The 72,089-nt window shown below is 36.6% G+C and overlaps 1 pseudogene; it reads right to left on the reverse strand.

The window, feature by feature from the left end:
* Positions 1-20,075: 20,075 nt before the first annotated feature.
* Positions 20,076-20,200, reverse strand: LOC116889525 (annotated as a pseudogene).
* Between the last annotated feature and the right edge of the window lie 51,889 nt (positions 20,201-72,089).

Consider the following 72,089-nt stretch of genomic DNA (forward strand, 5'->3'; position numbering starts at 1 on the left):
CTTCAAGCGTCTTAAGAAAGAAATTGAAGAACTCAGAAGATGGAAAGATTTCCCATGCTCATGGATTGGCAGGATTAATATAGTAAAAATGGCCATTTTACCAACGATCTACAGATTCAATGCAATCCCCATCAAAATACCAACCCAATAAAACTTGGCAATATTTCAATAAACTATTTTTAGTGTATAAAAAATGAATAGGAAGCACATGAACATATGTTCAACACATGAAACCATTAAAATGCAAGTCATGCCCACCTAAAGTACTATTAAGAATTTGAAGATAATAAGAATTTTGGGGAAAAAAAAGTGTAGAAATTTAAGTATTTTACCATTATTTATGGAAAAAATACAGTATAGTGCAGCTTTAGTGGAAAATTGTTTTAGCCTACTCTTTAAACTTAACTGCAAAATTATCATAACTCAAATTGATATTTGTTTCTGAATGTTCTTTCCAACATATACCATAAAACAATAAAAGGGACACCATAATGTTTAAAATAGATGGAAGGAATTGAAAATTATAGCCATAAACTGGAATAATATTCATTCCAACATATGCAGTTTCAATGCACACTACAAGGCTAAACATTGAAATCATTATGTGAATAATGTAAACCAGATAAAAAGAAAACATATATAACACACAAATTCACAGGATCAAAATATAGGTTTTAAGATAGCACTAGCAAGCAGAAGATGCAATGATAAGGTAATGGTTAATGAATATAGGTGTTTTAATTCATGTGATTCAGAAATATAGGCATACAGATTACTGATGGCTACAGTGATCTCTGAATATATTTAATAATATAAAACTGGATAAAATGGAAATTTTTTGAAGTGTTAAATTTTGCCAAATAAAATATTAAACAAATATGCAAGACATATAAATACTAAATAATATGTAAATAATATTAAACAAATATGTAAGACATATAAATACTAAATAATATGTAAAACAATAAATACCTAAATAGGAAAATTACTATATATTTGAGAAAAACGCACATACACACACACACACACACACACACACACACACACACACATCAATACACACATATACACACATTACAGGTTGCTTTTATATGAAAATTCCAGACTTGAAACATAGAGAAAGAATAATAAAATATCTAAAGAAATAAGCAATTTGATTAGAAAGATTACTAAACAAGATAACTATGAGAAAAGAATAGATTGCTTGGGAAGTACTTAAACAACATACAATAAATTATATATTCATAATATATATGCATGTATACATACATTCAGTATGACAAAGTCTTAGTGAAGACATAAAATGGCAAATTTCTCATAAAACTAGTAATTGTTGGTGAACTAAAATATATAGTTAAAGAACTTTTAAAAGTAGAATTAAACGTATAAGCAGGAAGTATGAAAAGAGGTTAAAATAAAAATAAGGATAACATGAGTATGACATTTGGCTAATCATATTCCTAATCATAAGATGAAGATGAAGCATGAGAGGAAAAAATTCACATTCAAACAAAAAATTAAGAGCTTCAAATTGCAGAACTGTTCCAAACATATTTCAGAACACAACTGAACACATTTAAATGTTCAGTTCCTCCTTCACTATGGGATTTTATCTTTTAAATTCATCACAAGTTAAAGTCAGAATTTCATTTAATGCCACTATTCTAGCAAATATTATAGGTCAAAAAATACCACCAGATAGAGTGTTACTTTAGTTTCTCTTCAATATTATTATAGTTGTCTCAGCACTGAGACTCACACAGCATCACCCAAGATCTCATAGCTAGTTGAAGAAAAGCTGAATTAATACAAGTAAAGACAATGAAAATTGTTTGGATAAGCTTGTAATTGGTAGGGAATATTCTGAGGATTTTGGATAGTCATAAAGGATAACAGTAAGTTGTGGTTAAGCTAGAGATTTATTCAGTAAATATAATTATTAGAATTTTCATAAGAAAACAGAAACAAAAGTTAAAACTTCTAAAATAATAATGAAAATTATCAATAACAGTTCAGTATAACATTAGTAAAAGAATAAAAGAAAAGGAAACAAAGGAAATGATGACAAGTCATTAAAACTGAATATGTTAGCAATTTTCTTAATTAAACATTGACTAAATGATCCATTTAGAAATTAAACTATTATCAACAAAAAATACAATAATGGACTATCTGAGAAAAACATAGTTAAAACTAGTAATCAAGGAAGTAACATAATGAAAAACAACATAATACAAATAACTGAAAAAAACAAATATTCATTAAAATGTTTTGGTAATAAGTTAATGGTTTACCCTAAAATAGATATAGTGTTCAACACTATACACTTAAAAGTGTAGTCCTTCAACTTTAGGTTGTTTCTGATAACTGGTAAATATTCAACATTACTGTGCACAGGATCCAAAGGGAAGGCAGGGCAAGCCCCTCTGGTTGTGGCCCTCACAGAGAGCTGAAACCCAGATCTGAGAAGCAACTCAAGGCCTGAGACCACACGTAAGACCAACTTTCTGCTTCAAGTGACCTGCCTGGTGGACTCAGGACTCACAAAGGCAAAATTTCTCTGGGACCGGGCACTTCCAGTTTCTAGCTGGGGCCCAAACCTCTCTGATCCCACCCCGCAGCTCCCTGCTCTGAAACCCCTTGGGAGAGAGAGCTTACCACCCAGACAGGTGGGCACTCCTCAGACTGCAGAGCAGGAGAGACCACCAATACTGCCCAACCCTGCCCACATCCCTGGCCCAAGAGGAAACTGTATAGGGCCTCTGGGATCGGAAGATAGGGGCACTCATCACTGCAGTCTAGACACTACCTGGATATAAAGGGACCCAGTTAAACAGCTCCCTTCACCCAAATCCCATGGGAGGGAGAGCTAGACCTTCAGAGGGGCAGAAACACCTGGGAAGCCAGAGGAGACTACACTCTGCCCACATTTCTGACACCAGAGGAAAACTCCTAGTGCCATCTGGGCCCCCTGTGCACAGGGTCTTAAGCGAAGGCAGGGCAAGCCCTTCTAGTTGCTGCCCTCACAGAGAGCTAAAACCCTGATCTGAGAAGCAACTCCAGGCTTAAGACAAGAGGCAAAAACAACTTTTCTGCTCCAAGTTGGTGGACTCAGTACAAACGCCCACAGGAACACCTGAAGACCAGTAGACAGGAACAACTACACGCCGAAAGCAGAACACTCTGTTCCCATAATTGGCTGAAAGAGAACAGGAAAACAGGTCTACAGCATTCCTGACAAACAGGCCTATAAGATGGTCTAAACATTGTCAGAAATAGCAGAACAAGGTAACACCAGAGACAAAATATTGTCAAGAGACATGCAAAGGAAACCAAGCAAAAGAAACCTAGACTACATGGCATCATCAGAGCCCAATTTTCCCACCAAAGCAAAAAATGAATATCCAAACACACCAGAAAAGCAAGACCTAGACTTAAAATCACATTTCATCATGATGATGGAGGACTTCAAGAAAGGCATAAAGAACTCCCTTAGAGAAATGCAGGAAAACACAAAAAAGCAGAAGCCTATAGAGAGGAAATATAAAAATCCTAAAAAGAATTACAGGAAAACACAATCAAATAGGTGAAGGAATTAAAAATGGAAATAGAAGCAATAACAAAAGCACAAAGGTAGACAACCCTGGATATAAAAAACCAAAGGAAGAGACAAGGAGTCGTAGATACAAGCATCACCAACAGAATGCAAGAGATAAAAGAGAGAATCTCAGGAGGAGAAGATTCCATAGACATCATCGACAAAACTGTCGAAGATAATGTTAAACGGAAAAGGATACAGGCCCAAAACATACAGGAAATCCAGGACACAATGAGAAGATCAAACCTGAGGATAATAGGTATAGAAGAGAGTGAAGATTCCCTACTCAAAGGACCAGTAAATATCTTCAGCAAAATCATAGGAGAAAACTTCGCTAACCTGAAGAAAGAGATGCCCATAAACGTACAAGAAGCCTACAGAACTCCAAATAGAATGGACCAGAAAAGAAACTCCTCCTGTCACATAATAGTCAAAACACCAAATGCACAAAACAAAGGAAGAATATTAAAAACAGTAAAGGAAAAATGTCAACTAAAATAAAAAAGCAGACCTATCAGAATTGCACCAGACTTCTCACCAGAGACTGTGAAAGCCAGAAGATCCTGGAAAGATGTCATACAGACCATAAGAGAACGCAAATGCCAGCTCAGGTTACTGTATTCAGCAAAGCTTTCAATTAATATAGATGGAGAAACCAAGATATTCCATGAGAAAACCAAATTTACACAATATCTTTCTACAAATCCAGCCCTACAAACGATTATAAATGGTAAAGCCCAACACAAGGAGGCAAGCTACACCCTAGCAAAGCAAGAAACTAATCGTTTTGCAAGAAAACAAAGAGAGGAAAAGCACAACCATTTTCTCACACCCAAACATGAATATAAAAGGAAGCAACAATCACTATTCCTCAATATCTCTCAACATCAATGGACTCAATTCCCCAAGAAAAAGGCACAGATTAACAAACTGTATACGTAATGAGGACCAAATATTTGGCTGCCTACAGGAAACACATCTCAGAGACAAAGACAGACAATACCTCAGAGTAAAAGGTTGGGAAACAACTCTCCAAGCAAATGGTCTGAAGAAGAAAGCTGGAGTAGCCTTTCTAATATCAAATAAAATAGATTTTCAACCAAAAGTCATCAAAAAAGATAAGGAAGGACACTACATATTCATCAAAGGAAAAATCCACCAAGATGCACTCTCAATCCTAAATATTTATGCTCCAAATACAAGGGCACCTACATATATAAAAGAAACCTTAGTAAAGCTCAAAACACATATTGCACCTCACACAATAATAGTAGGAGATTTCAACACTCTACTCTCATCAATGGACAGATCATGGAAACAGAAATTAAACAGAGACGTAGACAGACTAAGAGAAGTCATGAACCAAATGGATATGAAAGATATTTATAGAACATTCTATCCTAAAACAAAAGGATATACCTTCTTCTCACCACCTCATGGTAATTTCTCCAAAATTGACCATAAAATCGGTCATAAAACAGGCCTCAACAGATGCAGAAAGATAGAAATAATCCCATGCGTCCTAACAGACCACCACGGGCTAAAGCTGGTCTTCAATAACAGTAAGGAAAGAATGCGCACATACACATGGAATTTGAATAATGCTCTACTCAATGATAACCTGGTCAAGGAAGAAATGAAGAAAGAAATTAAAGACTTCTTAGAATTTAATGAAAATGAAGGTACAACATACCCAAACTTATGGGACACAATGAAAGCTGTACTAAGAGGAAAACTCATAACTCTGAGTGCCTGCAGAAAGAAACAGGAGAAAGCATATATCAGCACCGTGACAGCACACCTAAAAGCTCTAGAACAAAAAGAAGCAAACACACCCAGGAAGAGTACAAGGCAGGAAATAGTTAAAGTCAGAGCTGAGATCAACCAAGTAGAAACAAAAAGGACTATACAAAGAATCAACAGAACCAAAAGTTGCTTCTTTGAGAAAATCAACAAGATAGATAAACCCATAGCCAGACTAATGAGAGGACACAGAGAGTGTGTCCAAATTCACAAAATCAGAAATGAAAAGGGAGACATAACAGCAGAGCCAGAGGAAATTCAAAAAATCTTCAGATCTACTACAAAAAGCCTATATTCAACAAAACTTGAAAATCTACAGGAAATGGACAATTTCCTAGACAGATACCAGGTACCGAAGTTAAATCAGGAACAAATAAACCAGTTAAACAACCCCATAACTCCTAAGGAAATAGAAGCAGTCATTAAAAGTCTTCCAACCAAAAAGAGCCCAGGTCCTGATGGGTTTAGTGCAGAATTCTATCAGACCTTCATAGAAGACCTCATACCAATACTATCCAAACTATTCCACAAAATTGAAACAGATGGAGTGCTACCGAATTCATTCTATGAAGCCACCATTACTCTTATACCTAAACCACAAAAAGATCCATCAAAGAAAGAGAACATCAGACCAATTTTCCTTATGAATATCGATGCAAAAATACTCAATAAAATTCTTGCAAACCTAATCCAAGAGCACAACAAAAAAATCATCCATCATGATCATGTAGGCTTCATTCCAGGGATAGAGGTATGGTTTAATATATGGAAAACCATCAACATAATCCACTATATAAACAAACTGAAAGATAAAAACCACATGATTATTTCATTAGATGCTGACAAAATTCAACACCCCTTCATGAAAAAAGTCCTAGAAAAAACAGGAATTCAAGGCCCATATGTAAACATAGTAAAAGCCATATACATGAAACCAGTAGCTAATATTAAAGTAAATGGAGAGAAATTTGAAGCAATCCCACTGAAATCAGGGACTAGACGAGGCTGCCCACTCTCTCCCAACTTATTCAATAGAGTTCTCGAACTCCTAGTCAGAGCAATCAGACAACAAAAGGAGATCAAAGGGAAACATATTGGAAAGAAAGAAGTCGAAATATCTCTATTTGCAGACGATATGATTGTATACTTAAGTGATCCCAAAAGTTCCACGAGAGAACTCCTAAACCTGATAAACACCTTCAACAAAGTGGCTGAGTATAAAATTAACTCAAATAAATCAGTAGCCTTCATCTACACAAAAGAGAAACAAGCCGAGAATGAAATTAGGGAAACGACACCCTTCAAAATAGTCCCAAATAATATAAAATACCTCGGTGTGACATTAACCAAGCAAGTGAAAGATCTGTATAAGAATTTCAAGCCTCTGAAGAAAGAAATTGAAGATCTCAGAAGATGGAAAGATTTCCCATGTTCATGGATTGGCAGGATTAATATAGTAAAAATGGACATTTTACCAACGGTCTACAGATTCAATGCAATCCCCATCAAAATCCCAGCCCAATTCTTCATTGAGTAATACATAACAATTTGCAAATTCATCTGGAATAACAAGAAAACCAGGATAACTAAAACTATCCTCAACAATAAAAGGACTTCCGGGGGAATCACTATCCCTGAACTCAAGCAGTATTACAGAGCAATAGTGATAAAAACTGCAGAGTATTGGTACAGAGAAAGACAGATAGACCAGTGGAATAGAATTGAAGACCAGAAATGAACCCACACCTCACGGTCACTTGATTTTTGACAAAGGAGCCAAAACCATCCAATGGAAAAAAAGATAGCATTTTCAGCAAATGGTGCTGGTTCAACTGGAGGTCAACATGTAGAAGAATGCAGATCGATCCATGCTTATCACCTGTACAAAGCTTAAGTCCAAGTGGATCAAGGACTTCCACATAAAATCAGATAGACTCAAACTAATAGAAGGAAAAGTGGGAAGGGCCTCAAACACATGGGCACTGGGGAAAATTTCCTGAAGAAAACACTAATGGCTTATGCTCTAAGATCAAGAATTGACAAATGGGATCTCCTAAAACTGCAAAGCTTCTGTAAGGCAAAGGACACTGTGGTTAGGACAAAACGGCAACCAACAGATTGGGAAAAGATCTTTACCAATCCTACAACTGATAGAGGGCTTATATCCAAAATATACAAAGAACTCAAGAAGTTAGACTGCAGGGAGACAAATAACCCTATTAAAAAATGATGTTCAGATCTAAACAAGGAATTCACTGCTGAGGAATGCAGAATGGCTGAGAAACACCTAAAAATGTGTTCAACATCTTTAGTCATAATGGAAATGCAAATCAAAACAACCCTGAGATTTCACCTCACACCAGTCAGAATGGTTACGTTCAAAAAGTCAGGTGAAAGCAGATGCTGGCAAGGATGCTGAGAAAGAGGAACACTCCTCCATTGTTGGTGGGATTGCAGACTGGTACAACCATTCTGGAAATCAGTCTGGAGGTTCCTCAGAAAATTGGACATTGAACTACCTGAGGACCCAGCTATACCTCTCTTGGGCATATACCCAAAAGACACCACAACATATAACAAAGACACATGCTCCACTATGTTCATAGCAGCCTCATTTATACTAGCCAGAAGCTGGAAAGAACCCAGATGCCCTTCAACAGTGGAACAGATACAGAAAATGAGGTACATCTACACAATGGCATACTACTCAGCTATCAAAACAATGACTTCTGAAATTCATAGGCAAATGGATGGAACTGAAAATATCATCCTGAGTGAGGTAACCCAATCACAGAAAAATGCACACGGTATGTACTCATTGGTAAGTGGATTTAACCCAAATGCTCAAATTGCCCTAGATGCACAAAACACATGAAACTCAAGAAGGATGTCCAAATGTGAATGCTTCACTCCTTCTTTAAAAGGGGAAAAAGAATACCCTTGGCAGGGAAGAGAGAGGCAAAGATTAAAACAGAGACTGAAGGAACACCCATTCAGAGCCTGCCCCACATGTGGCCCATACATATACAGCCACCAAATTAGACAAGATGGATGAAGCAAAGAAGTGCAGGATGATAGGAACTGGATGTAGGTCTCTCCTGAGAGACACAGCCAGAATACAGCAAATACATAGGCAAATTCCAGCAGCAAACCACTGAACTGAGAACGGGACCCAGTTCAAGGAATCAGAGAAAGGACTGAAAGAGCTTGAAGGGGCTTGAGACCCCATATGAACAACAATGCCAACCAATCAGAGCTTCCAATTACTAAGTCTCTACCCAAAGACTATATATGTGGACTGACCCTGGTCTCCAACTGCATTGGTAGCAATGAATATCCTAGTAGGGGCACCAGTAGAAGGGGAACCCTTGGTCCTGCTAAGACTGAACCCCCCAGTGAATGTGATTGTTGGTGAGAGGGCGATAATGGGAGGATGATGGGGATGGGAACATCCATTTAGAAGGGGAGGGGCAAGCGTTAGGTGATATTGGCCTAGAAACCGGGAAAGGGAATAACAATTGAAATGTAAATAAGAAATTCCCAAATTAAGAAAGATGGAGAATAAAAATATTAATGTATATAATTGAATGATATTTGGACTCAAGTAATTGGTCATAATAGTAACAGAATTTACAGTAAATATAGTGCTGAATGCATATTCACTATTTTTCATAGTTTTAGCTTTTCAAATACCAAAATTATATAATAGAAAATTGTCATATGATATATGTGAATGCTGGTAAGAATATTTGGGGTTTAGGGAATTTTGAGGTATGGGACAATATGAATAAAGTTTGACATATATTGTTTTGGAATTTAATGTGTTCCAGAGTGACTACAACAATTATGTACATTTGCAGGAACAGTGAAGCTACCTTTATGTAAATGTGGAGCAGACACAAATGCATCTTATACAGGAGGACCTATTTGAGGACTGCCTGAGAGACTAAGGTTTGCTGAAGCAGACATTGCTAGCAAATTGGAAACTACTGTTTAGAAGAGATACTTTCTTAGCTCAATGGGTCACAGGTGGAGTATATTAAAGGAGCTTACAACAGTGTTCAGATGAGTTTGCTGCAGCGTTTCTCACATGCTCCCAGATTCTGTGTCATTGAGTCTGTGCCACCTCACCTCCAACCCCTAAGGGCAGAGAGAGTGTTGCAGAAAGTAGTCCAAGACACAGGCAACATCTGGTGCCCAATGTAGATTGTCTATATCAATTTTCTTTTTGTGTCTCCTTACAAACGTCCTCTTTGCGGGCTCATTTTTGTTTATACTTATATAGAATACAAAATAACTACCTTTACAATATTTGTACTCATATCAACACATGGAATGAGGGGAGGGATATATTTAGTAGTTTGTTTCAAGTATTGAAGTTGAAACTCCTGGTTTCTTTGAAAATAAATTATATCAGAAGATGTTTTGCTGAAACAGACACAAGGTGAAAGGATATTTTGCTTTAGCAGACACATGAAAGATGGATGATGTTTAGAAAGAATATAAATATGATCCCAAAGATAGAAGAAACTAGAACATTGACTTACCTTGCTTTCCCTCACTCATCTTCACTGATATCACCCATTTTTTAGTTCTTTTTACATTGCATTGCTGAGTTTCACTTGTGGTAACTTCATAGACAGAAACTCGCCAAAGAACTTCTGAGATTCCTGTGCTTTTTGCTGCTTCTGAAGACTCAGGACAGTTGATTAGCATTGCATTTTTTTCTGGATTGAATTGCCCTTGCTCAGTAGTGTGTGGTGACTGCCAAGTAGATGGGACTGTCCTGAAGCTGTTGATTCATGTTTGGTATTTGCTATTGGACTGGTCTGAGAACAATAAAGATTGGAATGGCCCCAAAGAAATAATTCTAAACAGGTTCACTTCCCCCATATCTTAATAACCTTTTTTTTTCACTACCTGTGGTGGGTAGTGGGCTGGAGGGGGGTTGAACTCTTATTAAAGTAGGCTGTGAAAAATATAAATCTACCAAGTATTTATTTTACATTCTATATGTAAATCAGTAAGTCACATTTTAAATATAATATACATGTAATTTTTCAATTATGCTTCACCAAACATCATGAAAATGTCAAAATAAAAAATTAGCCAAATCTGATGTCATTCTTTTTAATTCACATAAAATTCAAAAGTCACAACCTTTAATAGGCATCCTCACTATGTTAAAAGATAGCATTTACAAAAGTTAAAAATGTTTGAAAACTAAATCTAATATAGTTTGTATAAATCAAGTAATGTCTCATTCTTCAGATAGGGTGATTAATATTAACTCTGTTTTCAATCATGATCACATAAAGATATTCATTTAATGCTATTCTTCCCAAAATGAGTTCCCCTATATCACCTAGGAGAAGATGGAAGATCACATGATATAAACTCATAGGATAAATAAGAAAAAATATTTTGAAGCAATCTTTTTTAATATTTTCAATTTTGCATGGCTATGACATGATGTTACAAACATTTATTTAATTATACACTGTTGTTTTTTACAAAAATCTCAATCATTCTACTAATGAACATTTGGGAGACAGATGCTGGTGTGAAAGTTTACTATATCAGAGAGGCAGAGAAAGCACCCATCTTAGCTACTTCCACAGCTGATATCCCAAAAGCAAGTTCTCCTTCTTATCACTTTCCATCTCAAAAACAAAAACAAAAACAAAAACAAAAAATGCTCAAACTGGCTATCTCTCCCTTCTAGGTCCTGTTTATCTCCCCCTCTGTCCTCCTGATTTCCTGTTATTCTCTTTGATTTTTTCCTATGTTTACTCCCTGTCAACTAGTTGCTTACTCTGCCTCTTGACTTATGGTGGATTTTATCTAATTTTGTTTACAATAAACAAAAACATCTCAGATTAAATGCATGTGCTAGTGCTGTGGTACACCAGAACTAGAAACAGTTTCTCCAGTAAATAATACAATCTGGGCATCACTGTGTGATGAAATATATTACAACAATCTACCATTGTTCTGAAAATTTCTTTTCATGTACAGTACAATGCCATTACCTGCGTGTATAATAATTTGAGCTTTTTATTTTTTTGGTGGGGTGTACTTGATCCTATTGTATGGCAATCAAAAAAACCTATGATTTTTTGGAATGGTCAAATAACTGATATTTTTTTAGTGAATTGTCTCATAAACTTCATCATACCTTAAAAAAAAGCATGTAGCATGTGGATATCATAAGGGTTTTTCTGTGATCTAAGGGCCAAGGAATGACAAAAAGATCATACCATGCAATAGACCCCATACAAGAGACTTATTGGGTGTGTAAAAGGCCATATCTGTGGTATGGAGTAAGGAAGGAAGGGAGAAAGGGAAGGAGAAGAGAGAGAGACAGAGAGAGAGAGAGAGAGAGAGAGAGAGAGAGAGAGAGAGAGAGAGAGAGAGAGAGAGAGACTGACTTTATAGGAGGGGATGGAACATGCACATATATGACCAAATGAGAGTCAAAATGTGTAACATTGTGCTGAGTCCCTGAAGGCAGGACAAAGAATGAGGTTGCACATGATGATGATGATTCCGGAATTTTGGTGGTTTTAAAGTTAATCCCTGGGTTTTCATGAGCTTTGAGGCATATAATTTTTTAAAAATTTCTTGAATTCTCATTGAGCACTTTGAGCCTATTTTAATGCTCCAGGTACCAAACAGTTTCTACCAGAAAGTTTGTCTCTCCAATACTCTGAGTAATGTGTAAGGTGACACTGGCAATGGTTGCTTTCTCAGGTGTGAGCTGCTTGACCTCTTTGTTGAATCCATAACTTGGAATCAGATTTTAGTCAATTCTTTTAATACAATTTGAGATTTCTGGCACTTAAAATATTTCATCAGTTTGTATATTGCATTTTGATTCCTGTTAAAATCACAGAGATTTGGGGCTTTCACTTCAGGGACACCAACATATGTTACTAACTTGTTTTTCAAAATCAGAGCACAATCATTCTGTAAGAAAAGGGAGGTAGTATACTCTTCAGTTTTCTTCTCAAGGATGATAGTCTCAGTATATGGTGTCAATATTTCAAATCTTTACATTCATCTGACCTTTCCTTCCTTTACTGTTCCAATTTGTGAAGGTTTAGGTAATCTGACTGATTAATTCTTCTTATGTCTCAAGGTTCTTCCCCTAATGTATTCAGATGAGAATAAGCTTACTTTCCTTTTGCCCTCATTGGGAATACTGTTATATGAAATTTTGTATTAAACCGACCAAGTCTGTATCTTGATTTTCTAAATGGGAGCAAAAGTAATTTAAACAATCATTTCATTTTCTTTAATCTTTAACAGCCTTTCTCTTACTAAATAATTTAAGAAAGTCAATTTTTACACTCTGTTTGATCAAAGAAATTGATTCTGTTTAGTTAAGAAAACTTGCTTCCTGGAAGAGTTAGATGTTTGCAAATAAAAGTGTTCAGGGAATACAAGGAATGTATTGAATTGGTTTTAATTTTTCTAAAATATAACTTATCATAATAGAAAATTTGGGAATTGTTTTATGAAAGAGTAATGTAACATATATTGTCAAAGCATTTAATTTCATATAATGAAAATTAAATATGAAGGATCATGATTGATTGGAGATTTCTTAATTTATATTAAATTATATCACGTTGGTGTACATTTACTTTATCGATATGAAGATTCTCTAGCAATTTAGCAGTTAGATATTTAAGAACAAGAGGAAAAATGCTTCAGATTAACTTCATACAACCGAGAGTCACCTAGAATAAGTCTCAAAGAGGGGTTATCTAGATCAAGAATCCCTGCTAACATGGCTCTGAGATATTGTTCTGAATTGTTAATAGAGGTGGCAACACCTACCCTGAATATGGATCATTTCATGGAGAGGGCTCTTAACTATAAGAGTGAAGAGATCAGAGGACATAGGTTGACCCATAAAGGCTCCCTGATCATCACTTCAGTCTCTATGAGCCCTGGTTAGTTGATTCTATGGACCATGTTTTTGTAGTGACCTTGACCTCTCTTACTCCTACAATTCTTCTATTATCTTGGCATTTTTCAAGATCCACTTAAATATGGTCATGTATCTTTGTGTTCTTCTGAGATAATAAAAGTGGGAAGATGCAATGTCCCTGGAGGCCCTTTTTCTTCTATTGGGTTATTTCATCCAGCATTGAAAGGAGAGTAATTCCTTAGTCTTATTGTGTCTTGCTATGTCATCTTAGGTTGGTATCCTTGAGATGACTGCTTTTTTCAGAAAGGAACTGTAATAAAGGTGAATCTGGAGGAAAGGGGAAGTAGGGAAGCTACTGGTGAGAGAGGAGGGAGGGGTAAAAGAACTGCAATCAGAAAATAATATATGAGAAGAGAAATCAATTAATTAATTAATTAATTAGAAATAGTAAAGAAACCTGAGAATAAGCATTAACAATCAGTGATAATTGCTGCATCCAATTCTTTTTTCCCTAATTGGGGAGGTGATGTTATTAGCTGCTTGAGTTCCTGCCTTGACTTTCCCCAATTTACTCTAAGGTTAAATAAACTCTCCCTTTCCTTAGTTAATTTTCATCGTGATATTTTATCACATGAATAGAGACAAAATTAGAAGAAGTTGATATCCAATTGCTGTCAATTTTAGCAATATTACTGATTGTACTTTTAATTTCCCTATAAGTTTATATTATTTCAATGATCCTCCTAACATATTTTATATTGGCCTGGCTTTGGAAATTATGGAGTACATAGTATTTGTGGCATAAAGTCCTCTTTATTTGAACTAATAATCCTGAATTCAATTAATTTGACAATCTTGCTAATAAGTTAATGTCATTGTAAAATTCAAATTTTATTACTTGGTATCTCATTATTGGTGATTTCATTGTTGGTATTTTCAGTTTGTCTTATTCTACTCAACATTGTTTCATCCCAAGCCATGTACAAATTCACAGCAAACCATAAGGCAATTCAAAGTAATTGTAATCAAAGTCATAGCCAGTTCTTTAAAATGATTACAAAAAATATATGTATTTATACTAGCTAAAAAATAACCAAGAGAATCTTGGGAGGAGGGAGAGAAATGTACTTTTTAAAAAATACAGTAATAGAAATGGTAAGATTTTGTTTTTATCATAAGAGGGAAGTGAGAATAAGGAATTCAGAGCTCAAAAACTGACTCAAAGAAAGTTTGTCTGATGTGCTTCAAAGATGTCAGAATACTGGAAAATAAACTTATTTTGAACAAATGGTGCAGCCCAACAGGAAAAGTGGAAAAATATATTAAAAAATCTTGACTCTTTTCACAGGCCACAGATTTTGAAGGGTGAAATGTTTCAAATTCCATTTACAATTAAGGATGGAAAACAGTAGTTTTGTTCATTTTAAAAATAAGGGCACAATCAGCTCCAGGTAAAATAAAATTTTTAGTTTCCAATTCATGCAACAGCTTTCACCTGCAATAAGGACCATTTCTTTGACTGACTTCTTCTGTTTTTACTATTGATACAAATGAGCTAGCTTTTTCTATCATTATTTTTTCTAGGGAGACCCAATTGTTATATTGTCCTCTGTCTAAACATTTTACTGGTTTTCCCAGCAACAAGCCCATTTTAAAATCTCTGTGTCTTTTAATTCATTCTTAGATATAACAATGGTACTAGTAGTGGTGAATACTTTCCTTAGATTATCTAAAAAATCAGTGAAAACAAATATATTACAAAAGAGAATTTCTTCTTTTATCTTATTAAATGACATCATATAAAATGTCTAAAATGTCTGTCCCTTGCAATAAAACAAATATTTTTATATTGCAGATTTTTCTTAGTAATCAATTTCTCTGTGCATTTTTTGTTTATGGGTATAGATGTCAGTATTTATACATGTATGTATGCATGTATGTGTGTTTATATGTATTGTGGATGTATGCATTTCAGATAGAGGTCAGAGGGCAATGTTGCATGTCTTCATCAGTCGGTTATTTTCTTATCATGCACAAACACACACACACACACACACACACACACACACTTACACACACACACACAAACTGAGAGAGAGAGAGACAGAGACAAAGACAGAGACAGAGACAGAGACAGACAGGGACAGAAGACACAGAGAAACAGAGACACAGAAACACACAGAGAGAAACTTTCAATGAATCCCAAGATTAGTTATTTGGCTAGGATATTTGGTCAGTGAGTTCTGTGCATCTGCCTATCTCTGATTCTCAAATGCCAAGATTGCAGACATCTGGTACTGTATCTCAATTTATACATGGGGAATAGGAATGCAAAATTTAGGTTACCAAGTTGATGTGTCAAACACTTTATATATTGAATCATCTGAACTATCTAGGAACAATTAATAGAAGTTCTAAAACTTTGAATGTGAAAGATAAGACTATAATTCTTCTAGAAATTAACATAGAAGAATATTTGTATATATTTTAGTTGGCTTGATTTTGCTGTTTTGTAACAGGGTCTCACTATATAGTTGTGACAAGCACAGAACTCCCAAGTTGATGCTGAGTGGGAATTTTCCAGCCTTTGCCTCCCAAGTATTAGGAATAAAGTTAGGAAGCAAATACCTAGTCTTTATTTTTTTATTCACAAAAATATTTTTAAACAGACTTATGAAAATAGTGAAAAAGGCTTGATGATATAACATTTATAACGCCTTTTAATCAAAATAAATCATGAAGAGATAGAATAGGTTAGACAAAAACTGTGGTTTAATGGAGTCTACATGTTGTGCAGAAATTTGCTTCTTCTTATAACACATATAAATAAATTTTAAAAAACTCCAAAAACCAATAGTAAAAATCTAAAATAGACTCACTGAAACAATTTGAAAAGAGGATATGGTCCATTTGTAAAACTGAAAAAAAAAAAAAGATCATCAAACGACTCTGTTTGATAGGTCTCTGTTAAAACTTAACATATGCATAATTTCTGAACCAAGATTTCTACTAGTGAGTATATAACTAATGTATATGAGTATATATTTGAATTCAGAAGAATATAAGCAACATTTGTAAACAATCTTCCCTGATATCTAGTGGCTCAGGGGTAGTGAGTAACAATGGCTATTAACAGAGAATCAAACCAAAGAGTAATATGTTTCTCTGCAAGAGATTTCAATAGAGTATTATGGATAATATAAAGAGCCCCAAATGATACTTCATAAAGTAACATGGTGCAATTTCACATACTCTATAATGTTGAACAAAAAAAATTAAAATTAAAAAAGCCACATGAGAGACTACACTATATAAGTCAATTGATATAAATTTCAAAATAAAGTAATTTAAAATGGTAGAAAGTAAAGTGGCGATAGTGCTCATTCTAGGGCACAGAGGGCTTAGGTAGTAGAAAATAAATTGACTTAAAATGTCAGTTCAGCCACCTGCACACTTATGATTTGAAAGTGTTGCAGTCTGCCAGTTTTCCTTTTTATTTCAGACTTATTTTACAACAGCACTGGCAGATAGGCTCAAAGCAGGCAATCCACAACTGCACTTAAAAGGAAATGCCTGAAATCCAAGACTGTAAAGCACGGAGAGATCCTTAAGTTCCAAAAATGCAATCCACAGTTTCCTTTCACTATCAATCATACAAAACAAGACTTTAAATTAGAAGGTTTATCTGGGAAGTGACAAGAGTGATGAATTTTTCCTGGGAGATTTTATTTTTAGTTATTACTGGGTTAGTGGGTCATTTTGGATGCATTGACAGAGTATGAAAGAAATAAATTGCTGGGACTTTGAACTTTCATCTGCTGTGCTTGAGTTAGGTTTTTACAAGGTTGTCCTTTGGAGAAACCAACTCAAAAGATTAGTTTGTAACACCTGAGTTTGATTCAGTGATGTGTATACCAATCACTTAGCATAAAAATTACAGAGATTTACAGTCTTCCTTGGGGAAGGACAGTGACTCTGTCAAACATAAAAATGTATAAAGCCTTATTAAATCTTATAGATATGTTAGTTTCTAAGAGATCCATAACTAAATATAAGATATTAAGTAACTTAAACATATTATATTTTTATGTGAAAGCTATATCTTGAAGGTCAAAATTATTTTTGGTGTTTACTTCTGGATGCTTCCTTCCTTGTCTTACAGATGGACATGCTCTTTCTCTGTCTTTATCTTTTGTTCCATTTCAAAAATATTTATATCCTGATTGTATCTATATATTGGGACATTTATATTGAATTAGAGCCCACAGCAGTATTTTCATGAATCTTTAGTTACTTCTACAAACTCTCTGATATCAAATACAGTTTTTTCACCTGTACTATGAGTTAAGACTTCAACCCAAAAATTTTGGTAGTGATATTCTCTTCCTACAAATGTGTGTGTGTTTGTGTGTGTGTGTGTGCATGTGTGTGTGCGTGTGTGTGCATGTGTGTGTTCTTATGTATGTACGTGTGTTTGTATTTAATATAAAAGACCTCAAATATTTTCAAATTAATTTTAATATTCTTTAAGTTGTACTTATTCTCAGAGAAGCAAAAACCAATCATCCTTATATGAGAAAGGAAGTGACAACGACAGCATCTTAAATAAGCACATATAATTGATAGTTTATCAGTTAATTCCATGGACTAAATTTTATCCCCCTCTAATAATCCCCAAATTTGAATAGTGAAACCTTAACAATCATTGTGATTACATTTAGAGAGTGAAAGACTTCAAAACAAATAACTAAAATTTAATGGAGGCATAACATGTTATCTAAGTACCATAATACTGGTACTTTGAAGAGAAACCAAAAAGAAACAAAGAAAAGAAAAAAGATAAGATAAGAAAAGAAAAAAGAAAAACATGGTCATATAGGAATGCAGCACGAGATTGATCATCTACAAGGCAAAGAAGGCCATAGGATGGCTAAATTCTTTAAAATTTTGTGACTTAATGTATATATTTAATTTTGACATTATTTATAAAATATTTTAAAAGTTTTTATTTGTTCTTTGTGGATTTTACATCATACACCTAAATCTCATCCCATTCTTATCCCCACCCCATGTAACTACCCTGCACTCTTGCAACCTCCCTAACAAGAAAGAAAAGAAGAAAACAATCTCTCTGTGAAACCTGAGGAATATTGCAGCATGTACTACAGTGTACCCATTTCTCCATACTTCTTTCCTTCCAAATGTTCATTGCGGTGATTCCTTGGTATGATTCAAGACCTCTGGCTTTTGCTGATGTATCAATACTGGAACTCCTCTCAGATCTTCTGTTGTTGCATGTATCACTCTGCATCCATGGGACCAACACCATTCATGGACTCTGGCAGTTCATCAATGATGTAGATGTTGGAGTGGACTAATTGAAATCCCTAGATCTGGGTCTGCAATGTATTTAAGCTAGTAATCCCTCTGGCTCCGCCTAATCCCATGCCCTTTGAGGGCAACCCAGCCACAATCCTGGTAACCAGCACCAGCTCTACCCTGCTGCTCAGTCAAGGTGCAAGGTCGACTCTAGTGTTGCAGCTGGTGAAGAAAAGGGTCAGTTGCTCAACTCTCATGTCCCCAGAATCAGCTCTCCTGCTTGCCATAGATGATGATAGATGAGAGAGGGCAGAAGGATGTCTCTCCCTTGTCCTAACCACCACCAAACCGACAAAAGTAAAACATACAGGCTCTTAGGACTGGCTCATCATCAACCCCACTTCTAGATTCAGCTCTACTGTACTACCCAGGTGAGGTGCAGGGCCATGATCTCTTGAGTTCTGCGGTAGGTAAGGGACAGGACCATCTCTCCTACTTGCCACAAGTGATGAGGAGCTAGGTGGAAGCAGAGTATATATCCTTCCACATCAGCACATGGGAGAAGAGTGGTAGGACCAGAATACCTTCTTGGGGCAGGCTCACCTGCAACTCCTGCAATATGTGTCATACTCTCTTGTGTACTGTACCTTGCTAATGTTGGGCACAGTTCTCCAGCTTTCTTGCCTCTGGGGCCAGATTTCCTACAATGCCCAGGTGAGGAGTAGGGCCAATTCTGTACAGACCTGAATTCAACATGACCCTGGGCATACCACAGACCAGGGATGTCTGTTCAAACTTGTGTGGTAACAGACCCCTGCTGTTGCAGGGCCACTGGTCCAGATGTGGTATCCAGTGGCAGCACAGTCCAAGACCATACCATGGTCTCGGGTGGCATCACCTGCTACTCACATCAGGTTGTTCCTTATTACCCTCCAGTTTTCAGTTCTGCCTCTCTTCATTGTACTTACATTCGTCTCTTTCTCTTTTTTCCTCCATTTCTCTACACTTATTTGCTCCCTTTTATGTCATCTGTGATCTCCGAATGTCTGGGGTTATCCCAGGAGTGATGTGAAAAATGCTATTGTTATGCCAAGCTTGTGCATTATGATCCTTGGCAGAGGTCATCCTGGGCATAGTTTGCTCACTGAAGCCTGCCCTGCACCAGATTGATAGTCTTCTCAGGCTAGCTCCCTATCTAAACCCTGTGGCACTAGTCTGTTGGTTAACACAATTTGCTCCTTGTACAGCCTGCTATAGTGGCCTTGTGTGAGGTTCTCTGTCTTGGGCTCATTCCCATGGTAGTGGAGCAGTTGATGGTAGGATTCTTGAAATCTTAGGATTGCTTCCTGTCCTGGGAGCCCATCTGGCACTGCATAGTGCCAGACTGGTGATCACTTTAGGTTTGCCTTTTCAGGGAATGTTAGGCTACAAATTCAGATGTTCAAAGGTCAGAAAACTGAGCATAGACATAAACTCTTCTTCTTGGACACCTATTGAGGTACATGTAACATGGTAGCCAAACTGAAATGACTCTGGGGCAGGAAGTTAAATCTTTTAACCTTGGATTCTAATCTTTCTGAATCTTAAGTAATAGTTTTGTTTTTCTTAGTCCATTCCTAATCGAATATAAATAAAACCCTACAGATTGGACATTTTATTAAAATAGAAATATTTTTTACAGTTCTCAAGACAGGGGAGTAAAAAATTAAAGCATTCCTCATATTTTGGTCTGGCAAAAGTTAATTCTACTCTGGTATCATTTTCTCATTCATTTTTAAAAAAGGACAGAGCTACTGTATTCTCACAAATTAAAAGGAACTGAGAAAATCAAGTACAGTATACTTTTATTAAATAACAACAAAAACTACAAAATGACTTCCTAAACGGTTCCAGGTCATATTATTTTGAGTACTTTATTAATTAGACATTTTCATCTCTACACCAAAGTGCTCTAAAAGCAATTTAAGGGAGGGAAATTTATGTTGGCATGGTTTCCAACATTTATGTAGATAATTCTTAGCTTATGTGCTTGGGGAGAACATTATGCTTATGGAATCATGTTGCATAGAGAATTCATTGACTCCTGGAAGAAAGGAAGCAAAGAAACAATGCCTACACTAACAGATGAAATAAATGAACAAACTTCAACCCTGTTGTTTCTTTTCACCTTGGGGGCAATGCCACATGCATTTATGGCAGATAAGTTTGTATTAGATAATACTATCATGGAATGTCCTGGAAAAACAATCAAAGGTGTGGTTTTCTCATCTGGGGACACAGCTCAATCCAATCTAGTTGAGAATAACATTCCTCAGATCAAATGTATGATTTTGGAGTAACATTCACTCAGACTACAGCACTGGACATGTCCAGACACTGCATTCACATTTATCTGCAGATTCTAACCAGGTGAGTTCTGATGCTCTTCTTCAAGAACTTCCAGATCTAGCCAAAATTCCACATCCAATGACCTAGACTAATGGCCACACCTGACTATACTACAAGGAATAGTCCCAAGAAACAAGCTGATGTAGCCATTCTAATAATTAAAATAGACTTTCAACTAAAAGTTATCAAAAAAGATGGGGAAGGACACTATGTACTCATCAAAGGAAAAAATTCAACTGTCAATTCTGAAAGTTTATGCCCCAAATGAAAGGGCATGCAAATTTGTAAAAGAAACATCACTGAATCTCAAAGCATACATTGACTGTCACACAATAGTAGTAGAAGATTTCAACACCCCACTCTCACAAATGGACAGATCATGCAAACAGAAATGAAGCAGAGAGACAGTGAAATGGAAAGAAATTATGAGCCTAATGGATTTAACAGATATCTACAGAACATTTCACCCTGAAACAAAGGAATATGCCTTCTTCTCAATAACTCATGGTATCTTCTCAAAAATAGATCATATATTGGGACATAAAACAAACCTCAACAAATATAAAAATATTGAATTAATCCCATGTATTCTATTGGACCACCAAGGATTAAGGTGGGTCTTCAATAGCAACACAAACAACAGAAATCCCACATACAACATACAAATGGAACTGAAAAACTCTCAACTCAATGATAACTTGGTCAGGAAAGAAATAAAGAAAGAAATTAAAGACTTTTTAGAATGCAATGAAAATGAAGGGATGCCATTTCTAAATTTATGATACACAATGAAAGCACTGGTAAGAGGAAAACTCATAGCCCTGAGTTCCTTCTTAAAGAAATTGGAGATATCATAGACTAGGAGCTTAACCTCTAATGAGATGATCAGTTCCCCCCTTTTTGGGTTTGTTTATATTGTGAATTACATTGATAAATCTCCATATATTGTTCTGATAGCTCTAGAACAAAAAGAAGCAAATACACCTAAGACAAAGAGATGGAATGACAGAAGGAAATTATGAAATTTAGGGTTAAAAATCAACCAAGTAGAAATAAAGAAAATGATACAAAGAATAAAAAAATCTAGCAGCTGGTTCTTTAAGAAAATCAACAAGATAGATAAATCCTTACCCAGACTAACCAGAGGGCACGAATATAGTATCCAAATTCAGAACAAAATCAGAAATCAAAAGGGAGAAATAACAACAAAAACTGCTAAAATTAAAAAAAATCAAATTATACTACAAAAGTCTATAATGTATTACATTCTGGACAAATTCCAGGCACTAAAGTTAAATCAGGATCAGATAAGCATCTAATCAGTAACAAAACCTCCAAAGATATAGAAGCAGCCATTAGAAGTATCCCATCAAAAGAAAGCACAGAGCCCAATGGTTTTAGTACAGAATTCTATCAAACCTTCAAGGAAGATCTAATACCAATACTTTTCAAACTATTCCATAAGATAGATACAGGAGGAATACTACCTAATTCGTTCTATGAAGCCTCAGTTACACTGACACCTAAACCACAAACAGACTCAACAAAGAAAGAGAACTTCAAACCAATTTTATTCATGAATATCAACGCAAAAATACTCTATATATTTCTCACACATTGAATTCAAGAACACATCAAAATTATCAGTCATCATGATCAAGTAGGCTTCATCTCAGTGATGCAAGGCTGATTCAATATATGGAGATTTATCAATGTAATCCACTATATAAATAAACCCAAAAAGGGGGGAACTGATCATCTCATTAAAGGTTAAGAAAGCATTTAACAAAATTCAATACTCCTTCATGAAAAAGATGGAAAGTTCAGGAATTTAAGGACCATACCTAAGCATATTAAAAGCAATATACAGCAAACCAGTAGCCAACATCAAACTAAAAGGAGAGAAACTTGAAGCAATTCCACTAAAATCAGAGACTAGACAAGGCTGCCTGCTCTCTCCCAACCTATTCAATATAGAACTTGAAGTCCTAGCCAGAGAAATTAGACAACCAAAAGAGGTCAAAGGGATAGACATTTGAAAGGAAGGTGTCAAAAGATCACTATTTGAAGATGATATCATAGTATATGTAAATTACCTCAAAAACCTGACCAGAGATCTCCTGAACCTGAAAAGAAAATCCAGAGAATTGGCTGAATATAAAATTAACTCTACCCAATCAGTAGCCTTCCTCTACTCAAAGGATGAAAGGGCTAAGGAAGAAATTTGATAAACTACACCCTTCACAATAGTCACAAGTAATATGAAATATCATGGTATGACTCTAACCAAGGAAGTAAAAGATCTCTATGACAAGAACTTCAAATCCCTGAAGAAAGAAATGGAAGAAGACCTCAGAAAATGGAAAGTTCTCCCATGTCCATGGGTTGTCAGGATTTATATAGTAAAAACAGTCATTTTACCAAAAGCAATTAACAGATTTAATGCAATTCCTATCAAAATTCCAACACAATTCTTCATAGAGTCTGAAAGAGCAATTCTCAATTGGAATTTGGAATAACAAATTCCCAAGATATTGGGATAATTCTCCTCAGAAAATTGGAAATACACCTACTTAAAAACTCAGAAATAAAACTCTTGGGAATATATCCCAAATATGCCCTACCATGCCACAGGTACATGTTCCACTATGTTCATATCAGTCATATTTGTGATAGCTAGAAGCTGGAAACAACCCAGATGTCCCATGACAGAAACAGATACAGAAAATGTGGTTCATTTACACAATGGAATACTACTCAGCTATTAAGAATGAGGACATCCTGAGTTTTGCATGCAAATGGATGGAACTAGAAAATGTCATCCTGAGTGAGGTAACTCCAACCCAAAAGGACACGCATGGTATGTCCTCACTAATAAGTGGATATTAACCAAAAAAAAGTACAGAATACCCAAAATACAGTCCTCAGAACTCAAAAAGTTCAACAAGCTGAAGGGCCCAAGTGAGGACTACTCAGTCCCACTTGGGAGTCTGAAGAAAGCAACCACAAGGGGGGAGGGAGGAAGGCACAGGGGAGAGAAAGGGGATGGAGGAGGGGGGAAAGGGTAATAGGATCTGGTATTGGGTGGAGAAAGGGGGCTGAAGCCCTGTGGGCCAGGAAATAAATGGAAACAGGTGACCTTGGGATGAAGGAGGTTGGGAGGACCATGTAGAATGTACCAGAGACCTGGGAAGTAAAATACTTATGGGACTCATGGGGGTGGGAGGTGTAGATGAAATTACCTACAGCAGGGAGAGGGAACTTATTGAATCCACCTCCAGCAAAAAGACAGGGCATCAAGTGAGGTATGGGGTTGTTATCCCACAGCCAAAGCTATGACACATAATTCTTCCTGTTTGAAAGAAATACAGGGATGGAAGTGGAGAAGACCCTGAGGAAAAGAAGGTCCATCAACAGGCCCAAAGAGGGATCCAGCTCAAGGGAAGGCCCCAAGACCTGACACCATTATTAAGGCTATGGGGCATTCACAAAAAGGGACCTACCATGATTGTTCTCCAAAGACGGAACAAGCAGCTGAAAGAGTCAGATGCAGATATATGTACCCAACCAATGACAGAAGCTGCTGACTTCTCTGGTTGAATTCGGAAAAAGCTGGAGGAAGCTAAGGAGGAGGGCAACCCTGTGGGGTACCAGCAGTCTCAATTAACCTGGACCCCTGAGATCTCCTAGATACTGGATTACCAACCAGGCCGCATTCACCAGCTGAGATGAGGTCTCCACCACATACACAGCTGAGGACTTCTGGGACAGTTCAGTCAGAGAAGATGAGCCTAACCCTTAAGAGACTAGAGGCCCCAGGAAGTTTAGAGATCTGTTAGCATGGATGAGGTGGGGATATCCTTGTGGAGATGGACAGGGAAGAGTGCAGAGGGGGAAGAGGTATGGGATGTGGAAATCTTGAGGGGTGGATCGGGATGGGAATAAAATCTGGAAAGTCAATATCAATAAAAAATAATAGAATACAGAGCTAAATAGAGAATTCTTAGTAGAGAAATCTAAAATGGTTGAGAAGCACTTAAAGAAATGTTCAAAATCCTTAAGAGTCAGCGAAATGCAAATCAAAACAACCCTGAGATTTCACCTCACACCAGTGAGAATGGCTAAGATCAAAAACTCAGGTGACAGCAAATGCTGGCGAGGATGTGGAGAAAGAAGAACACTCCTCCATTGCTGGTGGGATTTCAGGCTTATGAAATCACTACAGAAATCAGTCTGGCATTTCCTGAGAATACTGGAAATAGTTCTACCTGAAGATCTACTTATACCACTACTGGTCAAATATCCAAAGGATGCTCCAACATATCACAAGGACACATGTCCTACTGTGTCTATAGTGGCCTTTTTATAATTGTCAGAAGCTGGAAACAACCCAGATGTCCCTCAACAGAAGAACAGATACTGAAATATTGGTACATTTACACAATGGAGTACTACCCAGCTATTAAAAACAATGACTTCATGAAATTCAAAGGCAAATGGATAGAACTAGGAAATATCATCTTGACTGTGGTAAACCATAAACAACAACAACAACAACAAAAAAAAAAAACAACCATATGGTATGTAGTTACTGATAGGTTAGGCAAGGTCCCTGGTTGGGTTCTAGGGCCACCTACTCATCTATGAATTTTTAACCCAGTATGGGTCCTGTCTAAAGGAAACACAGGGACAACGTATGGAGCAAAGACTGAAGGAAAGGTCATCCAGACTGCCCTTCTTCTTTCTGACCAGAGAGCCTGAACCCATCTTTTATTTTTAAAATTACATTATCAAGGCTTGATCATTGTTAACAGTCTTTAAAAATTATTAAATTACCATAAATTCTATGAGCCCCTACCCAAAGACTATACATGGACTGACCCTGGACTCTGACCTCATAGGTAGCAATGAAAAAAAAAAAAAAATAATAATAATAATAATAAAAAAAAAGAATTCCTTTGTTTAGGGGTTGGGGATTTAGCTCAGTGGTAGAGCGCTTGCCTAGCAAGCACAAGGCCCTGGGTTCGGTCCCCAGCTCTGGAAAAAAGAAAAAAAAAAAAAAAAAATTCTATGAGCCCAAGACCAATAATCCCAAACCCTGTTTCCAATTTAGCAGAAACTAAACACAAGGTAAAAGCACATTTCATTATAGGTTTATACAGCCTGTTCTTCATGGATAGCTGGGCACAGTGCTTCAGGTTTTCTGGTATAACAAATAGCAGTCTTTTTTTCCCTTCTTTCATTTTTTAAATTGTTTTATTTATTTACATTTCAAATGTTTTCCTCTTGCCTCATCTCCCCTCCATGAAACTCCCAGCTCATTCCCCCTTCCTTTTGTCTCTAAGAGGATATTCTCCTACCCACTCACCCACTCTTGCTTCACCCCTCCCATATCCCTCTTTTTTAGGGCAACAAGCCTCAACAGGACCAAATGCCTCCCCTCCCATTGATACCAGATAAGGCAGTCCTCTGCTACCTAAATAGCTGGAGCCTCAGACCCACCTATTCATACTTTTTGGTTGGTAGTTTAGTATCTGAGTACTCTGAGGGCTCTGGTTAGTTGATATTGTTGTTTTTCCTATGGCGTTAAAATTCCCTTCAGTTCCTTCAGTATTTCCATATCTCTTCTGTTAGGGTGCCTGGGCTTAGTCCAATGGTTTTCTGTGAGTACCTGCATGCTTCTTAGGTACCGGCAGAGTCTCTCAAAGGACAGCCCTACTCTGTTCCTGTTTGCAAGTTTCTTTAATAACTACTTTCATGTAAGAACACAAAGGTGACAGACTAAAGTTAAAATGATTTCTTATTAAGTTTTAAAATTTATGCAAGTAAAGCAGCTAGCTCTCTCTAATATCTTTCCAGGCATTATCATTTCAACATTTTCAAATAGCTAGGAAACAAAGTACTAACTTTTTTGTATGCTTCTACATCATCTTTTAATTCTTTAACATTCATTTCCTCATCCTAGCAATTCCATATCCTTGTGTATTTTCCTTCTAAAACTACTATTCCTATATCATATACAAATTCTTACTTTTTTCTATCCACATCTTTCTTCCTGAGACCACATTAATTCTCTATCCTTGATGTCCCCTAGTTCACCCTGGCTAATTAGTGCAGCAGTCTTTGGACCAGAGGGTACATGTGTCTCCTCATGATTCCAAATTCAAGGCTGGCAATACACTATTTCTACAAAGGACCATGTAGGATTTTATGGCCTCTGTGGGTATATTGTCTAGATCCTTTCCTGTGGCCCTAAACACCAAGCAGAAGGCCTGTTCCTCATTCTCCACAGCCTCATGACCATCTCCATTCCTCATTCCTGAGAACCTTATCTGTTTCATTTATTATGGTGTGATTAACTCTGAGTAATGGGGGAAGTATATTCCCCAGAAAGAAAGATTGAAAGTAAAGTAGTAATGACAGCAGATCAGCCTCAGGGCAACAGCAGCCATCAGCACACAATGGGATTGTGGGAACCAATTGCCTGGCAGGCCTCCGGTTAAGGAACACTGCCACACCTCCCCTTACACAGCCATGCTGGACCCAGTAAATCAGTAGCCCTCCTTTATGCAAATTATAAACAGTCTGAAAATATTATGGAAACAGCACCCTTACAAGATTCCTATATGATTGATGTGAAATATTAGTCTGTAAGGCCAGATTGTATTTGTTACTTCTTAATGGATTTTCAACACTGAAGATAAAAGTTTTAAATTACATCTGCACTTATTATCATAGACAAGTTAAGATTAAGATGTAATATGATAACCATGAACTAGTAATTTGTAGAATGGACTCATTAACAATGAAAAAACCAATTTGAAATTTTTACAAATAAAATATAGGTATAGAGGAAGTAATTGATAATTCTCAAGGTTATAATTAACTAATTATTATGTGCATATAATTACATGTATCACAACTCCATAATTTTTAAGAAATACATTTTCTACTCAATATGTCACTAACACAACATTGCTTTGATTCATTCATTCATAATGGCTTTCTTACTGCCCTTACATTTCTCTCTGCCATAATTAATTGGTGTTTTTGACATTTATGTGTTTTGAAATGTATAGATAACTCTTGTTTATCAAATAATACTTCCCATAAATACAATTATATAGAAAAATAATTTAATTCAAGGATTTTTACATAGTAATTCATTGTTCTTCCTCTGCCTTAAATATTGCTTGTCGTGCTCTAGAAAGGACAATCATAAAAATAATGAAGTAAAAATTGAATACTTAGCATGACTACCTTTGTAGTTTAATTGTGTGCTCTCCTTGGACCCTATTACTGTATGTAATTGAAAGTCAGCTCTGTGATTTCCCTTGCATAAGTACCATACCCAACTTTTTAATCATGCTGTCAACTTCAATTTCTTTCTTGCTCTTCGAAAAGAAGCTTATAGAAAGGCTTTGCTGTAATGTAATACTCCACTTTAGTCATATCAATGCTTCATTTTGATTCAAATTTTTGTAATGATTTCTGTAGCAAGTTAAGTCAAAAGTAGATTTTTAAAATGCCATGTAAAAATTACTGACTGCTTACTGGAGAGAATACAAGCATACGGTATCTTGTTGATGGGGGCGAGGTGGGGGGAGGATTTCTGAAACAAGTGCTTTCATCATCAAAAAACTTACCTGAACAAGTGTGTTGATTTCTTAAACTTCACAAATTTATGTAAATACTTAAAAATAACTGATTTTCATTAAAAATTGAAAATATGAAGCTTTGTAGTACTTAACAATTTATGTAAGTCTAGGTGTCTTGAAATCAGAATGATTTTGTGACAATTTCCTTGATCTCAACTGTCAGGAATTTGTGAATGCAACATATTATCACTCACACCAATATTGTTTGGACTGACAAATTCAAACTTTTCTGCCACAACAATAAAACTTTGCAAGTTTAAATTTTACATATTCCTCTTCAAAATATATTGAAAAATCATTGCTATTTAAGTAAACATATTATTACATTAAAAGTAGAAGGATATACATAGTCAAAATTAATCAACCTTTTATTTATCTTAACTGTGTTTTTTCTTGAGATGTCTTAATAAATTAGGAAGTCACTTCACTTATATGCTAGAAAAATAGATATTTGTCCATTTAGTCTTATGTTGTATATAGAAAATAGAATTAAATTAGTGAAACAAACCTAAAGAATCAAAAACAACAACTGTACCATATTCAGTATTTGTTGGTAAAAAAATGAATAAATATAGCCATAGGAATAAAAAATCCCACTTAATTCCAATATGTAGCAAGGGTAATTTTATTGTGTTTATAAAACCTATATGAAAATGCAATGCATGTGGCCATAGCAGTCCAGGAATTTTTATGTCCCTAATTTAAATTGCATCATTGTCTATCCCTAATGCAGAATATAAGCATTCTTTTAAAGTCTAATTTTAATTTTAATTTTTTATTTTATATCAATTTCAGATGTGTTTCTTTATTCAATTTATTCTTATTGCCTAAACAGCTAAACATGAATTAAATCAAGGAAACAGCAAAAATTTTGAGCAACTGTCAACACCATTGAGAAAGAATAGAAAGTCAGAAAATACATATAGATGTCATTGGTATATTGAAACTCTGAAATGAATTGCAGCTGGATTGTTTTTCTTTTGAAATTATTATATACTTTTATCATTTCACCTTTTCCTTTCCTACCTCTAAGCCTCCCAATATACACCTTGTTTTTTTTTTTTAATTTACTGCCTCTTTTATCTTAATTGTTGTCACATGCTTAGATGTATGTACATATGTTTACCTATATGCAACCTGCTCAGTCTGTATAAAGGTATGTATGTTTTCAGGACTGAGAGTTTGGCACTGGAAAATCAAATGGTGTACTTTTCCTTGAGAAAGATCACCTATTCCACTTTTAGTTTTCTCAGTTGCTTCTGTAGGTTTGCTTATATCGTTCCTTGTGTAGGTTTTAGGCCTCCTGGACTTTTTCTCTGTTCACTTTGATTTGTTAATTGGTGGGTATTCTTGTTCAGTTCATGCTTGATGATACTATATGGGTGTAGTTTTTGTTATTATTAGGGACACAAGATTACTTCAAACTCCCTTAACTTCTGCCTTTCAATCATTCTGTTCCTTCTTTCTCAATGTTCTCTAAGCATTAGGTGTGGGACTATTTTGTGGATGTATCCATAAAGACTGGGCTTCATAACCTTTAGAGTGTAATTTTTGCTGCCTGGCTTTAAGCTCTGGGTGGACCATACTAGCAGTCCCCACCCAGATTCCTTTGGATCCACGGACTAAAAAAACAACACATATACACACAACAGTTAATGTGAAAATGCCTTGCTAACTCGATGACTGGGCATTCCTAAACCTCCCCTGTATCCCAAGCATAATCAGATAGAGTGGCCATTGGACACTCCAACAGAAAACTAACATGGCTGATAGGCTTAATCTCCTGCCGCTACTGCCTCCTTCTTCTTCCCCAGTCCTCCTAATTTTCCCTGTGTCTTCCTGAGAAACTGTTAGGTGTACTGTCCTATCCTCAGTCAGTGGTTGCTGGTAATGTTATTGATCGATTAGGAACCAATTGGGGAAAAGCACCTTAGCATCAGAAACACTTCCTACATTAACCACGCAAATTGATTTCTTGTCAGTTTTCTTAGTGGCCTTGGCTGTTGCAAAGAAAAGTGTTCTTGATGAGACATGAAAATACTGTTAAAATATTGCAAGATACAGTAAATAAGTACAATTTTAAAATATAATTAGAAGTCCAGGTTTTTCAGACTAGCATACCAAAGACTCAAAATATCTTTTTATTATATATTTTCTTTATTTACATTTCTAATGTTATACCATCTCCCAGTTTCCCCTCCGAAAACCCCCTAACCCATCACCCTCCCCTGCTTCTACAAGGGTGCTCCACCACCCACCCACCAACACCCTCCCTTCTCCCTGCCCTGGCATTACCCTCTACTGAGACATCAAGCTTTAACAAGACCAAAGGTCTCTCCTCCTATTGATGCCCAACAAAGCCATCCTTTGCTACATATGCACCAGTAGCCATGCGTTGCTCCATGTGTACTCTTTTGTTGATGATTTGCTCTCTGGAAGTTCTGGGTTGTCTGATTGGTTTTTGTCCTATGGGGTGACAAACCCCTTTCAGCTCCTTCAGTCCTTTCTCTAACTCCACCATTGGGGACCCTGTTCTCACTCCAATGGTTGGCTACAAGCATCCATTTCTGACTTTGTCAGGCTCTGTTAAAGCCTTTCAGGTGACAGCTTTATCAGACTCCTGTCAACAAACATTTCTTGATATTTGCAATAGTGTCTGGGTTTGGTGACTATATAGGATAGATCACAATGAGGGGAAGTCTATGCTTGGCATTTACTTCAGTCTCTGCTCCACATTTTGTCTGTATGTTTCATCCTGTGAGAATTTTATTTCCCTTCTAAGTAGAACTAAAGCATCCAAAGTTTGGTCTTCTTTCTTCTTGAGCTTCATGTGTAGATTGTATCTTGGGCATTCCGAGCTTTTAGGTTAATATCCACTTATCACTGAGTACATACCATGTTATGTTCTGTTGTGATTGGGTTATCTCACTCAGGACGATATTTTCTACTTCCATTCATTTGCCTAAGAAGTTCATGAAGTCATTATTTTTAATAGCAAGTAGTAAAATAACTGCTCTGTAATACAGCTTGAGGTCAGCATGGTGATCCCCCCCGAAGTTCATTTATTGTTGAAAAAGTTTTGTATTCTGTTTTTTTTTTGTTGTTATTTCAAACAAATTTGCGAATTGCTCTTTCTAACTCTATGAAGAATTGGGTTGGAATTTTGATATGAGGATTGCATTGAATGTGCAGATTGCTTTTCATCAAAGATGGCATTTTAATATATTAATCCTGTTAATATATGAGAATGGTATGTCTTTCTATGTTCTGAAATTTTCTTTGATTTCTTTCCTCAGAGAATAGAAGTTTTTGTCATATAGATGTTTCACTTACTTGGTTAGATTCACACTAAGATATTTTATATTATTTGTGACTATTGTAAAGGGTGTCATTTCACTTACCTCTTTCTTTTTTTTTTCTCCATCTTTATTAACTTTGGTATTTCTTATTTACATTTCAATTGTTATTCCCTTTCCCGGTTTCCAGGCCAACATCCCCATAACTCCTCCCCCTCCCCTTCTATATGGTTGTTCCCCTCTCCATCCTCCTCCCATTGCCGCCCTCCCCACAAGAATCACCTTCACTGGGGGTTCAGTCTTGGCAGGACCAAGGGCTTCCCCTTCCATTGGTACTCTTACTAGGCTATTCATTGCTACCTATGCAGTTGGAGCCCAGGGTCAGTCCATGTATAGTCTTTGGGTAGTGGCTTAGTCCCTGGAAGCTCTGGTTGGTTGGCACTGTTGTTCATATGGGGTCTCAAGCCCCTTCAGCTCTTTCATTCATTTCTCTGATTCCTTCAACGGGGGTCCCGTTCTCAGTTCAGTGACTTGCTGCTGGCATTTGCCTATGTACTTGCCATACTCTGGCTGTGTCTCTCAGGAGGGAATCTCTTTCTTATCCTGCTTAATCTTTGAGTAGAAGAAGGCGACTGATTTGTTTGAGTTAATTTTATATCCAACCACTTTGCTGGAGTGGTTTATCAATGGTAGAAGATCTCTGGTGGAAGTTTTGGGGTCACTTAAATGTACTATGATATCATCTTCAAATAATGATATTTTGACTAATTCCTTTCAAATTATTATCCCCTTGCCCTCCTTTTGTTGTCTAATTGCTATCTCCAGGACTTTGAGTACTATATTGAATAGGTAGGGAGAGAGTGGGCATCCTTGTCTATTACATGATTTTCATGGGATTGCTTCAAGTTTCTCTCCATTTAGTTTGATGTTGGCTAGTGGTTTGCTGTATATTGCTTTTACTATGTTTAGATACAGCCCTTGAATTTCTGAGCTTTCCAAGACTGTAACCATGAAAGTGTGTTGAATTTTGTCAAATGATTTGTCAGCATCTAATGAGATGATAATTGAGTTTCTTTATATTGTGGATTTCATTGATGGATTTACATATACTGAACCATCCCTGCATCCCTGGGATGAAGCCTACTTGTTCATGATATATGATCATTTTGATGTGTTCTTGGATTCGGTTTTTGAGAGTTTTATTGATTATTGTTCCATCAATATTCATAAGGAAAATTGGTCTGAAGTTCTTGTTCCCTTTAGGTCTTTGTGTGGTTTAGATATAAGTGTAAATTGTAGCTCCATAGAACAAATTGTGTAGTCTTTCCTCTGTTTATATTTTGTGGAATAATTTGAAGAGTATTGATATTTGTCTTCTTTGAATGTGTGATAGAATTCTACACTAAAACCTTCTGGTCCTGGGCTTTTTTTATTGGAAGAGTTTTAATGACTTCCTCAATGTTGTTAGTGGTTATGTGACTGTTTATATGGTTTATCTGATCTTCATTTAACTTTGGTACCTGTTATCTGTCTAAAAAAATGTCTATTTCATCCAGATTTTCCAGTTTTGTTCAGTATAGGCTTTTGTAGTAGGGTCTGATAATTTTTGGAAGTTTCTGTTGTTATGTCTCTCTTTTCATTTCTGATTTTGTTAATTTGGATGTGCCATCTGGATAGTCTGGCTAAGGATGTATCTATCTTGATTATCTCAAAGAACCAGCTCCTGGTTTTGTTGATTCTTTGTATAGTTCTTTTTGTTTCTAGTTGGGTGATTTCAGCCCTGAGTTTGATTATTTACTGCCATCTATTCCTCCTGAGTGAATTTGATTCTTTTTGTTCTAGAGCTTTCAGGCATGCTATTAAGCTGCTAGTATGTGCTCACTCCATTTTCTTTTAGGAGGCACTCAGAGCTATGATGGTTTCTTCTTAACACTGCTTTCATTGTGGCCCATAAGTTTTAGTATGTTGTGTATTCATTTTCATAAAATTCTAAAAAGGCTTTAATTTATTTCGGTATTTTTTCCTTGACCAATTTATCAATGGGTAGAGCATTACTCATCTTCCATGTGTATGTGTGATTTCTGTTGTTTTTGTTGCTTTTTAAGACCAGCCTTAGTCTTTGGTTATCTGATAAGAGACAAAGGATTATATCAATCTTCTTGTATCTCTTGAGGCTTGTTCTGTGACCAATTATATGGTCAATTTTAGAGAAGGTACTGTGAGGTGTTGAGAAGGTATATTCTTTTGTTTCAGTATGAAGTGTTCTATAGATGTCTGTTAAATCCATTTGGTTCATAATTTCTTTTAGTTTCACTGTGTCTCTTTTTAGTTTCTGCTTCCAAGATTTGTCCACTGCTGAGAGTGGTGTGTTAAAGTCTCCCACTATTATTGTGGGAACTATAATGTATGCTTTAGTTTCTTTTATGAATGTTGGTGCCCTTGCATTTGGAGCATAGATGTTCAGAATTGATAGTTAATCTTGGTAGATTTTTGCTTTAAGGACTATGAACTGTCCTTCCATATCTCTTTTGATAACTTTTGGTTGAAATTTTATTTTATTTAATTTCAGAATGGCTACTCAATCTTTTTTCTTGGGACAATTTGCTTGCAAATGTTTTCAGCCTTTTATTCTTAGATAGTGTTTGTCTTTGTCACTGACGTATTTTTCCTGTTTGAGTAAAAATGCTGTGTCCTATCCAGTCAGTTAGTCTATTCTTTTTATTTGGAAAGTGAATAAATTGTTGTTTAGAGGTATTAAGAAAAAGTGACTGTTGCTTCCTGCTACTTTTGTTTTGAGAGGTGGAATTATGTTTGTGTGGCTATCTTCTTTTGGGTTTGTTGAAAAATTATTTTCTTACTTTTTCTAGGGTGTAGTTTCCCTCCTTGAGTTGGAGCTTTCCATCTATTATCCTTTGTAGGGCTGAATTTGTGGAACGATATTATATACATTTATGTTTCTGTTGGAATATCTTGGTTTCTCCATCTATCTTAATTCAGAGTTTTGCAGGATATAGTAGCCTAGGCCAGAATTTGTGTTCTCTTACTGTCTGTATGACATCTGTCCTGGATCTTCTGACTTTCACAGTCTCTGGTGAGAAGTCTGGTGGAATTCTGATTGGCCTGCCTTTATATGTTACTTCACCTTTTTCCCTTTATGCTTTTAGTATTCTTTCCTTGTATTGTGCATTTGGTGCTTTGTTTATTATGTGGCAGGAGGCGTTTCTTTTTTTTTTTTTTTCCATCTTTTTTAAATTAAATTATTTCTTGTTTATATTTCAATTTATTCCCTTTCGGTTTCCAGGCCAACATCACTTTAACCTTCTCCCTTCCCTTCTACATGGGTGTTCCCCTCCCCATTCTCCCCCCCCCTTACTGCCCTCCTCCCAACAATAACGTTCACTAGGGGTTCATTCTTAGCAGGACCAAGGTCTTCCCCTTCCACTGGTGCTCTTACTAGGCTATTCATTGCTAACTATGCAGTTGGAGTCCTGGGTCAGTCCATGTATATAGTCTTTGGGTAGTGGCTTAGTCCCAGGAAGCTCTGGTTGGTTAGCATTGTTGTTCATATGGGGTCTCAAGCACCTTCAGCTCTTTCAATCCTTTCTCTGATTCCTTCAACCAGGGTCCTGTTCTCAGTTCAGTGGTTTGCTGCTGGCATTAGCCTATGTACTTGCTGTATTCTGGCTGTGTCTCTCAGGAGAGATCTACATCCGATTCCTGTCTGCTTGCACTTCTTTGCTTCATCCATTTTATCTAGTTGGGTGGCTGTATAAGTATGGGCCACATGTGGGGCAGGATTTGAATGGGCATTCCTTCAGCCTCTGTTCTAAACTTTGTCTCCCTACTCCCTCCCAAGGGTATTCTTGTTTCCCTTTTAAAGAAGGAGTGAAGCACTAACATTTTGGTCATCCTTCTTGAATTTCATGTGTTCTGTTCATTTAGGGTAATCGAGCATTTGGGATAATATCCACTTACCAATATGTGTTTTTCTGTGATTGAGTAACCTCACTCAGGATGATATTTTCCAGTTCCCTCCATTTGCCTATGAATTTCATAAAGTCATTGTTCTTGATAGCTGAGTAATATTCCAGTGTGTAGATACACCATATTTTCTGTATCCATTCCTCTGTTGAAGGGCATCTGGGTTCTTTCCAGCTTCTGCCTATTATAAAAAAGGCTGCTATAAACATAGTGGAGCATGTGTATTTGTTATATGTTGGGGCATCTTTTGGGTATATGCCCAAGAGAGGTATAGCTGGGTCCTCAGGTAGTTCAATGTCCAGTTTTCTGAGGAACCTCCAGACTGATTTCCAGAATGGTTGTACCAGTCTGCAATCCCACCAACAGTGTGGGATCTTTCTCCACATCCTCGACAGCATCTGCTGTTGCCAGTTTTTGATCTTTGCCATTCTGACTGGTGTGAGCATTTCTCTTATGACTAAAGATGTTGAACATTTCTTTAGGTGTTTCTCAGCCATTGGCATTCCTCAGCTGTGAATTCTTTGTTTAGCTCAATCCCATTTTTTTCCCTTTTTTTTTCGGAGCTGGGGACTGAACAGGGCCTTGTGCTTGCTGGCAAGCGCTCTACCACTGAGCTAAATCTAAACCCCAGAATCCCATTTTTTAATAGGGTTATTTGTCTCCCTGCAGTTTAACTTCTTGAGTTCTTTGTATATTTTGGATATAAGCCCTCTATCAGTTGTAGGATTGGTAAAGATCTTTTCCCAATCTCTTCATTGCGGTTTCAGACTAACGACAGTGTCCTTTGCCTTACAGAAGCTTTGCAGTTTTTTGAGATCCCATTTGTCAATTCTTGATCTTTAGAGCATAAGCCATTGGTGTTTTCTTCAGGAAATTTTCTCCAGTGCCCATGTGTTAGAGGTTCTTCCCCACTTTTTCTTCTATTATTTTGAGTATATCTGATTTGATGTGGTGGTCCTTGATCCACTTGGGCTTAAACTTTGTACAGGGTGAGAAGAATGGATCGATCTGCATTCTTCTACATGCTGACCTCCAGTTGAACCAGCACCATTTGCTGAAAATGCTATCTTTTTCCATTGGATGGTTTTGGATCCTTTGTCAAAAATCAAGTGACTATAGGTGTGTGGGTTCATTTCTGGGTCTTCAATTCTATTCCATTGGTCTATCTGTCTGTCTCTGTACCAATACCATGCAGTTTTTATCACTATTGCTCTGTAATACTGCTTGAGTTCATGGATAGTGATTCCCCCTGAAGTCCTTTTAATTTTGAGGATAGTTTTAGCTATCCTGGGTTTTTTGTTATTCCAGATGAATTTGAAAATTGTTCTGTCTAACTCTATGAAGAATTGGGTTGGAATTTTGATGGGGATTGCAGTGAATCTGTACATTGCTTTTGGTAAAATGGCCACTTTTACTATATTAATCCTGCCAATCCATGAGCATGGGAGATCTTTCCATCTTCTGAGGTCTTCTTCAATTTCTTTCTTCAGAGGCTTGAAGTTCTTATCATACAGATCTTTCACTTGCTTGGTTAAAGTCACACCGAGGTACTTTATATTATTTGGGACTATTATGAAGGGTGTCATTTCCCTAATTTCTTTCTTGGCTTGTTTCTCTTTTGTGTAGAGGAAGGCTACTGATTTATTTGAGTTAATTTTATACCCAGCCACTTTGCTGAAGGTGTTTATCAGGTTTAGTTGTTCTCTGGTTGAACTTTTTGGATCACTTAAATATGCAATCATATTGTCTGCAAATAGTGATATTTCGACTTTTTCCTTTCCAATCTGTATCCTTTTGATCTCCTTTTGTTGTCTGATTGCTCTGGCTAGGAGTTCAAGAACTCTATTGAATAAGTAGGGAGAGAGTGGGCAGCCTTTTCCAATCCCTGATTTTAGTGGGATTGCTTCAAGTTTCTCTCCATTTAATTTAATATTAGCTACTGGTTTGCTTTATATGGCTTTTACTATGTTTAGGTATGGGCCTTGAATTCCTGTTCTTTTCTGATCCATTCTGTTTGGAGTTCTGTAGGACTCTTGTTTGTTCATGGGCATCTTTTTCTTTAAGTTAGGGAAGTTTTCTTCTATAATTTTGTTGAAGATATCTACTGGTCCTTTAATTTGCTCACTTGTATACCTATTATCCTTAGGTTTGGACTTCTCATTGTGTCCTGGATTTCCTGGATGTTTTGGACTAGGAGCTTTTTGCATTTTCTTTGACTGTTGTGTCGACCTTTACTATGGTATTTTCTACCACTGAAATTCTTTCTTCTCTCTATTGTATTCTGTTGGTGATGCTTGCATCAATGAAAACTCATCTCTTTCCTAGGTTTTCTATCTCCATAGTTGTCTCTCTTTGAGATTTCTTTATTGTTTCTATTTCCATTTTCATATCCTGGATGGATAACTTTGTTCAATTCCTTCATCTGATTCACTCCTTTTTTGTGTAATTCTTTAGGGGATTTTTGTGTTTCCTCTGTAAGGCCTTCTACCATTTCCCCTGTGTTCTCCTGTATTTCTTTAAGGGAGTTATTTATGTCCTTCATAAAGTCCATTATCATCATCATGAAATGTGATTTTAAATTTAAATCTTTTTTTTTTCGGGTGTGATGGGGTATCCAGCACCTGCTGTAGTGGTAGCACTGGGTTCTAATGATGCCAAGTAGCCTTGGTTTTTGTTTCTTATGTTCTCCTGCTTGCCTCTTGCCATCTGGTTATCTTGAGTGCTATCTGACCTTGCTGTCTCTGACTGGAACCTGCCCTTCCTGTGATTTTGTTTTATCAGAACTCCTCAGAGTACAGCTATCTCAATGATCCTGTGATTCTGGGATCCTGTGTTTCTGAGATCTTAGGTATGTCATAGCTCCTGGAAATCAAACTGCTTCTGGGATCCTGAAATTCTGGTCTGACTATATGTCTTAGTCAGGGTCCTCTAGAGTCCCAGATCTTATTGGTAGTCTCTATATAGTGAGAGAATTGGTTGATGACTTACAGTCTGTAGTCCAATTCTCCAAAAGAGATCAGCAGCAGCTATAAATGGAAGTCCAAGAATCTAGCAGTGACTCAGTCCTACAAGGCAGGCAGGCAGGCAAAGAAGAGAGACTCTTCCTTCTTTCAATGTCCTTATGTAAATCTCCAGCAGAAGGTGTGTCCCAGATTAATGGTGTGTACCACCATGCTTGAGTCTGGGACTTGCTTTGTGACCTTGAACTCAAAGATCTCCTTGCCTTTAGCTACTGGGACTCATAGTCGCTTTGCCTCAAGATCTCCATACCAAGATCCAGGTCAGAAACGTGTATCTCCCAGCCTCAAGATCAGGATCAAAGGTGAGACTTCCAATACTAGATTGTAGTTCATTCCATATATAGTCAAGTTTACAACCAGGAATAGCCACTACAATATGCTCCTTACATCCTCTTTTGTCTGAACTCCTGGGAGTCAGGCTTTCTCAGTGTGTTGCAGAAATGGCTGGAGAGGCAGGGCCCTGGGTTTGCACTGGGCCCTGATGAATGTTGGAAGGAACCTGTGCCACTAATTGGGCTGTATTTTGTGTTTCCCTGGTTGCTGTGTGGGTTCCAGTTTTGCTGGGTGTGGGAAAAGATGATGTGATCTCAGCTGTGATCCTGAGTATGTCAGCTCCAGTGCTCCTGGTTGTGTCCAATATCCTGGGAGTCTAGCTTCCTCTCTGTGATCCTGTTATCCTGTGATCTTTTGAAGCTGGATGTTTCAGAGCACCTGGTAGTCAGGCTCCATCTGGGTGTTGTAGCTAGCACCCAAGTTCTGCTCTGGGTGCAGGTTCAAACTGTTGTCTTGGATGTGTTCGAGCACCTGGGAGTTGAGCTTTCACTTGGTGTTTTGGGGCTGAGTGCAGAGCCAGCGACTAGGTCTGCTCAAAGCACTGGTTCAGACTGGAAGGAACCACTGCCTGGGCTGGGGATCCTTTGTTCCTGGATCCTTGGGCACCTAGTTACTCCAGGTGTTGGGGAAGGTGTTGTGGCCTCTCCTATGATCCTGGGCATTTCAGAGCACCTGGGAGTTGGAGGACTGGGTGCGGAAAAGAACTAATTTTTAAATTATTTTCTTTCATATATTGCATCCCAACTGAACTTTCCCTTCTCTCTTTCCTCCTACTCTTCTACCCCATACCTAATACCTCCTTTAATCCATTCTTCTTCTTATCTCCCTTAAGAAAGGCATATGCCTTTCAGGCATATTAACCAAGATGTGATATCCAATAACAAGAACCAAATTTCTAAATTTAAAATGGAAATATATGTAATACATCATTTTGTATTTTCACAAATATGAATTTGAACCATTTTAACAGAATTGAGGAGTATACTTGAATTTCCTAATAAATCACAACTTAGATAATTTGTATATTGTAGCACAATAACTATAATAGATTGAAATGTAAAAATAACCAAAATTGACAAATTATGTGATTTTTAAAAGTTAGTTTGCAGGTTTCTAGGGGGAAAGTTTTGGAAAATGTCAAATAAAAGCAAGAGGCAGCTATTATATTTCTATTTTATAATTTTATAAATTGTACCTCAGGGTAGAATTAATGAAGAAAAGTTCTTAACTCTAGACTTATTTCAGCTAACACATGAAGAAATAACAGAATTAGTATTTTATCACTTGACATACCCTAGAGGAAAAAATGCTTGACACAATGAGCATCAATGAACACTGAAACTATGATGTGAAAAGCTGATAGAGAACATTATAATTAATAGATCAGACTGAAACCTTTCATATATGAATCATTTTCTCATTAGTATTAAAAGGGACAAGAGGATCATATGAATCTTTGATTATGATCAGAACTAATGTCATTGTCTAAGAAATGTTCTTGCTATACAAATAAATGTTCCCAAGAAGCCTCTATAGTTATCCACAGTCATGATGAATAGCAGGTGACAGAGGGATACAACCAATTGTTTACATGAAAGTCCTAAGGATGTTCATCCTTGTGCTGTTTATAAACAAACTGTTCTTTCTAGTATGTAAAAATTAAACTATAGTATTTAGTTAAGAATTGTGAATGCATCCTCACTTGGGCTCTTCAGCTTGTTAACTTTTTTGAGTTCTATGGATAGTATCCTGAATAATCTGTACTCATTTTTATTAATATCCACTTATTAATGAGTACATACCATGCATGTACTTTGGGTCTGAGAAAGAATTACTTGCGCCCAATATGGGTCTCAATCCCACAACCCTGATATAAGAGTCTCGTGCTCTACTGACTGAGCTAGCTGGGCAAAGAGAAACTGGTCCCACAGTCAAAAACTCTGACTCAGAATTGTTCCTGGCTGAAAGAACTGTGGGGACAAAAATGGAAAAGAGCCCAATGAAACTGAGGTCCATCAACAGGCCCAAAGTGGGATCTAGCTCAAGAAGAGTCCCCAAGGCCTGACAGTATTACTAGGGCTATGAAGTGCTCACACAAATGGGCCTATCATTACTGCCCTCCAAAATACCCAACAGCAGCTAAAAGAGTCAGATGCATATATTTACATCCAACCAATGGACAGAAGCTGGTGACCCCTATGGTTGAATTAGGGAAAAGCTGGATAAAGCTGAGGAGGAGGGTGACCTTTAGGAGGACCAGGAGTCTCAATTAACTTAGAATCCCAAGATCTTTCAGACGCTGGACCACCAATGAAGCAGCATACACCAGATGATATAAGGCCCCTAAAACATGTAGAGTAGAGACTGCTGGGTCTGGAATCAGTCAGAGAAGATGCACCTAACCCTCAAGAGACTGGAGGCCCCAGGGAGTGGGAAGGTCTGGTGGGGTTGGGGCTGGGGTTGGGAATATCATTGAGAAGACAGGAAGAGGAGATATGGGGTGTTGGACAGTCAAAGGGTGGACTAGGAAGGGTATAAAATCTGGACTGTAAAAAATGATTAAATAACATTAAAAAAATATTTTGTAGGTTGGTGTAGTGATAGAAAATTAGCTAAATCCCATTGTGCTCACAAATACGTACGTAAAGTTGGTAGCACTCACTGGGTCAAGGTAGTCTCCTCCTATAAGTGACTGGTTATCCATTGTTTGGTATTTAGTGTAGTGTGTGCGTGTGTGTGTGTGTGTGTGTGTGTGTGTGTGTGTGTGTGTGTGTGTGTGTGTGAATGGCCAACAGAATAATAATGTCTCTTGTTAGTCTGGAGGAAGAACAAATGTTTTCTGAGAAAGGATGTGAAAGGATTTCTTGAGTCACAGGATTGTATGTATTCTGTATGTAGTTTGGTTACACAGGTTAAATATTTGCCATAAGTCAATGAATAACACATGTTGTAAGAGTAACATGCTAGAGTAACATGTCATGGATATGGATTTTACCTAAATCATAAATCAAGTAATATTAATTAAGGGCATGCACACTACACTAATTTGCTTTCAGCAACACATTTATTACAATAAATGTATAACAACACATTTAATAGAGGCAACTACCTTAAGGGTAAAAAAGTACATTGAATAAGTTCTTCAGATGCTCTGTAACCCATCAGCTCTCTCCACTCCTGTTTGTCCTGGGATAACACAAATCTGTGCATGATGAAGCTCACGTATAGCTTATCCATGCATCTAAGGAGCATGGTGAGAGCTGGAAAGACAGAAGGAGAGGGAAGTTAAGAGGCACAGTGGGGAGGTAGGATACAGATATACTCTCTGAGGCTAAACATTAAATGTTCTTCACATATGTTCCTGCTCATGAAGTGTCTACCCCCTCTCAGTAGCATCTGCTTGTAGGAAACATGCTCTTAACATGTGAACTTTGGGAAACATTTCTATAATTTGCTGTGAAATATATTGGAAAGGTAAATTACATTGACTAATGGTTAGAGAATGCAAAGAAGAAATGATTTCCTATTGAAAGGAATAAAGAGAAAACATTTCTTATTAAAAATAATTGTGTATGCAAAAACACTTACATTCTGAACTTAATGTTCACATTATAAAATAATTGTGAAAATTGGAAAAACAAGTTTACTTGTACATTATATTGGGAATTATAAAAGAATATTTATATATATTACATATATTTTAAGATTTTAATACATTTTCTCTATTGAGGATGTCATATATACATAAAATCATTTTGTCAAATGGTCACCCCATATTACTTTCTTATAATTTATTCAATATTCCCTTGCAATTTTCTCACCCAACTTCATGTACCCTGTTTTAAATCCACAGAATCAACTTTGTGTTATACACATCTTCATGGCTATAGGATAGTCTAATGTAATATGAATGTTCTCCCATACCCACCACACAGAAGGAAATTTATTTAATTTTAAATCGAACAAAGTAATGCTTTATTGCTTAATAAATTTTTGATTAATAGATAGGTATATGTTGAATAAATTTTTAAATTACGTATTACTGTGTATTATATGGTTGAGTTCTTCCAAATTTAAGCATTGATTTTGGAAAATCAGGGGACTCAAAATGTGGACCATCAATTTAAAGTATTGGTTGTTCTTCCAGAGAACCTGGGTTTGATTCCCACCACACATATGACAACCTACAAACGATCATCTCTAATGTCAGTCCCAAAAACTCTGATTCCCTCTTCTGGACTCCATGAATATCATGCATGTATATGATCTTCAGACATATATGCAATCAAAATATTCAGACACATAAAACAGAATGGTAACGTAAAATATAATCTTAGGGTGATACACCTCTAGCTATTTTGTAGGTTTTTTTTTCAAATACTATATACATTAAGTCAATATGCCTTCTTATTTTACATATCATTATTTTATTATTTCACATAATAATTTTATTTTAAGTGCGGCTTCCTATAATTATCACAATTGTGTGTGTGTGTGTGTGTGCGCGTGTGTGTGTGTATGTGTGTGTGTGTGTGTGTGTGTTTGAATCTATGTGCTTGTACAGAGATTGAAGAAAAAGTATACCCACAAGAAGAGAAAAATTGTCTTTAACGTTTCACATTTTGAAAAGTACTAAACCCAGACCTGTCAATTTACACTTGATGGACCACAGACTTGATTTGATATTTTATGTAGGTGCTTTATTCAATTGAAAAGTTTTATTAGATACAACACAGTTAAACAGTACTTTTCTTGGGAGCAATTTTAGTCAGCTTAAAGCTTTGAGTTGGCATTTGTTCCTCAAGCATGAAAGACTGTAATTTTTATATTCAGAACTCAGATAGAGTAGTAGTCATTTGAAACATTAAGAAATCAAGTTTCTTCTTTTCTCTTCTCCCCAACTCTTCTCCCCCTCCCTCTACTCCCTGACCCTCTACTTCCACTCCCATCACCTTTATTTATTTCTAAATTATGTATTCTTTTCTTTCTAAACTTTTTCAAACACAATTATTAACAACAAACATACATTATGAATATTTTGGTTGTCTCTTCTGTCCCTCTATCTACCCATATCTAATCCCTCACTTCCACCTACTACCAGTCTATGAACACAATCTGTCCAAATTCCCCTTCCCAGAGTACTGGGGGCACAACTGGATTTGGGTGGCATTTTATGGGTGAGATAGAAATATACTGCAATGGAAACTCTCAAGAGTCTATGAGGATGACAATAGTGAAGACTTGTAGTAATCAGGAACAAGGAACCTGAAATGGCCATCTTCTATAACCAGGCAAGGCTTCCAGTGAAGGGATTGGGACACCAACCCTGTTATAAAATTTTCAAACTACCATTTGTCATATGTGAAATATGTGCTGGGGTAAAGGTGACACAAAACTTGTGGAAATGTCCAAGCAATGACTGGTCTAGCTTGAGACCAATGCCTTGAGAGGGAGTCCACACCTGAACACCCTAGAGGGGCAGGAACAATATGCTCGATAACACAGACACATAGACACATAACTGCCAAAAGATTGTCAATGAAATGATTCCTAATAATTCTGCTATACTTGCAAACCGGAGTTAGCATCATCATAAGAATTTAGCCAGCAATTGAGAAGAAGAGATGCAAAGACCAAGAGTAGAATATTAGGTAGAATTCAGAGTCCTGAAGAAGAAGTGGTGGAAGATTTTGGGAATCCAGAGGGCTCAAAGATTCCACAGTGTATCCCACAGAATCAAGTAACCAGAGATCATAGGGGCTCACAAAGAACGAAGTGACAATCACAGAGCCTTTATGTATCTGAGCTAGGTCTTCTGCACATAAATTACAGTTATGTACATTGATGTTCTTGTCCGACTCTTAAGAGTAAGAGAGGGGGCTAAGTCTAACTCTTTTGCCTGTTTTTAAGACTACTTTTATCCTATTTGGTTGCCTTAATATGAGGGGATGTGTCTAGTGTTACTGCAACTTGATACGGCGTGTTTGGCTGTTATCCTTGGAAGGCCTTCCCATTTCTCAGAAGAAATGGCAAAGGAGTGGTTGGGAGGAGATGGGGAGAGGCACTGGGAAGACTGGATTAAGAGTAAATTGTGGTCAGGATGCAATGTACTAGAGAATACATTTTTTAAGGGAAAGATGATTTTGACTTTTTTTCAAATTCTTTTCTTTGATGTAGGGTTTTTTTTTTAGTGTTTCACCATTTATCAAACATATTTGCAATTTTTTTAAATTTAGAATATAGATAAGTAGCTGTCATTTCCATAGTCTATTCAAAAGTTTTATTTTGTTCACTTTGCCACAGCTGCATTCAAACCAGGTTGACTCTTTTTTTAAATCCAACAGAACTGATTGGACTATGTGCCAACTTTCTAAGGCACTGCACAATTATCTGAGATCCTAACCTGATAGATGTTATAGTATCTTGAAACTGCAAAATTTAGAATACTTTTTTCTTTTGGTGTTGTTCTATCTTTTGCAAGTAGACAGAAAGGAAAAAATTCACAATCTGTTAGCCAAAATTGTATCACTACATCTTACTTAAAGAAAAGAAAGCTGTAATTATCCTTTCTGCCCTCCTTCAAAAAAAAAAAAAGAAAAGATAAAGAAAGAAAAAAGAAAAAAATCCGAATAGATATGGGACCATCCAAGAAATATGAATCTTATTTTGACCTAAGTGAATTTGGATCAAGCACAAAGTTTATATATTTTCAAACAGTATAAAACTGACATGGGCATTGTAAGCTGTATATGGAAACATGCTAGATGCTGTAGTGATACTGTGTTGCTTTTGCTTTATTAGCCCTTCAATCTAAGTATCTGAAGAATATAACTAAATTTATGGCACGGAATATTCTTATATTTAATGTTGATATCATTTCATAATGTGATATGGGGGCTAAATATCTTACTAGTCTACTTCCTTTTGCACATACAAAGGTATATATTACTCATATATGATTGCATAAACTTTTAAATATTTTCTTCTCTGCTGCATAAATACCAGTGTATGTGGCCAAAGATACTGACATCCAAAATGTTTAAGTGGTACAGGAACGCAGTTTTGAGATATAGAGGAAGGTATGACACTCTCTTTTATGTCTCTGGCTCCAGTTGTAGAATCTTGCTATGGACAGAAATTACCAAGGTAAACTAGATAACTCAATTTTCTTTCCTAAATGTTGATTTGCATCAACTTTATATATTTTATAGTCAAAGTACAGAAACACATAAAAAATACAATGAACACTCTTTTTATATTAATTATTTAAATAGGTTATATTTCAAATGATATCCCCTTTGCCAGTTTTCACTTCACAAACCACCCATGCAATAACTCATCCTCTTTGCCTCCACCCACTCACAGCTCTAAAATCCCCCTAAACTGGGGTGTCAAGCCTCCATAGAACCAAGAGTCTCCCCTCCCATTGATGCCAGATAAGGCCATCCTCTGTTATATATGTAGATGGAGCCATGGATCCCTCCATTTATACCCTCTGGTTGATTGTTTAGTCCCTGGGAACTCTGAGTGGTCCAGTTAGTTAATATTGTTCTTCCTAAGGGGTTGTAATCCCCTTAAGCTCATTCAGTCCTTCCCCTAGCTGTTCCTTTGGGGTCCTGTGTCTCAGTCCAATGGTTCACTGAGAGCATCTGCATCTGAATTAGTCAGGAGCTGGCAAAACCTCTCAGAGAACAGCCATATGAGGCTCCTGTCAGCAAATGCTACTTAGCATCAGCAATAATGTTAGTATTTGGTGTCTGCAGATGGGATTGCCTCTGGATGGCCCTTCCATCAGTCTCTGTTCCATTTTTTTGTCCCTGCATTTCCTTTAGACAGGAGCAATTCAGGGTTAAAATTTTTGAGATGGGTGGGTGGTCCCATCCTTCAACTAGGGGGCATGCCTATCTACTGGAGGTGGTCTCTATAGATTCCAACTCCACTTTCTTGGGTATTTTGGCTTATGTCATATCCATTGGGTCCTGGGAGCCTCTTGCTTCTCTGGAGTCTGGGAATTTCTATGGCTACCCCCAGTAGCCCATCACCTACTACTACATGTTTCTATTCGATTTCCTGACACTCTCTACTGCTCCCCTGTCCCTTCCCATACCTGATCCTGCCCCCACCACCACTTTCCCCTTCTTCCCCTATCTCTCCTAGGTTCTTTCTTCCCTCTGCCTCCTGGGATTATTTTGTTGCCCTTTCTATGTAGGATTGAAGCATCTACACTTTGGTCTTCCTTCTTCTTAAGGTTCATATAATTTTCGGGATGTATCAAGGGTATTCTGAGCTTTGAGGCTAATATCCACTTATCAGTGAGTATATACCATGTGTGTTCTTTTGTGTCAGGGTAACCTCACTCAGGGATGATATTTTCTAGGTCCACACATTTGCCTATGAATTTCATAAAGTCATTGCTTGTAATAGTTGAGCAGTACTCAATTGTGTAAATATACCACATTTTCTGTATCAATTCTTCTGTTGAGGGACATCTGGGTTCTTTCCAAACTCTGGCTATTATAAATAAAGCTGCTACAAACATAGTGGAGTATATGTCTTTGTTATGTCTTGGAGCATCTTTTAGGTATATGTTCCATAATGGTATAGCTGGGTCCTTAGGTAAAACTTTCCAGTTTTCCGAGGAACCTGCAGATTGATTTCTACACTGGTTGTACCAGATTCTAATCCCACCAGCAACAAAGGAGTTTTCCTCTTTCTCCAGACCCTCACAAGTATCTGTAATCATATGAGTTTTTGAACTTAGCCATTCTAATTAGTGTAAGGTGGAATTTCAGGGTTGTTTTGATTTGCATTTTCCTTATGACTAAGAATGTGGAATGTTTCTTTAGGTGCCTCTCTGCAATTAGAGATACCTCAGTATCTTTGTTTAGCTGTGTACCCCTTTTTTTCTTTGTTTTCTGTGCTTATTTTACTAATTTTTGAGATTAATTTATTATTATTACTCTTTAATTGTTTTTTACTGTCTAGTCAATATCCCCTACCTGGTCTACCCTTTGACTGTTCTAATGTCTTACCTCCTACCCCATCTCCAAGAGGATGTCCCCCACCTTTCATCCATGACTCTAGACCTGACCACTCCCTGAGAGCTCAAGTCTCTGAAGGGTTAGGTGCATTTTCCCTTGCTGAGACTAGACCAGGCAGTCCTCTACTATATTCACCAGGTGTCTCGTATTAGTTGATGTATGCTGCCTGATTGGTGGTCGGAGTCTGAGAGATCTCAGGGGTTCAGAGTGGTTTAGACTGATAGACTTCCTATGGGGTCACCCTCCTCCTCAGCTTATTCCAACTATTCTCTAATTCAACACTGTTGTCCTCAGCTTCTGTCCATGGCTTGAGGGAAAGTATCTGCATCTGACATTTTTCACCTGCTTGTTTGGCCTCTCAGAGGGCAGCCATGCTAGGCTCCTGTCTCTAAGCACAACATAGCATCAGTTAATAATCATGTTCCCCTTTTCCCCTACCTGACCTCTCCTAACCAGGTCCTTCCCTTTCTCTAACCACTCCTCCCCCCATAACTGCTTTCTTCTCCCTTCTAGGTAGAATTGAGGCATGCTCACTTGGGTCCTTCAGCTAGTTAACCTTCTTGAGTTCTGTGGATTGTATCCTGGGTATTTTATAGTTTTTCTGGCTAATATCCACTTATTTGTGAGTACATACTATGCAAACTCTTTTCTGTCTGAGTTACCTTACTGAGGATATTTTCTAGTTCCATTCATTTGTTTGCAAATCTCATGATGATTTTGTTGTATCTATTCTTCCATTGTGGGACATCTGGGTTGTTTCTGGCAGCTTGCTATCAAAATAAAGCTGATAGCAACACAGTGGAACACACGTGCCTCTAGCATTATGAGGCATCTTTTGGATATATACCCAAGAGTGGTATATCTAGGTTAGCAGCTAGAAATATTTACAATCTTTTTGAGGAACCATATTTGTAATAGATTATTTCTCTGAAGTCTAACTTCTTGAGTTCTTCGTTTATTTTGAATATTAGCCCTTTAAGAGATGAAGAGTTGGTAAAGATCTTTTCCCAATCTGTAGATTGCAGGTTTATCCTATTGACAGAGACCTTTGCCTTACAGAAACTTTTCTATTTTATGAGGTGCCATTTGACAATTGTTGATCTTAGAGTCTGAGACATTGGTGGTCAGTTCAGGACATTTTCCCTTGTGATGATATGTTCAAGGCTCTTTCCCACTTTCTCCTCTATTAGATTCAGCTTATGTGGTTTTAATATGGATGTCATTGACTCATTTGGATGTTAGCTTTTTACGAGGAAATAAGGATGAATCAATTTGCATTCTTCTATATACCTCCCACCATTTGAACCAGGACCATTATTGAAAATGTTTTTCCTCCAACTATGTTGTTTTTGCTTGTTAGTCAAAGATCAAGTGACTATCGGTATGTGGGGTAATTTCTGGGTCTTCAATTGTATTCAGTTGATCTAACTGGTATTAATACCATGCTGAATTTATCACTATTGCACTGTAGTACAGGTTGAGATCAGAAATGTGATTTCCCACCAGTGAGAATGGCTAAGATAAAAACTCAGGTGACAGCAGATGCTGGCGAGGATGTGGAGAAAGAGGAACACTCCTCCATTTTTGGTGGGGTTGCAGACTGGTACAACCATTCTGGAAATCAGTCTGGAGGTTCCTCAGAATATTGGACATTGATCTGCCTGAGGGTCCAGCTATACCTCTCTTGGGCATATACCCAAAAGATGCCCCAACATAAAAAGACACGTGCTCCACTATGTTCATCGCAGCCTATATATAATAGCTTGAAGCTGGAAAGAACCCAGATGCCCTTCAACAGAGGAATGGATACAGAAATGTGGTACATCTACACAATGGAATATTACTCAGCTATCAAAACAATGACTTTATGAAATTCAGAGGCAAATGGTTGGAACCGGAAAATATCATCCTGTGTGAGCTAACCCAATCACAGAAAGACACACATGGCATGCACTCATTGATAAGTGGCTATTAGCCCAAGTGCTTGAATTACCCTAGATGCACAGAACACATGACACTCAAGAAGGATGACCAAAATGTGAATGCTTCACTCCTAAGAATCTTAAAAACAAAGATTAAAACAGAGATGAAGGAACACCCATTCAGAGCCTGCCCCACATGTGGCCCATATACATACAGCCACCCAATTAGACAAGATGGATGAAGCAAAGAAGTGCAGACTGACAGGAGCCGGATGTAGATCACTCCTGAGAGACACAGCCAGAATGCAGCAAATACAGAGGCGAATGCCAGCAGCAAACCACTGAACTGAGAATAGGACCCCCGTTGAAGGAATCAGAGAAAGAACTGGAAGAGCTTGAAGGGGCTCAAGACCCCATATGTACAACAATACCAAGCAACCAGAGCTTCCAGAGACTAAGCCACTACCTAAAGACTATACATGGACTGACCCTGGACTCTGACCTCATAGATAGCAATGAATATCCTAGTAAGAGCACCAGTGGAAGGGGAAGCCCAGGGTCCTGCTAAGACTGAACCCCCAGTGAACTAGACTGTTGAGAGGAGGGTGGCAATGGGGGGAGGGTGGGAGGGGAACACCATAAGGAAGAGGAGGGGGGATGTTTGTCTAAAACCGGAAAGGGAACAACAAAAATGTATATAAGAAAATACTCAAGTTAATAAAATTAAAAAAAAATTAAAAAAAAAAAAAATGTGATTTCCCCAGAAGATATTTTATTGTTGAGAATAGTTTTGCTATCCTAGGATTTTGTTATTCCAGATGAATTTGAGCATTCCTCTTTCTGTCTCTGAAGAATTGAGTTGGAATTTTGATGAAGGATTGAACTTCATTTGTAGATTGCTTTTGGTAAGATGTCCATTTTTACTATGATAGTCCTGCTGATCTACAAGCATGGGAGGAGATCTTTCCATCTTCTGAAGTCTTCTTTTATTTTCTTTTTCTAGTGACTTGATGTTCTTTACACAAAAACAAACTTTTCACTGGTTTGTTTGGAATCAAATCCATGATATTTTATATTCTTTGTGACCAGTCAAAGGAGTTTTTTCCAATTTTTTCTCTAGCTGGTTATCATTTGAGTGGAGCAACTACTTAATTTATTTTGAAGTTAATTTTATGACCTGCACATTACTAAAGTTGTTGATCTGCAGTAGGATTTCTCTCATGGAATTGTTCAGGTTCCTTATATATATATACTCATATCATCTAAAATAGATGATTCTTGACTTGTATCCCTTGACTTGTTTGTGTCTAATTGTATTGGCTAGAAATTCGCACAATATTTAATAAGTAGGAGAGATAAGCAGTTTTGTTCAGTCCCTGATTTTTAGTGGGATTGTTTTCAGGTTTCTTCCATTTAGTTTGATGTCATTACTGGTTTGCTGTATATTGCTTTTTACTATGTTTAAGTAGTGGACCTTAAATTGATCTGTCCAAGACTTTTTACCATGCAGTGGTATTGAATTTTGTCAAATGCTTTCTCAGCATACAATGAGATGATATGTGGTTTCTTTTTTTCTTTTATTGAATATTTTTATATACATTTCAAATATTATTCCCATTTCCAGTTTTCTGGACATAAGCCCCCTATCCCATCAACCTTCCATTCTTCTGTAAGGGTATTACCCTCCCCATCCACATCCCCTTTCTGACCACCTCTGACATCATCCTACACTGGGGGGCGGGAGAGGGGATCCAACCTTGGCAGGACCAAGGGCTTCTCCTACCACTGGTGCCAAACGAGGCCATCCTCTGCTACATATGAAGCTGAAGCCATGTATAGTCTTTGGGTAGTGGTTTAGTCACAGGGAACTCTGGTTGGTTGGCATTGCTGTTTTTATAGGGTAGCAAAACCCTTCAGCTCTTTCAGTCCTTTCTCTAATTCATCCAACAGGGATCCTGTTCTCAGTTTAATGGTTTGCTGCTAGCATTTGCCTCAGTTTTTGACATGTTCTGGCTGTGCTTCTCAGGAGACAGATATATCAGACTGATGTCAGCATGCACTTCTTAGTTTCATCAATCTTATCTAGTTTTGGTGGCTGTATCTATATAGACCACATGTGGGGCAGGTTCTGAATGGCCATTCCTGCATGCTCTGCTCCAAACCTTGTCTCCATATCCACTGCTATGAATATTTTTGTTACCCCTTTTAAGAAGGAGTGAAGAATCCACACTTTGGCCGTCCTTCATCTTCAGCTTCATGTGGTCACTGGATTTGGTAATTCAAGCTTTTTTGACTAATAAACTTATCAGTGAATGTATAGAATGTGTTTTTTGTTTGTTATTTGTTTGTTTGTTTGTTTTGTTTTGTTTTTGTGATTGCCGCTTCTCACTCAGGATGAGATATTTTCATTTCCATCCATTTGCCTATGTGTTGTGGTTTGCCTGGAGTTAACTGTATTTTGATGCTAATTCCATTGCCCCAATGCTGGCTGCCTAGTCACGTAATCAGGACTCAGGTGACTTCACCAGATCGTTCTCCCCATTTTGTTTATAAAATACAGGTGAAGGATGATACAGGATAGAATGGGGACTGTCATTGGACCAGAAGGAAGGATGGGCGGGAGAAAAGTTTGAAGGAAGAGGAATAGGAGGGAGCAGGAGACAGCAGAGTAGTCAGGGGGCAACATGGAGGTTGATATTAAGACTCCATGCTGTACCTTTACAGGTTGTTACAAATGTTCTTAAGGGATGGATGTGTACCAGACTTTGTATGTTTAAGTGGGCAATTATATCTTATCAATTGGATCAAAGGTTATTGTGTTGTATGGTCTTTCATGTAGGGATTTAAGTATAAGAAAGTGTGCAGCAGCTAGAGATACTGGGCCACCAAGGAATTGGGATGTGTGCTTCTGGCAAGATGTCTACCAGATACCTTGGGGCATTGCAGTGAAGGACCTAGTGGGGGATAAAAGACAGCATATATTTTTTATATTTTTACAACAACACCTATGAATTTCATGAAGTCATGGTTTTTGATAGCTGAGTAGTATTCCATTGTGTAGATGTACCACATTTTCTGTATCAACTCCTCTGTTGAGGGCATCTAAGTTCTTTCCAGCTTCTGGCTATTATAAATAAGGCTGCTATGAACATAGTGGAACATTTGTCTTTGTTGTATGTTGGTGCATCATTTGGGTATATTCCCGGGAGAATTATAGTGGGGTCCTCAGGTAGTACTATGTCCAATTTTCTGAGGAACATCCAGACTGATTTCCAGAGTGGTTGTCCCAACTTGCAATCCTATGCACAATGGAGGAGTTATCTTCCTTCTCCACATCCTCGCCAGCATCTGTTGTCACCTGAGTTTTTGATCTTAGCCATTCAGACTGGTGTGAGGTAGAATCTCAGGGTTCTTTTGATTTGCTTTTCCCTGATGACTAAGGATGTTGAGCATTTTTTAGGTACTTCTCAGTCATTTGATATTCCTCAGCTGAGAATTCTTTGTTTATCTCTGTACCACATTTTTTAATAGGGATATTTTGCTCTCTGAAGTCTAACTTCTTGAGTTCTTTGCATATTTTGGATATTAGCCATGTATCAGATGTAGGATTGGTAAAGATCTTTCCCCAATCTGTTGGTTGCCATTTTGTCCAAATGAGAATGTCCTTTGCCTTACAGAAGCTCTTCAGTTTTATGAGGTTCCATTTGTTGATTCTTGATCTTAGAGCATAAGCCATTGGTGTTTTGTTCAGAAAATTTTCCCCAGTGCCAATATGACCAAGTCTCTTCCCCACTTTTTCTTCTATTAGTTTGAATGTATCTAGTTTGATGTGGAGGTCCTTGATCCACTTGGGCTTTACCTTTTTATAGGGTGATAAGAATGGGTTGATTTGCATTCTTCTACATGCTGACCTCGAGTTGAACCAGCACCATTTGTGGAAAATGCTATCTGTTTTCAATTGGATGATTTTAGTTCCTTTGTCAAAGATCAAGTGACCATAGGTGTATGGTTTCATTTCTGGGTCTTCAATTCTATTCCTCTGATCTACCTGCCTGTCTCTTCCAATACCATACAGGTTTTTTATCACTATTGCTCTGTAATACTGTTTAAGGTCAGGGATGGTGATTCCCCCAGAAGTTCTTTTATTGTTGAGTATAGTTTTCACTATTCTGGGTTTTTTGCCATTCTAAATGACTATGCAAATTGCTCATTCCTACCTCTATGAAGAATTGAGTTGGAATTTTGATGGGGATTGCATTGAATCTGTTGATTGCTTTTGGCAAAATGTCCATTTTTACTATATTAATCCTTCCAATCCATGAGAATGGGAGGTCTTTCCATCTTCTGAGATGTTCTTCACTTTCTTTCTTCAGAGACTTGAAGTTCTTGTCATACACATCTTTCACATGCATGGTTAGTGTCACACCAAGATATTTTATGTTATTTGTGACTATAGTGAAGGGTGTCTTTTCCATAATTTCTTTCTCAGCCTGTTTATCTTTTGAGTAGAGGAAGGTTACTGATTTGTTTGAGTTAATTTTATACCCAGACACTTTGCTGAAGTTGTTTATCAGGCTTGGTAGTTCTCTGGTGGAACTCTTGGGATCACTTAATTATACTATCATATCATCTGCAAATAATGATATTTTGACTTCTTCCTTTCCAATTTGTATCCCTTTGACCTCCTTTCATTGTCTAATTGCTCTGGCTAGGAATTCTAATACTATATTGAATAAATAGGGGGAGAATGGGCAGCATTGTCTAGTCCCTGATTTTAGTGGCATTGCTTCAAGTTTCTCACCATTTAGTTTAATGTTCACTACTGGTTTGCTGTATATTGCTTTTACTATGTTTAGGAATGGCTCTTGAATTCCTGTTCTTTCCAGAACAATTATCATGAAGGGGTGTTGAATTTTGTAAAATGCTTTGTCAGCATCTAATGAAATGATCATGGGTTTTTTTTTGTTTGTTTGTTTGTTTTAGTTTTTTTTTTTTTGCTCTGAGTTTGTTTACATAGTGGATTATGTTGATTGGTTATCATATATTGAACCATACCTGCATGCCTTGGATCAAGCCTACTTGATCATGATGGATGATCATTTTGATGTGTTCCGGGATTCTGTTTGGAAGAATCTTTTGAGTATTTTGGCATTGATACTCATGAGGGAAATTAGTCTGAAGTTCTATTTCTTTGTACGTTCTTTGTGTGGTTTAGTTATAAGCGTAATTGTGGCTTCATAGAAGGAATTTGGTAGTATTCCCTCTGTTTTGTTTTGTGTGGAGTAGTTTGGACAGTATTGGTATGAGGTCTTCTATGAAAGTCTGATAGAATTCTTCATTAAACCCACTTTTTTCTGGGATCTTTTTGGTTGGGAGACTTTTAATAACTGCTATTTCTTTAGGAGTTATGGGGCTGTTCAGATGGTTTATTTGATCCTGATTTAACTTTGTTACCAGATATTTGTCCATTTCCTCCAGATTTTCCAGTTTTGTTCAATACATGCTTTTATAGTGGGGTCTGCTGACTTTTTTGAATTTCCTCAGATGCTGTTGTTATGTCTCCCTTTTCATTTCTGATTTTGTTAATTTGGATACACTCTCTGTGTTCTCTGGTTTGTCTGTCTAAGGATTTATCTATCTTGTTGATTTTGTGTCTAGTTGGTTGATTTTAGCCCTGAGTTTGATTATTTCCTGCCTTCTACTCCTCTTGGGTATATTTGCTCCTTTTTGTTTTAGAGCTTTTAGAAGTCCTGGCAAGCTGCTAACATATGCTCTCTTGTGTTTCATTTGGAGGCACTCAGAGGTATGAGGTTTCCTCTTAGCATTGCTTTCATTGTTTCCCATTTGTTTGGATATGTTGTACCTTCATTTTCATTGAATCACAAGAGGAATTTTATTTCTTTATTTCTTACTTGACCAAGTTTTCATTGAATACTCAACTTCCATCTATCTGTGGGCTTCCTGTTATTATTGTTGTTATTGAAGGGGAGCTTTAGTCTGTAGTGATCTGAAAGGAGGCATGGGATTATTTCTATCTTCTTGTATCTGTTGAGGCTGGTTTTATGACCGATTATATGGTCAGTTTTGGAGAAAGTATCATGGGGTGCTGAGAAGAAGATGTATTCTTTTTTTTTAGGATGAAATGTTCTATACAAATCTGTAAAGACCATTTGGTTTATAACTTCTGTTGGTTTCTCTAGGTCTCTGTTTAATTTCTGTTTCCATGATCTGTCCATTGATGAGAGTGGGGTGTTGAAATCTCCTACTATTATTGTGTGAGGTGCAATGTGTGCTTTGAGCTTTAGTAAGGTTTCTTTTATGTATGTAGGTGCCCTTGTATTTGGAGCATAGATATTTAGGATTGAGAGATCATGTCGATAGACGTTTCCACTGATGAATATGAAGTATCCTTCCTTCCTTATCTTTTTTGATGACTTTTGTTTGAAAGTGGAATTTATGCAGTATTAGAATGGCTACTCCACCTTATTTCTTTGGACCATTTGCTTGGACAATTGTTTTCCAGCCTTTTACTCTGAGATAATGTCTGTCTTTGTCTCTGAGATGTGTTTCCTTTATGAAGCAAAATGCTGGGTCCGCTTTGGGGATCCACTCTGTAAGTCTTTGTCTTTTTATTGGGGAATTGATTCCACTGATGTTAAGAGATAATAAGGAGTAGTGATTATTGCTTCCTATTATTTTTGTTCTTAGAGGTGGAATTATATTTGTGTGTTGCTTTTCTTTTGGTTTCATTGCAAGGAGATTAATTTCTTGCTTTTTCTATGGTGTCGTTTCCCTTGTGTTGGAGTTTTCCATCTATTATGCTTTGTAGTGTAGGATTTGTAGAAAGATATTCTGTACATTTGGTTTTGTCATGATGTATCTTGGTCTTTTCATCTATGTTAATGAAGAATTTTGCTGGCTATAGTAGCCTGAACTGGCATATGTGTTCTCTTAGGATGTGTATGACATCCATCCCAGGATCTTCTGGCTTTCATAATTTCTGGTGAGAAGTCTGGTGTAATTCTGATAGGTCTGCCTTTATATGTTACTTACCTTTTTCCCTTATTGTTTTTAATATTCTTTCCTTGTATTGTGCATTTGGTGTTTTGAATATTATGTGAAGGGAGAAATTTCTTTTCTGGTACAATCTATTTGGATTTCTGTAGGGTTTTTGTATGTTTATGGGCATCTCTTTCTTTAGGTTAGCAAAGTTTACATCTATAATTTTGATGAAGATATTTACTGCCCCTTTAATTTGGGAGTCTTCTTTCTCTTCTATACCTATCATCTGTGGGTTTGATCTTCTCATTGTGTCCTTGATTTCCTGGAAATTTTGGGTTAGGAGGTTTTTGCATTTTACATTATCTTTGATGGTTGGGTCAATGTTTTCTATGGCATCTTCTGCCCTTGAAACTCTCTCTTCTATTTCTTGTATTCTGTTGGTGATGCTTGCATCTATGACTCCTGATCTATTCCCTAGGTTTTCTATCTCCAGAGTTGTCTGCCTTTCTGCTTTCTTTATTTTTGTTATTTCCATTTTTAAATCCTGGATGGTTTTGTTCAATTCCTTCACGTGTTTGGTTGTGTTTTCCTGTAATTCTTTAAGGGATTTTTTTTTCTTCTTTAAGGGCTTCTACTTGTTTATTTCTGTTGTCCTGTATTTCATTAAGTAAGTTATTAATGTCTTTGTTAAAGTCCTCCATTATGATCATAAAATGTGATTTTAAGTCCAAATCTTGCTTTTCCCATGTGTTTGGATATCCAGTATTTGCGTTGGTGGGAGAACTGGGTTCTGATGCTGCCAAGTAGACTTGGTTCCTATTATTTAGTTTCCTATGCTTGCCTTGCCATCAGGTTGTCTCTGGTGTTAGCATATCTTGCTTTCTCTGACAGTGATGTGACCCTCATGTATGCATGTGTGTCAGCACTCCTGTAGACCTGTTTTCTTTCAATCAGATCTGGGAACAGAGAACTGCTCCTGAGTTTGTGTTACCTGAATCTTCCAGACAGGTTGCTTGCCATAGAAGTACTGGTCTTACCTCTGCTTTCACGTGTGTATGTACTCCTGGGGACTGGTTTTCGACTGTCAGTGCAGGCAGAAACCTGAAGGTTTCTGTCCCTGACTGCTCCTCCGTCCCTGTGCCCAGAGGGACACAGGTGGTACTACACAGTTTCCTCTTGTTTTAGGAATGTGGGCAGAAAGTAGTTGTCTCCTCTGAGTTCTCAGGATTGCCCACACTTCTGAGGGTCCATGGGCAGGGAACTGTGGGACCAGTTTCATTTAGTTTCGGGCACAGCCAGAATCTGGGCAGTGGGTGATTTCCTCCACGGTCAGGAATGTGAGCAGAAAGTAGTTATCACCTCTGAGCTCTCAAGATTGTCTGCACTTCTGAGGGTCCAGCTCTCTCCCCTATGGGATTTGGGTGCAGGGAGTTGTGGGACTGGTTCATTTCAGTCTACTTGATCATGATGGATGATCATTTTGATATGTCCATATATTTGGTTTGCAAGAGTTTATTGAGTATTTTTACATCAATATTCATGAGAGAAATTGATCTGAAGTTCTCTTCCTTTGCTGGGTCTTTGTGTGGTTTGTGTATAAGTGTAATCGTGGCTTCATAGAACAAATTGGGTAGTCTTCCCTCTGTTTCTACTTTGTAATAGTTTAAAAGTTTTTGGTATTTGGTCTTCTTTGAAGATCTGATAGAATTCTGCAATAAACCCATCTGGTCCTGGGCTTTTTTTTTTTTTAATTGGGAAACTTTTAAAGACTGCTTTGATTTCTGTAGGGGTTAAGGTGTCATTTAGATGGTTTATCTGAGCCTCATTTAACTTTGGTACCTGGTATCTTTATAAAATATTGTCCATTTCCTCCAAAATTTCCAGTTTTTGTTGAGTATAGGCTTTTGTAGTTTGATCTGATAATTTTTTTTTAATTTCCTCAGTTTCTGTTATTATGTCTTTCTTTTCATTTCTGACATTTTTAATTTGGATGTGGTCTCTGTGCCCTTTGGTTAGTCTGGCTAAGGGTTTATCTATCTTGATTTTCTCAGAGAACCTGCTCTCTGGTTAATTCTTTGTATAGTTCTTTTTGTTTCTAGTTGGTGGATTTGAGCTCTGACTTTGATTATTTCCTGCAGTCTACTCCTCTTGGGTGTATTTGGTTCTTTTGGTTCTAGTGCTTTTTAGGTGCTGTCAAGCTGTTGTGTATGCTCTCTCCAGATTTCTTTTTTTTTTTTTTTTTTGAGTCACTCAGAGCTATGAGTTTTTTTTTTCACACGGCTTTCATTGTATCACATAAGTTTGGGTATGTTGTGCCTTCATTTTGATTAAATTCTTTAATTTCTTTCTGTATTTGTTCCTTGACCAAGGTATCATGGAAGAGAGCAATATTTCCAGCCTTCTACTCTAAGGTAGAGTAAAATCTCTGAAGTGTGTTTCCTGTGTGCAGCAAAATTCTGGGTCCGTGTTAGGTATCCACTCTGTAAGTCTTTGTCCTTTTATTGGGGAATTGATTCCATTGATGTTAAGAGATATTAAGGAGTATTGATTGCTGCTTCCTTTTATTTTTGTTGTTAGAGGTCGAATTATGTTCGTGTGTCTTTCTTCTTTTGGTTTTCAAGGAGATCACTTTCTTGCTTTTTCTATGGTGTATTTTCCCTCCTTGTGTTGGAGTTTTCCATCTATTATCTTTGCAGGGCTGGATTTCTATGAAGATATTTTGTAAATTTGATTTTGTTATGGAATATCTTTGTTTATCCATCTATGGTAATTGAGAGTTTTGCTGGGTATAGTAGCCTGGGCTGGCATTAAATGTTTAGAGTATAGTTTTTTTTTTCACTTTATGGATAATATAAAAGTTCAGAAATGCTGGCTTGCTTATCTCTGACTACAAAGTTATTGTATTAGAATAATGTGATTGAGGGTTCAATTTTCTGAAAATTATGCTTATGACTCTTTCATTGTATTGCATTTAAGTAACTCAATTATCAATACATAGTTATTAAAAACTCATTTTGTGCCAAGGGGGCCTAAATAGGAAATAAACAACAGTGGGTACAGTAGACTTACATCCTTCAATAAAGTCAAAGATAAGAATCAAAAACACATGAGTATGAAATTATTGTGACAAAGACAATATTATGAAAATTAATAAGCATTTCTATTTGGGACTTGAGAATAAAAATTTCAACCAATAATTCCTGGAGTGATATAGCTACTTTTTTCTTTCTGTGAAAAAAAAACATCCAAAGCAAATCATATTTAGACTTAAGGGTGCCGAATAATACTTCTCCAGGATAGCAGGGAGTCATGGCAATGAGTAGCACAGATGCAAAGAGGAATGAGTAGAGAGCTCAGAACTTTAAGTACAATCACAAATCAGAGGGAGACCTGGAATTGCTGTGAACATTTTAATCTCAAAGCCCACCAATAAAACTCTCCATTCAGCTCCAGCAAGAAGACTAAATTTTCAAATATCTGAGGCTACGAGAGACATTAGTTATTCAAATAACTACAAAAAGTAATACTAAGAGGTGATTTGGAAACAGCACATATTATCGGGACAGTGATACTTCTCAAATCAGCAGGAACATCTAGTACTATTCTCTTGGATTATCTGGAGCTCTGTGAAGATTAAAAATAATGATCTTAGAAATATGACATAGCAAACTCACAGAATTAAAATATTTTTCTTTGAAGCAATAAAGTTGAACTAAGTAATATTCAGAGCACATTTTTTCTGGTTTATTATCACTGAGAAAAGTAGAGATTACAATGAATACATTTTGAAAGCTTATTAAAATTTTTCTGTGAAGATAATCAAATTCATTGCTTAGGTTTTGAATAATTTTATAATATGTTATTAAACAATATTATTTTGCATTAATTCTAAAAAGTAATACTTACATAATTTAGTGAATTGTGGCAGATTTGAACCAAAAGGTCATTAAATAGATACTTTGTTAATTACAATATTGTTTCGGTAAATATTAAAAACACTGGTAACCTTTTATACTGTGCTAAGGCCCACACCTATGGAGCCACATAGCATATCTTCATCTCAGTGGCTCCATGCTACCCTCAAGTACTCTCTGACCTAGGCAGTTTGCAAGCCATTTCAGTGTGGCATCTTGCCACACTGCTTTCTAGTGTTAGTTCTAGCAGCCACGGGGCTGCATAACACTGTAGGGTACAATACTTGAACATTTTATCCCCTTGCCGGTGCTGGCACCTGAAGGGCCACATGGCACTGCCGGGTACTTTTATCTTTCCCTAGTGCCAGCACCCATGGTGGCACATGGCACTTGGTTCCATTTTTTCAGCTGCTCTACAATACCCCCAAGGTACTCTCTAGCCCAGGAGATCTGTGAGCAATTCCAGCATGGCACCTTGCCATGGTGCTTTCACTCACAGATCTTTGGCAGGTTTTTACAATGCCAGGCATACACTTCTGTGGTGGTCTTGGTGCCTCCTGCCACTGCACCTTCTCTTGAACACAATTAAATTGCCACATGAAAGAACACACCACACAATAACCTCTGATCCAATTAATAAGATATAGTTTGCCCATCTAGACAACACAAAATCCTGCACACACTCATCCCTTAAAAATATTCATAGCAACCTGTATCTATGCACAGAGAAGAAACTTAACATCTGTTGCCATGTTCTCCTCGCTCTTGCTCACTCTAGCTTCTTCTCATTCTAAAACTTTTTTTCCCTGCCCATCCTTCCTTCTTGTTCAATAACAGACCTCATTTTATTTTGTCTGCGTTCACTTGCATAATGACATCAAACTACAGTTTTCTCCTAAATAAAAGAAAAGCATAATATTATTAAAAATATAAATTATAAACTATATATATTTTGAAGATATATATATATACATATATATATATATTCATACTTTTGTGAAGGTTTGGAAAACATTGCTTTTTAAAACCTTAATAAATTCATAATGTCCTTACATTCATAATAGTAATCTGCAACTTGAGATAGGCCATTGTACTTCACATTTATTGTCTTTAAAATAGTAAAGCCATTCTTTTAAAGTTCCATGTAATTACTTCGATTTTTATTACATTTATACTTTAAGTATCATGTGGTTGTTTTTACCTTAAAAATAATCACAGAAGTGTTTAGTGCCTTACAAAATTCTCCAAGTTCTTTACAAAACATCTAATGTATTAAATTCTATTTCCTGATCCTAGTGAACATGGAGTGATGTGTGAATGCTTGAACTAATAGAATACTGCAGTTTTGATGGTCTGTTCTAAATATCAATCAGTAAATCAATGAAAATAGTCGGAGAAACCAAGATTCACATGGCACTGTCATAGATACTAGTTCTTCATGAAAGTTTCATTCAACAAACATGATAGTAGATGATCATTTGCATAAGTTCCATCCTCATCAGTCTAGATTTTTGTTTTCCTTGTTGGGTAACAAAGAACTTTCTTAAATAATAACTTAAAATTATATTATATATTATTTCATGGATACCTGGGTTTAATTTGGTGTTCGACAACACTTGATATTGGATATAACCTTATACTATGCTGTTAATTGCCACTTGTCTTGACTGATCCTCTTATTTCTCCTTTTAATATCTCCAGTTTCATCTCTAAAAAAGAAAAAAAAACCTTTCTATTCTTGTATTGAATACAGAACTATTGCTACCATATATGTCTGTGATTTATTTCTTTTGTCCCCATGCTTAGAATCCTATCCCATAGCTCAATCATGCAAGACATCATTTACTGATGTTAAATATAAGTAACAGGCTGAGGGTTGTTTATAACTTGCTCCAAACTAGAGATTATCATACTCCTCACCTAAAATTCACATAATTTCCTCAAGTACTGCATAACACTTATAGAACAGTGCTTAATATTTTAATAAATGATATTATAAAGGATAATAGGAAAAGACCTATAAATAGAGGTATAGTGCAAAATCTGGAATCATCCTAAGCATAGGACATTCTGTGCCTGAATAGGAATTGTACCATTCTCTAGACATGTGCATGCATTTACCAATTCAAAATTTCTTTGAACTGAACTACTAGCCCCCATTAAGAATTTTACCAAGAATTATCTCCCTGAAATAAAAAACATACAAAATCCTGAAAACTCAAGCTACTGATGTCCTTACATAGAAGTGGGCCCAATAGTCATATATTAGAAGAAAATATGTGTTCATCATTCTCAATATTGAACAAATTTCAAAGGGCTTGGGTACTCTGTGTCAAGAACCAGGAGCAAAGATTTTATATGTGCTTCAGGAATAAAAAATTCATCACTGGGTAAGAAATCTCTGGTACTCAATTTCTATTTGCATATTTACCACCTAAACAGATGATGCTGATTTTCAAATAATCACATATCCCTAAAAATGGAAAGGAATAATTAAATATGACATATTTGCAGTGAATAGAAGATCAAAAGGATAAAAAGAAAATGGAACTTTTAAACATGTATATAATTTAAATATTAATAATGAAAATTATAATTGTATCAAAATGATGAAAGATGTCTTTTAATAAATATTTTTTATCTTTATCATTTAAACATTCAAATAATATTTATCTACAATTCTGGTTGCAAAACTATATTAAGAAAAATATGTAGACTTTCTTTTAGTAATATAACCATAAGGAAAATAAATGAATATTTATTAATATATTCAAAGTCAAACAATAATTGTGACTTTGTCTACAAAATTAAGGTACTTTAGTTCATGAGTATCATAAAAATTATTTGTCATGCTGTTGATAAATTAAAATATTTTCCAAACTGAAGACATGTTGCTGAATAGATTATCTGTAGGTTTGAAGAATTTGTATTTATTAAATTGCCTAACTCAAACTAATTCAATATTTAAAATATTATTTTTCAACAGTGTCATCATTCCAATAAGGTTTGATAAAATATGTATTATATTCCCACAATAAACCTGAAGTCAACATTTTAAATGCATGCCTTTCATTTATGCTATAATTAATTTCTAAGTATAGCATAACATCTGACATTAAATGAACGGTTATATGAATGTTTAGATACCATAATGTCAAACTTTCATCTTGATTCAGAAAGACATCAATTGACATTTATGACTGTTATCTGTGAAAAACAAGATGAAGTTTTATAACATAATTTTTCACTAGTTACAGTAGACTATTTGATAATTTCATATAAAAAGAGAAATGGCCTTTGAATGTAACATTAAACATTTCTCTTCTAGATCAGATTTTTTTCTAATATAATTAGTGTAGGTGCTACATTCCAATGAATAAAGAATAAATTACAATCTTTATCAACTTTATTAAAATTACAGATTATACTACATTGATAGAAATTTTAGAAAGATACGTATATGGACTGTAATATTTAAATTCAATTTCAATGTAGCATATTAAAAACACCATGAGAAAATGCAATAATCAAGCAATTATAAAGAGACATGGCTATTTTGAATAAATAGAAGCAAATGCCAAAAATCTGAAATCCCTACAAAATAACATAAATAGGCTCTTTAAGCATGTAGCAAATCATTATATCTTTACTTCTACAAGAAACCATACCCCAACGGAGCCTAGTGATTCCAAATGATGCCAGAAAAATTTAAAACAGAAGTTTTCATTTATTTCCAAATCTGTCATTCAAGAAGAAACCTATAGCTTTTATCAGCCAACAGGAAAAAAGTACCAGCTTGTGCATAATACAAAATGGTTTGTATACAGGAAAAAATATATGTAGAATGATTTAATGGTAAAAATAAGAATGCCTATTATGAGATAAAATCTCCCAGATACATGAAAAATATCAGCAATGACATTCTAAGTGTAAACAAACAGTATGGTATCCAAATTTAAAATTCGGCAGAATTTATAGAATTCATATGATATTTCAGATGAAAGAGTAAATAGCTATCAAGAAATAAAATTTTAGATCCTTAAGTTTCTACTAGATTATGTATCGCTAAACATGAAACTGGGCATTATGCACCTACTAAGTCATTTGTTGTTATAATATTTTAGAAGTTGATTTTTAAATTTATATTTTGTAATGCCATAACACATTATATAGCAATATGTATAAAACAATATATAAGTAAATATGTGCGTGTGTGTGTGTGTGTGTGTGTGTGTATGTGTGTGTGCGTGCGTGTGTATGTGTAATGGCATTACATCTCAGGTAAGCCACTTTAAAAACTAGGATATTGGGTTTCCTCCTACACCCAGAGCTGACCCAGCTCCACAGTTCTCTATACCCAGATGACAAGGGGAAACAGTAGATCTCTTAGAAGTTCGGACAATCCTGAGAGCACAGGTCAGATCAACACTTCTGCTTATATGACTGGCCCAAGAAGTATCCACCTAGAGCTCTCTGGACACAGAAACTGAAGAGCACTCTGGGACAGGATCTTTCCAGTTTCCACCTGCTCTTAGAACTGCCCCTGTGACACAGCTCTCTTTACCCAGATATCTATGGAAGAAAGCCAGTTTCTAGGAGTGCTGACACACAGGCTAACAGGAGGGTCAAGCCACTGTCAAAGAAAGCAAGATTACCTAACACCAGAGATAACCAGATGGAAAGAGGCAAGCACAGGGAACAAAGCAACAGAAACAAAGGCTACTTGACATCATCGGAGCCCACTTCTCCCGCCAAAGCAAATACTGGATATACAAACATACCAGAAAAGCAATATTTGGATTTAAAATGGCATCTCGTGATGATGATAGAGGACTTTAAGAAGGACAGAAATAAGTCCCTTAAAGAAATACAGGACAACTCAGGTAAACAGGTAGAAGCCCTTAAAGAGGAAACAAAAAATCCATTAAAGAATTACAGGAAAACACAGCCAGACAGGTGAAAGTATTGAAAAAAAATATCATTAAGGATCTAAAACTGGAAGTAAAAACAATAACAAAATCAAAAAGGAAGACAATACTGGGGATAGAAAACCTAGGAAAGAGAGCAGGAGTCATAGATGCAAGCATCACCAACAGAATACAAGAGAAAGAAGATACAATCTTAGTGGCAGAAGATACCATAGAAAACAATTACAAAACCATCAAAGAAAATGTAAAAGACAAAAATTACCTACTCAAAACATCCAGGAAATCCAGGACACAAAGAGAAGATCAAACCTAAGGACAATAGGTATGGAAGAAAGCAAAGACTACAGTTTAAAGGGCCAGTAATTATCTTCAACAAAATTATAGAAGAAAACTTTGCTAACCTAAACAAAGAGATGCCCATAAACATACAAGAAGCCTACAGAACTCCAAATAGATTGACCCAGAAAAGAAATTCCTCCTCTCACATTTTAATCAAAACACCAAATGCACAGTACAAGGAAAGAATATTAAAAGCAGTAAGGGAAAAATGTCAAGTAATATATAAAGTCAGACCTATCAGAATTACACCAGACTTCTCACCAGAGACTATGAAAGCCAGAAGATCCTGAACGGATGTCATACAGATCCTAAGAGAACACAAATGCCAGCCCAGGCTACTATATCCAGCAAAACTCTAAAGATAGATCTAGAAACCATGATATTCCATGACAAAACCAAATTTATACAATATCTTTCCACATATCCACCCCTACAAAGGATAATAGATGGAAAACTCTAACACGTGGAGGGAAACTACACTCAAAAAAAAGCAAGAAAGTAATCATTGCAAGAAATCCAGAACAATGGAGCCAAACAAACATAATTCCACCTCTAACAACAAAAATAACAGGAAAGAATAATCATTTTTCCTTAATAAATCTTAACATCAATGGATTCAATTCCCCAATAAAAAGACATAGACTAACAGACTGGATACACAAAGAGGACCCAGCATTTTGCTGTATAGAAGAAACAAACCTCAGTGACAAAGATAGACAATACCTCAGAATAAAAAGCTGGAAAACAATTGTCCAAGCAAATGGTCTGAAGAAACAAGATAGAATAACCATTTTAATACTGAATATAATTGACTCTCAACCAAAAGTTATCAAAAATATAAAGAAGGACACTTCATATTCATCAAAGAAAAAATTAACCAAGATAAACTCTCAATTCAGAATATGCTGCAAATGGGAGGCTCCTACATTCATAAAAGAAACCTTACTAAAGCTCCAAGCACACATTGTGCCTCACACAATAATAGTGGGAGACTTCTACTCCCTACTTTGATCAATGGAAAGATCATGGAAACAGAAACTAAACAGAGATGCAGAGAATCTAACAGAAGTGATGAACTGAGTGGATTTAATAGATACCTATGCAACATTTCATCCTAAAACAAAAGGATATACTTTCTTCTCAGCACCTCATGGTACCTTCTCCAAAATTGACCATAAAATGGGTCACAAAACAGGCCTCAACAGATATCAGAAGATTGAAATAACTCTATGCATTCAATCAAATCACCACAAACTAAGGCTGGTCTTCAATAAAAACAAAAACAACAGATAGCTCACATATATATGGAATCAAACAATGCTCTACTCAATGATCCACTGGTCAAGGAAAAAATAAAGACTGAAATTAAGGACTTTTTAGAGTTTAATGAAAATGAAGGCATAATATATCCAAAATTATGAGATATAATGACAACAGTATGAAGAGGAAAACTCACAGCTCTGAGTGCCTCCAGAAAGAATCTGGACAGAACATACTCTAGCAGCTTGAAAGCACACGTAAAAGACTTAGAACAAAAAGGAGCAAATACACCCAAGAGGAGTAGAGTGCAGGAAATAATCAAACTCAGAGCTAAAATCAGCCAGGTAGAAGCAAAAAAAAAAAAAAAGCTACACAAAATCAAGAAAACCAGGAGCTGGTTCTTTGAGAAAACCAACAGGATAAATAAACCCTTTACCAGACAAACCAGAGACAATATCCAAATTAACAAAATCTCAAATGATAAGGGAGACATAACAACAGAATCTGAGGAAATTCAGAAAATCATGAGATCATACTAGAGAAACCTATACTCAAAAAACTGGAAAATCTGGATGAAATGGACAATTTTCTTGACAGATACTAGGTACGAAAATTAAATCAGGATCAGGTAAATGTTCAAAACATTCCCATAACTTGTAAAGGAATAGAATCAGTTATTAAAAGTCTCCAACTGAAAAAGCCCAAGACCAGATGGGTTTAAAACAGAATTCAATCAGACCTTCATAGAAGACCTAATACCAATACTGTCCAAACTCTTCAGCAAAATAGAAACAGAAGGAACATTACCAAATTCCTTCTATGAGAGCACAATTACACTTATACCTAAACCACAAAAAAAGACCCCACAAAGAAAACCTCAGACCAATTTTCCTTATGAATATCGTGCAAAACACTTAACAATTTTTTTTTTCAAACCAAATCCAAGAACACATCAAAATGATGATCCATCACAAATGGAGGAGAAGCACGTGGTCCTGCCATGGCTTGAACCCCCAGTGTCAGGAAATGTCAGGGTAGGAAGGAGGGAAGTGGTGGGTGGGTGGGTGAAGGAACACCCTCATAGAAGAAGGCGGAGGGGGAAAGAGGTAGGAGTTTTATGGACTGGAAATGGAGGAAGGGAAAAACATTTGAAATGTAAATAAAAAATCCAATAAACAAAAAAACCCTATTTTACTATTTTTGTTTTGAAATATTTTAAATGCTGGATTTAGAAATTCTATATAGTATAATTTTATTTACAATATTCATAAAGTATATTCATATATTTTCTATGAGAATAAATATAAAACTTTAGTTAAATCTAATATTTAAATATATACACTATTTTCAGAATTATATAGGCATATATAGCATATTTTTCATAAATTTAAACATTATCATTGGTATATTATTTTCTGTACTTATTACTTTCAGTGTCCTCAAAATTTGCTACTAATGTTTCTTTCCCTTCCAATTTAGTAGTCATCAATTTACATTTAAGGTAAAATTAGTTTAATAGGAATATTAGCAAACTAATTGTGAGATCAATCCAACTGAAAATAGAGCAGGAGAATCCTGCATGATAACTTATTTAACAATGAAATTTTATTGAAATTATGAATGAAAGTTTAGGATTTTAAAAGATAATAAATCCATGATATAAATGTAGGTAGAAAAGAGCTAATAGGAAGTATGAAATGGAAGCAGAGAAGCAGGAATTTACACTAGGACAGAGCAAAATTGCCTCTCAAGAAATAAAAGCCCAGTGCTGGGAATAGATTAATTCCTTTTGAGTTCTTTGTCAGCAAAATCCTACAAGTCCACAAACATTACTGGCTACTGCCATTGCTATAGATTGTCCAAAATTTGATAAAAGACCCTATTTTTACAAGGATATTATATACGCAGGTCATAGAACATAACAAATATCAAGTTTGCACCCTCCTAAAATCTTCATTCCTACTAGTTAGCTAACATAGGACAGGAAGATACTTACAGGAAACAGAGGAGAAAAATATCAATCAATTAAACCCAACTGTGGACACTGAAAGCTACAATAATTGCAGGCCAGGGAGGATGTGCTCATGGTTTCGGTAGTATTTTTTTTTTTGCCTTTATCTCCTTTTTTTTTTTTTTCCGTTTTTTCTTTATTAACTTGAGTATTTCTTATTTACATTTCGAATATTTTTCCCTTTCCCGGTTTCTGGGCCAACATCCCCCTAACCCCTCCCCCTCCCCTTCCTTATGGGTGTTCCCCTCCCCACCCTCCCCCCATTGCCGCCCTCTCCCCAACAGTCTAGTTCACTGGGGGTTCAGTCTTAGCAGGACCCAGGGCCTCCCCTTCCACTGGTGCTCTTACTAGGATATTCATTGCTACCTATGAGGTCAGAGTCCAGGGTCAGTCCATGTATAGTCTTTAGGTAGTGGCTTAGTCCCTGGAAGCTCTGGTTGCTTGGCATTGTTGTACATATGGGATCTCGAGCCCCTTCAAGCTCTTCCAGTTCTTTCTCTGATTCCTTCAACTGGGGTCCTATTCTCATTTCAGTGGTTTGCTGCTGTCATTCCCCTCTGTATTTTCTGTATTCTGTCTTTGTCTCTCAGGAGCTATCTACACTTCTGCACTTCTTTGCTTCATCCATCTTGTCTAATTGGGTGGCTGTATATGTATGGGCCACATGTGGGGCAGGCTCTGAATGGGTGTTCCTTCAGTCTCTGTTGTAATCTTTGCCTCTCTATTCCCTGCCAAGGGTATTCTTGTTCCCCTTTTAAAGAAGGAGTGAAGCATTCACATTTTGACCATCCGTCTTGAGTTTCATGTGTTCTAGGCATCTAGGGTAATTCAAGCATTTGGGCTAATAGCCACTTATCAATGAGTGCATACCATGTGTGTCTTTCTGTGATTGGGTTAGCTCACACAGGATGATATTTTCCAGTTCCAACCATTTGCCTACGAATTTCATAAAGTCATTGTTTTTGATAGCTGAGTAATATTCCATTGTGTAGATGTACCATATTTTCTGTATCCATTCCTCTGTTGAAGGGCATCTGGGTTCTTTCCAGCTTCTGGCTATTATAAATAAGGCTGCGATGAACATAGTGGAGCACGTGTCTTTTTTATATGTTGTGGCATCTTGAGTGTGTCTGGTTTGATGTGGAGGTCCTTGATCCACTTGGACTTAAGTTTTGTACAGGGTGATAAGCATGGATCGATCTGCATTCTTCTACATGTTGACCTCCAGTTGAACCAGCACCATTTGCTGAAAATGCTATCTTTTTTCCATTGGATGGATTTGGCTCCTTTGTCAAAAATCAAGTGACCATAGGTGTGTGGGTTCATTTCTGGGTCTTCAATTCTGTTCCATTGGTCTATCTGTCTGTCTCTGTACCAATACCATGCAGTTTTTATCACTATTGCTCTGTAATACTGCTTGAGTTCAGGGATAGTAATTCCCCCTGAAGTCCTTTTTATTGTTGAGGATAGTTTAGCTATCCTGGGTTTTTGTTATTCAGATGAATTTGCAAATTGTTCTGTCTAACTCTTTGAAGAATTGGATTGGTATTTTGATGGGGATTGCATTGAATCTGTGGATTGCTTTTGGTAAAATGGCCATTTTTACTATATTAATCCTGCCAATCCATGAGCATGGGAGATCTTTCCATCTTCTGAGGTCTTCTTCAATTTCTTTCTTCAGAGTCTTGAAGTTCTTGTTGTACAAATCTTTTACTTGCTTGGTTAAAGTCACACCGAGGTACTTTATATTATTTGGGTCTATTATGAAGGGTGTCGTTTCCCTAATTTCTTTCTCGGCTTGTTTCTCTTTTTGTGTAGAGGAAGGCTACTGATTTATTTGAGTTAATTTTATACCCAGCCACTTTGCTGAAGTTGTTTATCAGCTTTAGTAGTTCTCTGGTGGAACTTTTGGGATCACTTAAATATACTATCATATCATCTGCAAATAGTGATATTTTGACTTCTTCTTTTCTGATCTGTATCCCCTTGACCTCCTTTTGTTGTCTGATTGCTCTGGCTAGAAATTCAAGAACTATATTGAATAAGTAGGGAGAGAGTGGGCAGCCTTGTCTAGTCCCTGATTTTAGTGGGATTGCTTCAAGTTTCTCTCCATTTAGTTTAATGTTAGCCACTGGTTTGCTGTATATGGCTTTTACTATGTTTAGGTATGGGCCTTGAATTCCCTATTCTTTCCAGGACTTTTATCATGAAGGGGTGTTGAATTTTGTCAAATGCTTTCTCAGCATCTAATGAAATGATCATGTGGTTTTGTTCTTTCAGTTTGTTTATATAATGGATCCGTTGATGGTTTTTCTGTATTAAACCATCCCTGCATGC

Source organism: Rattus rattus, chromosome X (genome assembly GCF_011064425.1).
Source record: "Rattus rattus isolate New Zealand chromosome X, Rrattus_CSIRO_v1, whole genome shotgun sequence".
NCBI classification, from domain to species: domain Eukaryota; kingdom Metazoa; phylum Chordata; class Mammalia; order Rodentia; family Muridae; genus Rattus; species Rattus rattus.